General features: G+C 45.3%; 3 protein-coding genes and 3 long non-coding RNA genes across 15 annotated transcripts in view; 2 read left to right on the top strand and 4 right to left on the bottom strand.

Moving 5' to 3' along the window:
• The window catches only part of St8sia1 (ST8 alpha-N-acetyl-neuraminide alpha-2,8-sialyltransferase 1), a 167,988-nt gene extending 163,277 nt beyond the window's left edge, over nt 1-4,711 (top strand). For 7 of the 8 annotated variants that reach the window (XM_011241575.2, XM_006506929.4, XM_006506930.4 and 4 more), the window contains one exon: nt 1-4,708. This exon is cut by the window's left edge and continues 3,019 nt beyond it. The gene's annotated coding sequence lies outside the window, so the exon portion shown is untranslated. The other variant, NM_011374.2, reaches the window with a different exon arrangement.
• Gm7457 (predicted gene 7457) overlaps nt 1-12,021 on the bottom strand; it is a 19,264-nt gene extending 7,243 nt beyond the window's left edge. The window contains exons 1-5 of the long non-coding RNA NR_045707.1: nt 11,703-12,021; nt 11,510-11,575; nt 10,661-10,785; nt 2,359-2,441; nt 899-964 (exon numbers count right to left, since the gene is read on the bottom strand). This is a non-coding gene — a long non-coding RNA (predicted gene 7457). The remainder of the gene's footprint in view (nt 1-898; nt 965-2,358; nt 2,442-10,660; nt 10,786-11,509; nt 11,576-11,702) is intronic.
• A 9,764-nt stretch (nt 12,022-21,785) lies between these two features.
• On the top strand, nt 21,786-40,471 carry Sult6b2 (sulfotransferase family 6B, member 2). Its single transcript, NM_001145390.1, has 6 exons — nt 21,786-22,006; nt 24,376-24,560; nt 28,284-28,410; nt 35,560-35,654; nt 35,938-36,124; nt 39,812-40,471. Exons 1-6 carry the CDS (start codon nt 21,862-21,864, stop codon nt 39,943-39,945), a joined length of 873 nt encoding a protein of 290 aa, NP_001138862.1. The 5' UTR covers nt 21,786-21,861; the 3' UTR covers nt 39,946-40,471.
• Gm46981 lies at nt 39,420-42,547 on the bottom strand. 2 transcript variants are annotated; one of them, XR_001785407.2, is made up of 3 exons: nt 41,873-42,547; nt 41,100-41,259; nt 39,420-40,244 (listed from the first exon to the last, which is right to left on the bottom strand). It is a non-coding gene; the product is annotated as a predicted gene, 46981 (long non-coding RNA). The 2 variants fall into 2 exon arrangements; XR_003956545.1 differs by lacking the exon at nt 41,873-42,547 and having other exon boundaries at nt 41,100-41,547.
• A 7,990-nt stretch (nt 42,548-50,537) lies between these two features.
• Cmas (cytidine monophospho-N-acetylneuraminic acid synthetase) lies at nt 50,538-69,566 on the bottom strand. 2 transcript variants are annotated; one of them, NM_009908.2, is made up of 8 exons: nt 69,226-69,566; nt 61,823-61,965; nt 61,543-61,698; nt 58,315-58,448; nt 55,635-55,729; nt 54,915-55,086; nt 53,984-54,137; nt 50,538-51,102 (listed from the first exon to the last, which is right to left on the bottom strand). In NM_009908.2, the coding sequence occupies exons 1-8, from the start codon at nt 69,477-69,479 to the stop codon at nt 50,912-50,914; spliced, it is 1,299 nt and encodes a 432-aa protein (NP_034038.2). In that variant the 5' UTR covers nt 69,480-69,566; the 3' UTR covers nt 50,538-50,911. The 2 variants fall into 2 exon arrangements, with proteins under 2 accessions (NP_034038.2, XP_030110994.1); XM_030255134.1 differs by lacking the exon at nt 69,226-69,566 and adding an exon at nt 68,951-69,208.
• Nucleotides 66,398-68,944, bottom strand: LOC115490443. The gene is made up of 2 exons (XR_003956544.1): nt 67,642-68,944; nt 66,398-67,385 (listed from the first exon to the last, which is right to left on the bottom strand). It is a non-coding gene; the product is annotated as an uncharacterized LOC115490443 (long non-coding RNA).
• Nucleotides 69,567-70,440: the final 874 nt, after the last annotated feature.

The following is a 70,440-nucleotide window of genomic DNA, read 5'->3' as shown; positions in this document are numbered from 1 at the left end:
TTATAGTGACAATTCACTGGTATGTCGTATGTAACTTTATGTGAGTCTGGTTAAATGATGTAGCTAAACAAGTGTGTGTGTGTGTGTGTGTGTGTGTGTGTGTGTGTGTGTGTGTGTGTGTCTATGTGCATGTATGTGTCTATGTGTGTATAGCTGTGTGCATCTGTTTAGCATTATTTTTAGTAAAATATGTGTTCCTAAGTAGAAGCCTCTCCAGAATCATCCTTTAGAACATTCTAGAGTAGCACCTTACTCTTAAGAGATTGGGTATTATTCAATCCTGCTTATTGAGATTTAGGCCTTCAGCTTTGGGCCTAGTCCACTATTTAATGTATTTGACCTTTAACTTTCAGCTCAGAAGGGATTTGGGTTATGATAGAAATGTTTAATAGGAACATTAATTAATTTCATTGTGTCTGGCAAGAGATGACACCCCACTCTACCACCAATTAGATCAGTGCTTTAAGTGTGTGTATGTGTGTGTGCACATGCATGTGGAAAATAAAATTGCTTCATGGAGGAAGGAGAGAGAATGCAGAGACTGCTAATGAATACTCAAACAGGAATTCTCTTTTTGAGTCAACCGCGACTTAAGAATTTGTTGATTCTCAAGCTCCCAAGTGAGGGCGGCTGCTGCTTGATTTTAATCACACTTCAGTAAAAATTAAGCTAGGTGAAGAGCGAGTCATCCCAGCAGAAGGAAAGCTTTTACATGAGAGAGCTTTTCTCAGAAGATGACTCTTAGTGCTTTGCCAAAGTATATTTTTAAAAAATTGTGTGCCTAAACCAGATTGTTCACGTTTATGACTTTGAAAAAGGAGGGGGCACGGGAGACTCTCACCCTTGAGGCCTGAATGCCCTTGCAGGGTCCTGAGTTCAGGTTCTGATGCACACTTACCCACACACAGCTAACTGTTACTCCAGGTCCAGGACAGCTGGTGTCCTCCTCTGGTCTCCATGGACACTGAATGCAAGCAAGAACATACACATAATAAATAAATGAATGAATAAATAAATAAATCTTAATAAAGGTAGAGAGTTAATTCTCTAAAATGGCAGATGTTCAGGTAGTGTCCTTTGTGCTTCTTCGCTGGGAAGCCAGACATCTATAGTTTTATTTTTTTCATGTTTGAAAATACCAAGTTCATAGACTCTTCCACTGGCAAATCATTGTCAGGAAAGATCTAATGAGAAAATCAGTCACGAGTCCACTGAATGGTTTTTACCTTATAAAATACAGTGCTGTGGTATAGATGCTTCCCCAATGGTTTTTACCTTATGAAATACAGTGTTGTGGTATAGACGCTTCCCCGCCAGAACCAGGTAAGATTACTTCTCATCAAAAAGCCCAGAGATCAAGGGCTGTAAAGCTTTGTCTGAACTCTCAAGGGCAAGTCTGCAGTAACAAAGACTGAGGATGCTGTTGTGTGTTTTTTCCTGCCCAGAGTAGTCAGAAATGTGAGCTCCAGGCAGCCCACATCAGGGGTGGAAGCAAATTAACAATGTTTGACACCTGCAGCCCAGGTTGATGTGGCTAATCGGGTCAGCAGTAAATCCTCTTAGAAGTTTTGGAAACTTGATTCTGTTGTATGCTCAGGAGAGGAAGAGGCAAGGTGACAAGGGAGGTGACCATAGTTCCCAAGCTCTCAGCATCCACGGGGACAGAGGGGTCTATACCTTTGTTCTTGATGACCCTCTTGTCCAACAGAGGAGCTGGCTTCCACTGAGGGCTGAGCTAGAAGCCCCCACTGCCACTTATCTCTGCCCTATCACAGTTGTTGTCTTCCACTGGGGGCTGAGCTAGTAGCCTTGCAACGACAGGAGCCTCAGCATGAAAATTTGCCAATAATTTAAAATTTTGAATCACCAAACATATTTTGCTTTGATTTTTTTTTTGCCTAGGATTGCACTTGCTAATCTTGTGGCAGAGTCTGGTCACTGTGGCCCAGGTGTGACCCTGCATACGATCATACGCAGAGTTCTTTTCTCTGTCTATATGGGTGGACTTCCAGAGTCCCTGAATCTATGGAGATAACAAATACCTCACAGTTCCTGTGCTGTGTCTTTGAAAGTCTGGAATTCCGAAGTCCAGAATATGTCTATAAACTCCTAAATGTGAGGCCACAAGATTTAGTCTCAGCCCTATACAACTCCTGTTGTGTAAGTGGGAGAGTCTTATATCTGTACATCACACACACACACACACACACACACACACACACACACACACGAATAGTAATAGTGTCTAGTATCTGCCTTATTCTCAGCCTTAACATGTCCTCTGACATTTTCACACACATCCCAGAGATAAATGATTGACACATGGCACAAATGAAAAGGTTATCCCGACTACTGAACCTTGCTCACTGTAATAAGGACGGCATCCCGCGCCTCCTCCTTGTTGGGGTTCTCGCTGCTGCTAGCATTTGTAGTTTCTTCTGCTGTTATGGCAAAAGAATAAATAACATAAAGAAGTGAGCTGTAATATTGTGAGCATTTGAATAGCAGCCCTTGACTCTCACTTGTGGGAGCACAAAAGAAGAATTGCATTTTACGGTTGCTTGTTTATCTAGACGGTCAGTCTCTCTGTTGTGTTAAAAGCCTTCCTGGATTTGCTTTATGGTTGAAGCTGTTGGGACTCAATCAATGACTCACAGTTGCTTGAGAGTTTTATGGTGTGATATCCTGCTTCTGTGTAATTAGAGCTCCTCTGGATATCTCTCACTTTCAAATGTGTGTTATCTTAGCAACTGTTTCAAGATACCAGGAGATGTGTTGCCATGGGGTCTTTCGGGTTAGGATGAAGAGATGAAGGATGTGGCGTGGACTAGGCAGCTGTATAGAGAAAACTCAGAGGTGGTACCTGGTTTCCCATGTGGGTCTAAGCAGTCTTGGAACCTCCAGGTTCCTGCCTCCTCCAAGCAGTGCCCTCCTGGGTGCCTGAGCTTGGTGAAATAAACCTACACATATCTCTCTGTCACCTGCCTTTTGAGTCATACTCTCAAGATGAGTTATAGTTTAGTTTTCCTATCAAGATGGTGGGAAATGTCACCTTGATGTTGACCACTGGATGTGGTTACCATATACGATGTACACAGCAAGAGTTGGTGTCAACTTCCTGTCCCCATGATTCCCAAGGGAGGCCATGGCAGCTTAGATTCATTATCCTTCATGTTTTAGTTCAATCTCTCTCTCTCTCTCTCTCTCTCTCTCTCTCTCTCTCTCTCCCTCCCTCCCTCTAGACCCCCTCCCCTCTTCTCCTCTCTCCTTCCCTATGTTATTTTTTGCCCACAGAATATAGAAAAGTATATTGACTTGGTAGTGGGGAGTGGCAGAGGGTGCCTTAACTTTTCCTGGCTCGGCTCCCCACTTACATAGCTCCCTCATGTGTTTGTTACTTTGTAGATGTTTCCATGTCTGCCCAACTTTTACCTTAATCATCAGCAAGGACCCTTTTACATGTAGCAAATGGGACTGTTTTATAGACATTTACAGTAGAGTATAGGCCTTGGAGAAGTCTGATGATGGTGTGTAATACCCTTTGCTGCATTGTTGAACATTTTTCTAAAGTCTTTTAGGTGATAACTACAGAAGTATTCCTAGAGTTAAGGATTTCCTGGAAAATTCCAGTATTCGTGGAAGAAAGGAACCAACCTATCGCTGTTTTCTGTTCTGTCTTCGGCACTGATAGGCCCTCTCTCCACATTTAGGATGACTGGCGGCTACCGTAGTTCACACAAGGATCTTACACATGAGAAGGGGAAAGAAAGGATTCACATCACAATATTTTAAAGCCTGCTTCATCTTTAACAAATTCTGAAACACCGCTAGACTTAGGCTTATCATGTGGCGTAGTTTGATCTGCAAAATATTGGGGAAATATTTTTACCTTTGGCCTCTTTCGTTGTGTATTGTAGACTCTAATTCCACACACATGAAAGCTGTTTTATCAGTGTAAATTTTCAGAAGCTGGATTAGAGTAAAAATAGGAAAATTTAAATATTCTTTCTCATGTAATGTAGTCTACTGATCCATGGATATAATAATTCCGGGAGAGATTTTTTTTAGATCACACTATAAAATTGAACCTTTGATGGATTTGCAGAGTGGCTTCCTCTTGCTAAAGCCAAATTTGATGAATAGAAAGTGTAGGGTAACCCAATGCTCGCTCGCCCCTCCTTCCTTCCTTCCTTCCTTCCTTCCTTCCTTCCTTCCTTCCTTCCTTCCTTCCTTCCTTCATTTCTCTCTCTCTCTCTTTCTTCGTTCTCTCTCTCTCTTTCTTTCTTTCTCTCTCTCTTCTTTCCTTCCTTCCTTCCTTCCTTCCTTCCTTCCTTCCTTCCTTCCTTCCTTCTTTCCTTCCTTCCTTCCCTCCCTCTTTCTTTCTTTCTTTCTTTCTTTCTTTCTTTCTTTCTTTCTTTCTTTCTTTCTTTCTCAAAAAAAAAATTCACATAAAATGCAGCAGGTAAGAAAAATTGATTTAATCGGTATTCTTTATGGTGTGACTTGAAAAAAAAATGGTGCCTATCTGTTGGCTGACACAAACAATGATGTGCCCAAGGGAGGTCACTGGGAAAATGTCTTTTCTTTCGTGTGTTCCTGAGTGGTGTGGCAGTGAGGAGATTTAACCAAGTCTCAGTTTCTCTACCTCCCTTCCTTGGAGAATATTTGGAAACGTACCCTGTGAATAAAATGGCTTTTTTTTTTCAACGAAGCTTCTGACGTCCTTTCATTTCTCTGAAGCACGTCTGTTCTTTCCTTCTCAAACTCCTCTGAGCTTTGTTCCTGCCTTGGCTTCTCTGTCTTACTTTTCCTGTGTGGGTGGAAGTTCTGCTGCTTATTAAGAGTATTGTTTTAGGAGCCCTGAGGTATAGGACTGCCGAGATCGCTCCGCAGACAATGGAGCCTGCTGTTCAGCCAGATGATCTGAGTTGGATCATAGAGGTCCACATGGTGAGAGACGGCTCCTGAAAATTACCTCTAACGTCCACATGTATGAAGTGGCATGTGTGCTGTCACACAAGCACACGTGCACACAAAGTTAATTGGAGCTTTAAAATCCAATGCAAAATTTAAAGGAAAAAAATAAATATAGAATTATAGTCACCGTATCAGTAACAGCACCACATGGGGCTGGTGAGATGGCTCAGTGGGTAAAGAGGCTTGCCACCAAGTCTAATGACCTGAATTTGATTCTTGGGACTCTGGTTGTAAATTAAATGAATAAATGTAATTTTAAAAGTTGCCTGCATGTGGGTCTGAGCACCACATAGCTGCAGTGCCTGGCGTGGGCAGAAGAGGACACCAGATTTCCTGGCACTGGAGTTGTTGTGAGCCACCACATGGATGCTGAGAACTGAACTCTGGTCCTATGCAAGTGTAGCCAGTGTGCTTAACCACTGAGCCATTTATCCAGACTTGGGAAAAAAATTAAACACTATATGGTACATATAAGAACTCCTCGGGCAGAGGAAAGATTCTATCTCTTATATAAAGCAGACAAGAAATTATGCATCCTTATAGCATAAATAATACACATGAGCCTCTTTTTCCCAACAATAAAATTGTCTGCGTTGTAATGAGTCAGTTTCAGTGTGTGTGTCCAGAGATGCTCTCATTAATTGCTAACATGAGGCAAGACATTGCTACTCCTCTATTCAAAGTGGGTGACTTTGAGAGGCCACACACCTTCTGGTCAAAATTGTTTAGGTAATTGCTTCATTGTCCCCTGGGCTCTGGGTCCCAGTTCTGTCAGACACTTCCTCAGAGGGAGTGACATCAAGAAAGGTACCCTATCCGTCCTTTATGGTACAGTTCTTGGAAATTGATCCAGACCCTTGGTACAGATCTTATTAATTATCTGATTTTATTTCCAAAGTAGCCTTTTAGGCTATGGCTATTTGAGGACAGACGATTCCGAGTGGAGACAAAGCACAGCATTTAGCTGATGGCTTCGTGGGGTGGGGCAGACCTTTCGTATAAATGTGGGTGACCGTAACTGCCTGAGGAAAACAGATTTAGCTTTGGTCACCAACTATCACTAGCTCCTACAAGATAAATTTTATAATTCAGCTGCTCTACTCCATTTTGACTTAAACATTCAGAAACAGATAGCAAGAGCCCAAAGGCATAAGTGTGTTCAAGAGTTCCCCCGATAAGCCTAAAGCAGGATAATTAAAAACCACAGGCTATTTTGAAAATACAGCAAGATGATATCAGAAATTAAAGGAGGGCAATCAAATTCCTTTCTAATTCACAGTAGGCCACCTCAGGGACTTGACGGCATGCAAAGGTTTGAAGGTTTCTTCATGCAGAGTGACTGTTATTATTGGTTGTTGGTTATGCCACAGGAGTTATGGTTTCCAATCACAAACTGAGAGGTTGAAGGTTGTGGTAGAGCCCAGCCTCAATATTGGGAACATTTTAGAATTTTATTTTTGTTATTTTCTATTTGTGTGTAGTGTGCCTGCCGCATGTGAGTGCTCATGGGGTGGGGCATAGATGTTGTCTCTTCGGGAGCTGGAGTTACAAGTGGTTGTGAGTCACCCAATGTGGGTGCTGGGAATTGAACTCAGGTCCTCTGGAAAAGCAGCAAGTGTTAATCATAGAGCTCTCTCTCCAGCCCTGTATCCTGGGGACATTTTTATCATCAACAGGGCAACGAAGGACTAAAAGGCAATTGAGTGTTTATTGGCGTCAAGTTAGATGTCAGTCGAGACTACTCTGTTTCCATGTCTGCATGTTGGAGAGAAGACGGTGTAGCCTGATGAAGGTGTTCATTGAGGTGGACTGGGAGACTTTTGCTATCAGTCTCCTCCTGGTGGCTAAGAAACCTGAGGGCTGTCTCTATTTCAGAGGTTAACCCTCACCTTAGCTTTTGCTGGCTGAGCAAATCATAAGAATCATAAGAATAATCCTAAGAAGCAGGTTATCCCTGCTCCCTGTCCGTGAGTCCAGCCAGGCACAGCCACGGTACCTGAGATCGCCACAGGGCTGCCTAATGTCCTGTCTGTTTTGTCAGCAGCTCTCACAAAGGAGAAGGCTGGGATGGTGACATCAGTTTCTAAAGCAGTCTTGAGATGTCCCCAGGGCTCTTCTCCATAGGCTCAGATACCTGAGGCAGATGTTTATTTTGTCTTCCTTTTCTATCATCACTATTTCCATTAACACCTACACATAATTTCTGGCATCATCAGCAGAGACACTGTAGGGCCATGACCAGATAAGGCCCCCTGATGCAGCATAGCCCACGAACATCAACATGGCTCCTGGCTACGGCAGAGATCACAGACATCCTATGGCTCTCAGTGGTGGCACAGTGTCAGGACACCAACAAGGACCTTTGCAGTAAGAGACCTTTGTGTGCAGTCAGAGCACAGACCCAAACATGGCCCTTAAGCAGTAGTATAAGACTGGCTTTGACGTCACCATGGACGTGAGTGGTAATGGAGGCTACTCACATTGGTGTGGGACCTGCAGCAGCATTGCTCACAGACATCAAAGCAGACCTGGCTGCAGTAAGGCCACGGATCCAGACATACCCGTCTGTGGCAGCACAGACCTGGCCCTCTCCATGGCCTTAAGCGGTAGCACAGCCTACAAACATCATCATGGCTTCAGGCCGAAGCACAGACTATCTCCATTGCTCCCAACTCTCTGTCACCCATTTTCTCTTATGGTTTTCGGTGAGGCCACAGCCAGCAACACAAATCAGGCTACTTTAAGGCTATGGACCCAGGCATGGCCCTCAACAGCAGCTGAGCCCTTGTCCTCACTACCGTCTCATGTGGCAGCACAGCCCACTCACATCAGTATGGCCCCCGGGGTCAGCATGGCCCACGGACATGAACATGGACTTAATAAGCCATGGTACAAGTCATGAATATCCGTATGTCGCAGGCAAGAGAAAACACGCACAGTTCACGGACATCAACCTGGACCTCAGTCAAATCAGAGCCACTGACCTACACATGACCTTTAGCAGAATCTCGGGACATGGTCCTTTGAGAAGATCTATCCTATTTCAGGCCTCCACCCTGCTAAGATTTAGGGTGATCCTGTGTGCAGGCAGCTTGTTCGGAGACAATCTGCGTGTGCTTAAGCTCTTGGCTGCTGCCTCCCATCCAGCCGACTCCATTGCTACTGTGCAACATCTCCTTGACTTCATTGGCCATTGACATGATCCACCATCAACCTCCACCCTCTCATGCTTGTCACCGCTGTCACATCCCCAGTTTCACCACTCTTTGTCACCACTTCTGCCTCCCATCATCTCCACTTCCGCCTCTCTCCACAGTACGCACACCCTTTGGCTCCTCCGTTCTCTCTGTGGTGCCTACCTGTTTGGGATGGAGAGCCGCCTGTGCCCGCTCTTTGCAGATGGGCAAAATCAGTTTGGAGGGACCAAACACTCCTGTATATTTCAATGGTTAAGGAGCACTTTGGTTTCAAGACAGGGTCTCGTGTAGCCCAGGCTGTCCTCAATCTCACTGTGTAGCTAAGGATGTCCTTAAACTTCTGATGCTCCTGTTCTCCGTGTCTATTTTACCATCCACTGGCAATCAAACCTAGGGCCTTGTGCCTGCTAGGCAAGCACTCATTGAACTGAGTTACATCCCCAGCCGGGGGTGGGGGTGGGGGTGGGGGTGGGGGCAGGGTATTAAGTTTCCTTGAGAGCTGGGCTGGGGAATAACAAAACCAAATTGTTCCCGAGTACAAAGCAGGTGTGAGTGGACAGAGATGCACAGTAGGAAGTGTGTGGGAACTAACATCTTGAGAAGTTGAAGCCCATCTGACCAGATGTGGTGAAGGTTTGCGGACATGACCAACTTTTCCTGATTGGATGTTTGGGTTACATTCAAAATGTTTAGAAGTGTGGCTCTCTGTACGTGGTGGTTTTCTGTGTAATATCTTTTTAATTAAGATTTTAAGATTTTTTTTTATGATCCACTAATCAGTTGAAGGCCATCTAGGCTGGTCCCATCATCCCTGTAGTGTGACCATTGACGGGCTATCCGTCCTCTGATGTAAGGTGTGGGGTCTTTGGAGTGTGCGTCCAGAACTAATTATAACATGGCAGTTCTATACTGACTTCCGCCATGGCTATGCCATTTTCTACTCCACCTACAGTGGTTCAGGGTCTCCATTTTCCTAACCCTTCCCCGAATTTGTAGTTGTTCTTCTGTCCGGAGTAAGATGAACTCTCAAAGGATTCTAACTTGCTTCTCTCCGCTTACTAAGGGTGCTGGGTGCTTTTTGGAGTCTTTGTTAGCCATTCCTGTTTCTTTCTTTCGTTTTGTCTTCAGTCCTAGAAACCATTTGTAACCCGTTCATTTGCTCTCTTGATGTTTAACATGTAGCATTTTACAACCAGATCGGGAGCCCCACTGCCCCTACGGTGCACCCCTATTTTAAAGTCTGAATCCAGCCAGGTTGGGTGGTGCAAGCGTGTGACCCCAGCACTTCAGAGACATTCTTCAGGGCCAGACAGATCTATAGCAGGCCAGCAAGACCTGCCTTAGGCTGAGTAAAAATTAAACAAGGACCGAGTGTTAAGTGACAGATGAGCTTTTTTGTTCAGGTGTGTTGTTTTCCTTGGCTTAGCCCTTCCCGAGGATGGTAGGTTTCTGAGAAGGCAGGTTTCTGAGAGCTTTCAATCTGCCTCTCCTTAGACAAGCTTGGGACCTGGAAAGCTGCTGACTGAGGCTCTTGCTGCCCTTGAAGGCTCAAACCCGGGTTCTGAGCCGAAGGTCACCGCAGGGCTGGCCAGGGTTGACAAGGTGCCTTGGATGAGCATTTCCTTGTCCTTTAACATTGAATGCACGTGAACGTGAACCGCAGCATAAGTCGAACTGTGTGGTGCAGAAGGAAAAGCTGCCCCACCCGTTGACATTTATAGGCAGAGGCAGTTTTGAAAGGAGTTTCATTTTTAAAATACCATGTGGCTTTAGATTAAATGGAGGAAGATAATTGCTGGTCACTGGCAGTCAGACATATTTTCATAGCAATAGGCTGAGTTATAGAGCTGGTGCCCATAATTGTATTCTTAATGCCTTTACTGTCATCAATGTGACTGAGAAATCTCTGTCTAGATTTTATCATCTCTCCAAATTAATCACCTACCACTAGAGAGAGAGAGAGAGAGAGAGAGAGAGAGAGAGAGAGAGAGAGAGAGAGAGCTGTATAAACATATTAAAAAGGCACTGGCAACATGGGCTAGGGGATGGTGGTTCAGTCAGTAAAGTGCTGGCCTCGCAACCACAGGGACCCAAGTTCGATCCCCAGCACCCATATACCATGCAGAGCACTGTGCTGTGTTCCTGTGATCACCAAGGAGGGAGAGACAAGAGTATCCCTGGAGGAGCCTTCCAGCCTAGCCTAATGTGAGCTCCAAGACAAAGAGAGAAGAGTTCTTAAAGGAGCTGGGTGGTGCTCTCAGGATGACCCTTGAATTGTCCTCTGAGCTCTGTACACATCTGTATGCCCACACACCCACATACACATAGCCACACCCACATACACACATTAGAACAAGAAGGCACTGACAGATGGACATCTTGGCAGTCTTCCATGACAAGTGCACAGTTACACCAATCCCCTGTTACTAGATTTAAAAGCGTTTATTCAGTGGGACTGTCACAAGGCTGTCATACTCTTCCCTCACCTTTAGTGGCACTTCTGAGTCCATGACAAACTGCATCTGAACGCATCTCTCTAGGAACCCGGCCACCATCAGCTCTTCTTCTCGGGTTGTACAATTTGATTGTTTTTCACTGTAGACAGTGCATTCTGCAAAATATAACAAATTTATACTAATTTATGCCCTTTCATATCATCCCCCTGCCTCTTTGTATGGATAACGGTCTATAACTTTATACATGGACATATAAAATTATTAATATTTAAAGATCGTGAAATGGCTTAAATGTAACAACAACCACAAAACAGAACAACAGCAACGATAAAAAACAAAACAACAACAACAAAACCAACCAAATAAATGTCCACAACTCAACCGACGTGCATCCTAGATGCCTCTAACCAAGTTTTTCTGACTGTAGGAAGTGGCCACTTTGCCCATAGACATATCTAAGGAATAAGAAGTGAGGCAGCAATTGCAGGCGGCAATTCGAATTCAGAAATGTCAAAACATGAAAAGGGTCTATTTTAGAATCAATAAAATGCTTTTATCCTCCATTACTGGAGTGAAGCAAAAGCATTTGTGAAGAGACCTTGCCAAACAAGAGAGCTGCCATCAAGGAAAATGACTGTGCCTGCGCCTGCTGCCGTCCTTTCTTCTGCCAGTCAACCTTAGCGACAGGAGGGAAAAGATCTTAAATAAAAGGGCCCAGTCAGACAAGGTTTCCTTGACAATAAGTTCAAAATCACGTTAACCTGAGCGTCTTTAGACATAAACCGGACACTAGGGGGCGCCAGCACACAAGGTGCTAGATGAGAATATCGACAAACCGTTTGCTTGTTTTTACAATCTGTTCTCTGGATAAGTACTTACGCGCCACGACTTCTCTGGGGACTGTAAAGATGATTCGATCCTGAACTCGGCCTTGAAGATCTCTCCCTGTAGTGAGAGCCACCAAGCATCAGTGTGCAAGTGAGAGTAAAGGAAAACGGCAGGAGATTAGGAAAGAGGTGGAAAGGATTGCCGAAGCAGAACAGGGCTGAACCTGATGGCGTAAGCTACTCACTTCAGCACCAAGCATGCTGAGACGGGAGGACTGTGAGCTTGAGGCTAGCCTGTGCAAATGGAAAAAAAAATATATATATATATTGTCTGGTTCATCAAGTCAAGTTTCTTTTGCTAGCTAGGGAAAACATTTTAAAATCTGCTCAGTAACGGGTTCTGCATTCCTGAAGAACCTTCCCGATTGACTTTGTGGGAGGGGTAAGAACAGAGGTACGGGGCTCCTTGAGGGAGGATCCACAGGCATCTGTGAGTCCAAAGACCAAATAGCACTGTGTGACTCTGTTAAAACAAGCCCTGATGGAGCCGAGCCCTGATCCAATACCCACCATGCCCGCAGAGCATTGATCCGCAGAGCAACTGTTGATCAAGGTACACAAGGCTCCGAAGGAGACCAATCTGTCAAACTAAAGAGAAATATCAAAGTCCAGGTGTAAAAGTTTCCCGGACTGCACACACGGTCCTCACAGCACATGCCTCAGAACCAACAGCTAAGAAGGAAATAAAGCCCTGGGAGAAAAGCCAGTCAGGCTCGGTTTGTTTTTTGAAACGGAACATTTCTATGGCTCAGAGAAAATGACACAATAAAAGGCTGGGGATGGGGTGAGGGCTGCAGGGGAGAAGGAACAGGGAAAATGGAGGAGCCTACAGGGGCAGCCAGAGATGGGTAAGGAGTAACTAGTAAAAATGAAACAAAAAGAACCAACATCCAGGTGGTGGCCTACGCCTGAAATCTCAGCGCCTGTGATTTGGAGGCAGGGAGCAGGAGTTTGAGGCCACCCCTGGCTATATGAGACCCTGACCTAGAAAAGCAAAGACAGAAAGAGAAGAAAAAAATACCTCACACCATAATGGCATGTTTCCAATAACCTTTACAACAATTAGAAAGCCACAAATTAAATCGCTCATTAAAAAGGCTTACAAAAATGTATAAGGCATCTCTCAGATCATTTCAATAAAAATTTATGTTTAAGACCTCATTGTGTTGAACACACAAATTCATTCCCTCCCTCCCTCCCTCCCTCTCTCCCTCCCTCCCTCCCTCCCTCCCTCCCTCCCTCCTTCCCTCCCTCCCTCTGTCCCTCTGGATTGTTGGGTTCTAAATATTTAAATATTTTAACAACCCCATTCAGGTATAATTGGTATACAATAGATTATACATATTTAACACATATATATAACTGACATCTGTGCGTTCCCATGAACCCTCTGCAATCAATACACGTCAGTCAATCAAACCCAGGTTCCTCTTTCCCCTCGAATTGCTCCATTGTTCCATCTTGCCAATCCATCCCCCTCCCACCCCCAGACACAGCTGTAACTTTGTATAAATCAATGAAAGGATGGCGGCCTTGAGCTGTGTTGTCTTTTCCACCCAGCAGCATGGGTTTGAGGACTCTGCCCATGGGAGAATGGACCACTGCACTGTCTTTTCCATAGCTGGGCTGATTTCATCAAAAGAATGTGTCACACAATGCAATGCCCACCATGCTTACTCTGGAGTGTTTCCTTGTCCCTTTTGGGCGACTACACACCAAAGGGCTGTGAACATTGGTGGGTGTGAAAGTTGGAGTGTCCTTGGGCAGCACCCAGCATGGGATGGCTGCAGGGGAAATTGTGTGGCCGTCAGGACGGAGCTACGCTGCTATACAGCGCTGGGCCCACCACTGGCACCTGTGCACACACTAGTTCCTCCAAATTCTCAGAAAAACTCATGAGTGTTGATCTTCTCAAGTCTCATCAATTATCTTTAGTAATTTACTCTTGGCTGCTTAAGAAAAAGCAGTTTTGTCATTAATGTCTAAAGTCTTATACTGTTTTTAATTTTGCATATATTTAACCTATTTGTGTTTGAGACAGATTCTCCTGTATCCACGATTTTCCTCTGTCTTGTTATGTAGCCAAGGATGACTATGAATTTCTGATCCCCCGGCCTCCACTTTCTGAGTACCAGGCATGCACTATCGCAGCTGGTTTCTGCTGGGCTGGGGACTGACCCCCCAGTGTGCTCGACCAACGCAGCCCTCTTTCTGTTTGTCCAGACTGCCTCCGGGAACTAGATCTCTCTTCCATGAAGGCACATAGCTTTCTGTGGCAGCACCCAGGTCACGGTGTGTTCTAGAGAAAGGCATGGAAGGGTATTCTTTGAGCGCCTGCAGGTTCAGAATCCCAAGTGGAACTTCAGAAAAACTTTAATCTCTGCTCCCCTTTGCAATCCGGCTGGGGCCTCCGATGACGACGTCTGTGCCTCTGTCACCATCCATGTGATTGCTTTAAGATTCCTTCTACCCAAAAGACGCTCCATCATACCACAAGGACACTTGCTCAACTGTGTTCATAGCAGCTTCATTCGTAATAGCCAGAAACTGGAAACAACCCAGATGTCCCTCGACTGAAGAACAGATAAAGGTAGTTTGTTACATTTACACAACGGAGTATTACTCGGCCACTAGACACAGTGACATCAGGAAATTTTCAGACAAATGAATAGAACTAGAAAATGCCATCCTGAGTGAGGTAACCCAGACCCAGAAAGACTCGCATGGTATGTACTCACTTATAAGTGCATATTAGCTACGAAGTACAGGATACCCATGCAACAATCCACAGATCCAAAGAAACTAAATAAGGAGGAGGGCATAAAGGAGGATGTTTGAATCTCACTCAGAAGGGGAAATAAAGGGCATTTGTCATCAGGGTCAAATGGAGGAAGGGAGCTGGGTGGGAGAGGGGAGGGGGGAATCAGGTGTAGGGAGAGTTGGGGGGAGGACTGGAAGAGAACATTGAAATCAGTGAGAGGCATCTCTGGCTTTGGAGACCTGCAAAGGTCGGGGTACCTGGGAAACTATGGGGGTGACCTTAGCTGAGACTCCCAGCAGCAGGGAATATAGAGCCTGAAGTGACAACCTACTGTAGCCATGCAAGACTTCTAGTGGAGGGGGACATCAACCCACCCACAAAACCTTTAACCCAAATTTTGCCCTGCCAACAAGATACACAGGGATAACGATGGAGCAGAGATTGAGGGAACAGCCAACCAATGACTGGACCAACTTAAGACCCATCCCATGGGAGAGAGCCAACCCCTGACACTATTAATGATACTCTGCTATGCTTGCAGACAGGACCCTAGCATAAATGTCTTCTGAGAGGCTTCAGCCAGCAGTTGATGGAAGCAGATGCAGAGAGACCCACAGCCAAACATCAGGAGGAGCTCAGGGATTCCTGTGGAAGAGTCAGGGGAGGAAAGATGGAGAGAGCCAGAGGGTCTCTACAGGAAGACCAACAGAGTCTGGGCCCATGGAGGCTTACAGAGGCTGAACCAGCAACCAAAGAACATACATGGGCTAGACCTAGTGCCCCCTGCACATATATAGCAGATGTGCACAGCTTGGTCTTCATGTGATTCCACTAACAACTGGAGCGGGGGCTGTCTCTGGCTCGGACTATTGCCTGCCTTTGGATCCCTTTCCCTTAGCTGGGCTGCCTTGTCTGGCCTCAGTGGGAGAGGATGTGTCTAGTCCTACTGCAACTTGATGTGCCAGGGTGGGGTGGTACCATGGGGGGGGGGGTGCGGGGCTCTTCTCTGAGGACAATGGAAAGGGGAAGGGATAGGGAGGATGAGGGTAGGATTGGGGGGAGGGAGGGAGGGAGGGAGGGAGGGAGGGGATGTGATCAGGATGTAAAGTGAATAAATGACTAACATGGAAAAAAGAAACGACTCCTTCTACTGCTTGCTAACATTATCTCTTCAGGGGTCACCTTCAGAGCTGGCTAACTTATATATCAGAAGGAAGGCCAGAAGGCTAAGACTACTAACATTATCTGTTCTGCTGCATCTCTTCTGGGTTAAAAGTCAGCATGACACCTTTTTTTGCATACTGAAAGGATGAGAGAAAGAAAAGGAGTCTCTTCCCTGGAGCTAACTTTCTGAGAGTTGTTTATGCCTCATGTTTTTGTCTTGTCTTGTTCCCTTAGCTCTTACCCCCTCTCCCCCTAGCACATCCCGCCACAGATTCCCCAGATAATATCCCAAAATCAGGTCTCCACTGTAGTCTTGCCTCTGTTAGAAAACCCCAGCGAGTTTCTAGGAAGGTTCACTCAGCTGACTCACTGTGGGTTAGCCCAAGGGAGATCAGCAGACCGATTAGGCTAACCCAGAGAGATGTGTGCCTGGGATCTGTTTGACTTCTTCAGTCTTCAAACTTTTCTCCTCCACTGGCGAAATAATTAAGGGCTTTCATTTAAAAATCAGAATTTTGGATTTCTTATGTAAACCTACAATATTCGCACACCAAACCCACGAGGTCAACAGCTTCCCATCTGCCCCGTCTCTCTTAGTTGTCTTCCTGCAGGAACCAGGGAGTTTTGCTATTTGTAGGTATTTCTATTAGCATGGAAAATATTTCTTTATTCTGATTCTTTAGAATTTTTACTTAGCTTTTTAAAGATTTATTTTTTTTATTTGTGTGTGAGTGAGTGTGTGTGTGTGTGTGTGTGTATGTGTGGTATGCGCATATTGTGTGTCTGTGTCTAGGTCAGAAGAGGGTATCAGTTACAGAGAGTTGGGAGTCACCTCTCTGAGTGCTGAGAGCTGAACACTTGGTCCTTTGGAAGAGCAGCAAGCACTTTTAACTGCTGAGTCATCTTTAACTGTTGCTTACCTCTCCAAGGCTCCTTGTGAGCTCATGTGCTCGCTCTCCCTCTCCCTCTCCCCCTCCCCCTCCCCTCCCCTTCCCACACTCTCTCTCTCTCCCTCTCTCTCTCTCTCTCTCTCTCTCTCTCTCTCTCTCTCCCTTCCCCCTCTTCTTTCTCTTCTCTCTGTCTCTCTCCTTTTTGAAATATAAGAAAGTAACAGCTAGAAGGCCAAATAAAATCATAAATGAAAGGGGCAAGAGTTTTGCTTGTGAGAATCGCCTTAATTAGGATGAGAAATGTCTGCAAACAGCCGGTGGTTTCCCATCAGCCGGATGTGCTGTTGGATGGTGGCAGACACTTAAGAGCACGGCCCAGTGGCCTTGGAGTGTGCCCCTGAAGGTGATAAGAGGGTGGCCTTATCTTCTCTGTCTTGTTGCTACCTGGCCTCCACAAGGTAATGGACCTTCTCCACTGCACACTCCTCTCATGATTTCTTTTTTCTTTTCTTTTCTTTTCTTTTCTTTTCTTTTCTTTTCTTTTCTTTTCTTTTCTTTTCTCTTCTCTTCTCTTCTCTTCTCTTCTCTTCTCTTCTCTTCTCTTCTCTTCTCTTCTCTTCTTTTCTTTTCCTTTCTCTTCTTTTCTTTTCTTTTCTTTTTAAAAGAACTCTGATTACATATAATAGCAAACTCTGTATAACAAAAGACATATACAAAATTAGTGCACAAAGGACACCTTGGAAAATATAAATTATTAGTCTTTTTAAATTTTAAAACCCTTCTGAATCAACCGGCAAAAGCTGATCTAAGAAAGTAATTGGACTAGGAGCGTATACAGACTGTAGAAGCTATTTATACTGCCCATCTCGATTTCTTAGGCCAGGCCTCCACAGGGCTAAATCTACAGGGCCCAGTGGCCATTGTCAGAAATCTAGGAAACCCAGAGCCAAATGAACTCGGATCTCAGGTGTTTGTCACAACAGCAGAAGGCAGGCCAACAGGAATGAAGACAGTTTCTAAATGTTGATTATGATTAAGCATCTGTCTTCCGTTGTGTCCTCTACTTAATTACATCTGAAATAGTCTCTGCAGGTATCAGGTCTTGAGACCCCAGGCAGAAGACTGATTCCTCCCCGAGCATCCAGTGTTAACAAAGCAGGCTCAGTTTGATGATTTAACTCCATATCCTCCTGGTCCTGTTTTGTCCTAAGCGATAGCACTGTGGCCAAGTTCATATGCTATGTGCTGGGTCTAGAATCTCCCGCAGTTTCTGCCATAGTTAGCTTTCAACCTGACTCTCTTAGGAAGAGGACCTCCGAAGAGCCGGAAAGTGCCGGAGAAATGGCTTCCCAGAGACCCTTGGCCTTCCGGCCTGTAATGGAGTGTTCTCGTTGAGCACACAGGAAAGGGTCACCGAGGAAGCAGCGATGGAGCCTCAGCTCTCAGGACGCTCACAGTTCTTCCCCATTTGCAGATCTTCTTCAGTAAACCTTTATGGCTGCCGTCTACCATTAGGACTATTTCTAGAGATTCTGGACGTTTGCTCTTCACGGTATCGTAAGGCAGGCCACTGTAGATCGTTGCTTCCCCGTGAGTAGGTGCACTAGGCTCTTGGCACCGGCATGCTGGGAACAGACCTCACGGATACTATTAACTTCCCGTTACTTCCTGCGTGCTACCACTGAACACTTTACAAAGACATATTCATATCTCTGCTCATTTCTGTTGTTGACTTGATTTTTTTTCTAAATATTGATCTTAGCGGGGCTTCTTTAAAGAGTGTCCTAATGAACACAGAGCAGCTTTTAGCCAACAGTACTTCCTAACTTGACAGAGTCCAGTTATAATGCTTTAACAGTTAGCCTTTTCATCTATCATTTTGAAGAAATCTTTGGCTTACCAAAGATTCTGAAGATATACTTCTAAGCTTTCTCCTAGAAGACTTAAATGTATAACTATCTGTATATAAGGTGGGATTCATGTCACGTCTAAGAATGTTTCATTCGTTGAAAAGATAATTCCTCTACTTACTCAAAATCATCTTTGTCCAGAATCAAGTGACCACTTATGTGTGTATCATATTCTGAACTCTTTCTGCCATTCCTCTGGTCTATATGCGCAGTCTTGGGTTCAGCCTACATCAGCCTTAGTGACCTCTGCTCTTTGGCATCCCTCTTTAAGATTTCTTAGGCTACTCTAGGACCTTTGTGTGTCTCTGCATAGACGCTGCCAGCTGGCAATCCCTCATGTGCATTTAGACAAGTGCAATTGCCTATTCGGATTTTGATCTAACTGAATTGACTATAAATCATAAGGCAAATTAAGGCGCCCTAATAATCCTGAATCATAGGCTCTGCGATAGAATTGATTGCTATTATTCCTGTCTAAGCACTCACTAATGATCTCGGCTGTGCTTGGCTCTTTCCTTGTACATTGCTTTGAGCGCAGCATGTTAGATCAATACTTAAAGACTTGGGTTGTTTTTTTTTTTTAATATATTATCATAAATAGCATTGGTTTGCAAATCCTTTCTCAAATTCTTCTTTTCTTCTTCTGAGACAAGATCTCATGTAAGCCAGGCTGACTTTGAACTCGCCATGTAACCAAGAATGACTAGAAAGATAGTTAGTATACTGAGTAAGGTAACCCAGGCCCAGAAAGACAAACATTACATTTTCTCTCTTATCTGTGGTTTCTAACTCTAAATCTTCAGGTGTGAGTAACTATAGTAACCAGGAATGAGGGACCAGGATTGGGGGTGCAGAGGGAGCTCAGAGAGTATAATAGTGGGATACAGATGATATGAAGAAGAGAGAACTGGGAAAAACAAGGGAGGGGCTTTGTTTGGCGAGGTGGGTGGGACGACAATAAAGAAGAGGATGTAAGATAAATTACACTAATCATGCTTGAAAAAGATATGGGGAATCTTAAAATTACATAGATATACTCATTATATATCTTAAATGAAGTTATTTCACTTGGTGTGACAAAGAGCCATGGATTCTTTGGTTAAAAACCCTAATATCAGGCATGAGAAACCTCCTTCCAAATTGTTGATCAGGATTGCCCAAGAGACTCAGCAAATGCCATTGTTATTGCTCTTGCTTGCCTCCCAGTCATGGGAGGTAAGACCCTATTGCTGAGGGCTCCATGTACTTTGGACATAGGACTCAGGATTTTAGCTGGAACTGACGGGAGAGCCTCCTCCCTGAGGAGGTGTACCAGTTTCCATAGTACCGGAAATTGATATGCAAACTGCCAAGGGAGGAAAACGATCAATAGTCCTACCCAGCTGTAATGAGCAGAAACCACAGGACTAGCATGGCAAGATATCCCTAAAGCTGCAAAGGCGGCACTTCCCCTTGATGATAACCAACATCTGGCTAGCAAAGGCAGCACTTCCCCTTGATGATAACCAACAGCTGGCTAGTTGGACTTAAAGCCCATTCAACAGGCAGGAAATCATCTGATACTAGAAATTTACTCAACTACCCAGAACTAATGAGGTCATGGGTCTTAAAGAGGAAACTCCACCCATTACATAATTCTTTACTGCATCTGAAATACTTGTTCCCGTATCCACAGGTGAGTGTAGCTCTCACCGGTTGTCAAAGGGCTTGTGTTCCCAACAGATGGAGACTGTTGCAGAAACCATTGTTGGTCAAAATAGGGAGAACAAGAGACCACAGGGTGCTCAGCACAGGCGAGTACATCTAGCACACAGCCCCTGCACCCAAGGCTCAGAGGCCATCGAGAAAGAGAGAAGAGTGCATGATCTGCATCGAGAAAGAGAGAAGAGTGCATGATCTGAGCAGGAGGTCTGATGTGAGATTGTACTTTCTAGCCATCCTAGGGAAACTGAACACATGCAAATCTCAACAGTATGGCTGCCTAAACAAGACCTGAACGACTCTGCATCAGTTGATACCCCAGTGCAGATGGTGGAAATCTCATGGGCCTTCCCCCTTGATAAAGAACTATGAGTGTTTAACAAGGGGTTGAGGGGTTGGGGGGGGGGGGGAGGGAGTTAGTCTTTTTGAGCCCTGATGATTGGTTCTTCAATACCGAGTGATTGCTTAGTCCTAGAAACATGTTCATGCAAGCAACACTGTCAGTACTGAGTCATGTTGTACTGAGTACTGACTGTACATTTATTCATTTATGTTTATGTGTATATATAACAACAAAGTTAAAGAAGAGGAGAGTGTGAATTTTGGAGGGGAGGACCTACAAGGGGTAGGAGGGAGGAGGGGGAGGGGAGAAATGACTTAAAATAATTATATTTTAATTACGTAAAAATAAGTATCTAAAAGGGAGCCAATGGGTAGTTATGCAAAAATTAGCTATCAAAAATTAATCCTGCCAATAGTTTTATTTTTAAAAAGGACCTTGAATTTCCAATCCTCCTGCCTCCACCTGCTGGGTGCTGGGATTGTAGATCTGTACCACTATACATTGTGTCTGTGTGGCTGGGCATCCATTCCTGGCTTCCTACATGCTACGTAGCTGCACCAAGTGAGCAGCCCACCCTCAAGCTCTGCTTTCTGTTGGCTTGTCCTAGAACACAGCAAGCCAGGACACTTCATTGCTGTCCTCCGTTCATGTGTTTATTCTATTAGTGCATTCTCTGTCATCTCCTGTGTATATGATCTGTTACTATGTATATGTTTCTGTTACTGCCATGGGCATCTTTCTTCTTCAGATATTTTCCCTACAGTATAACCTCTATTTTTGACACTCGATTAAAATTTTGTCCATTTCTTCATTAATGTTCCTTCCATTGTCAGACAAGCCAAATTTTCAACTGAGTTTCATTGAAATAACTGAGCATTTCTTTACTATATCTAATTGAATCTGGAATATTGTAATATTACCAACCAAGACTAAAATTGAGTGAGATAAGAATTAACTTCCTTCTCTCTACAGATTCCTGTTTGCATGTGTTCTCAGGAAATCTCTTTTTAGTGTGGTATTCTGACTATCACTGTATTTCTTCTAAACTACAGCTCATAAAGGCTGTCGCAAGAGTATTTCCCAATTCCTGGAGACATTCTTATTTCCCTGTTGCTGTGTCCCCTCAAACTTTAAATACTGACTACTTCCTATACTGTAGAAACCCAATTTTCTTAATTACTTTCAGTGACATAATTCATTGTAGTGACTAAAGACTTTACCTATTTAGGACAAAGGATTTGATAGTGGTACAATCTTAACACAGTGATTACTCCTGGCTGCCTGGTAGTTTTCTATGCAAATGAGCCTGAACTGAGTGGAAGGACACATTTTGTAACCTGTGTTATCAGAAAAATTCAGATAACATGACTTTTATAATAGACATTGGCTCAGTTGTGGTTTAAAAATTATTCTTCTAGAGAGCTGCAAAAGGTATATATAGACACATGGAATATCAGCTTGGAGATACCAAGATTCCTCTGCCACTCTGCTGAGGTTGTGACCAAGGGCCAGGTTTGTCTGTGGCTTGTGGAGGGACTGTGCTGACTATACAGCCTCTAATAGGGTCAGTGGAAGATGTCATGCCAGAGTCAGCCAAGTCTCCTCCATAAGTACATGGGCATCTTCTTCTCTACCATGTCTTCAGAAGAACTCCTTGGTTCCTTGGACTCTTTTGATGCTAGAGAAGATGACATATTTCTGGTTTCCTACCCAAAATCTGGTGAGTTTCCCCCTAAAATGTACTAAAAGATACAGAGATGCAACAGTAAGAGGTATAGAAACATTGTTTCCATTTACTTAGTGTTCTATAAGATACAGAGATGCAACAGTAAGAGGTAGAAACATTGTTTCCATTTACTTAGTGTTCTATAAGATACAGAGATGCAACAGTAAGAGGTAGAAACATTGTTTCCATTTACTTAGTGTTCTATAAGATACAGAGATGCAACAGTAAGAGGTAGAAACATTGTTTCCATTTACTTAGTGTTCTATAAGATACAGAGATGCAACAGTAAGAGGTAGAAACATTGTTTCCATTTACTTAGTGTTCTATAAGATACAGAGAAGCAACAGTAATGGAAACATTGTTTTTGTTTCCATCTCAGACATTTTTTGGGGGTGGGGGGATGACTTTCAAGGATTTAGATTTCTTACTTTAAAAAGACTCAAGTGAAATGATTGAAGCTCTGCTAAAGTTTTCCTCTTCATTTGATTTATGAAGGTGCACAAATGTTGATATATCATATGAAATAAGCAAAATAGCTATGTGATAGATTCCCATTGTATCTTGCCCAGATCGTCCTGATGACTAAACAACCTTTGCTCAGCTCATACTTAATTGTCTATAACTTTTTTCATCTACACTAATAAGAGCCGTAAATACTTTCCCTGCTAAAGTTTTACTTCAGAATCGATTCGTACAGAGTTGTACACCCATGGGTGTCATTGAGTAAGTAATGCCACTCTGTACTTTCTTGGACTTAGTTCTATGATAATTTTGTTTGTTATGTAACATCCAGTTGCCTGCTACAATTTCCTTAGTAGTGGTCACATAGAGACGGTGGCTACAGTTAAGGTGTTCAACAACGAGCAGCCACGTCCAGTCAGTTATGCAGTGTAGTCACCAGTTAGATCGGGTCATCAGTGTGGGAAGAAGCAAAGTGCACAAAGGTCAGGGGTTTTGAGAACACACACACACACACACACACACACACACACACACACACACACACTCTGCTCAATTTCAATCCCAGAGAATCTGATGCCCTCTTCTGTAGACAGCAGGCACTCACAAGATACACACACACACACACATCTGCAGGCAAAACACTCCCACTAATAAAATAAATAAATCTAAGAAAGAAAGACCTTTGTAAAGTACACTTAACATGAAACTTAGAAAGCAAGACAGAGTATTTATTGTTCAGCCATGAAGTTGTTCATGTTACACATCACTGAAATCACAATGAAATAAGACACTAGCCGGATTTAACCTCCTTGAGGCTATAGTCTTCAATTAACAAAATGCCTCCCCCACCCCCACCCCCAAGCTTCAGCTTCTCTGCTGCAAAGTTGGGCTACAGCTATCATTTGCTTCAGCAAAGTGTGGAGTTGTATTCTCTGCTGGGTGTGGGGGAGGGATGCTCAGGGAAGAGCACTTGTGTAGCATGAAAGGAAAACAGGGTTCGGTCCCCTGTGTCATCCCATGTATAACAATCCCCCCCCCCCCGTATTGCAAACAAACATGAGAGCACCGGGCCAACCAGATGGCAGGCACGTGGCTTAAAGCACTCGCTGTGTTAGCCTGGGCACATGAATTTGATCCAGGGAGCACCGAAAAAGGCAGAAGACAAGATCAACTGTGCAAAGTTGTCCTCTGACATTCACTCCCTCACATTATGTGCAAATACAATAATAACAGATTCAATTTACAACAACACCATCCCCACCCCCATCCCACTTCCAAAACACTGAAACTCAAACAGAACTCTGTGCTTTCTTCAGAGTCTATGGTATCAGCCTTTTATCTCTCTGAATACGACGCACATTTATGATTTAAGTGCTTGGTCTGCACAGATACTGTTCTACTCATACAGAGAGATCTATGTGTCACTCTTCAAAAGGTGAAGGGGGAGGTGAACACACACATATGCCATAGTAACTGTGTTCTGATGTGTGTTCTAGCAGAGGAAGGGGCTGGGTTCCATGGGAGACAAAAAGGGAGAGTAACTGCGGAGGAGGGGTGGTTGAGAGGAAAGAAGATAGCCTATAAACGGAGAAGAGCTTGTGGGCTTTGGGAACCACATTAGGGAACACGCATGTGAGCTGGTGAGCAGAAGGGTCTAGAAGGGAGCACTAACAAATTATTTTAAGGGAAGGACACAGCAAGTGTCCTGTGCAAACCTCTGCACTCTTGTAAAGGGAAACTACTCCACAAACCAGGTTAGCATTTCACCAGGTTCCAGGGGTGTGAGAGTCAGGACTGCTCACAGCAGTCACACTTGCCGAATTCACATAACCTACTTGTGCTCTCAGTGCTTGGCTGCAACATGTAATTAAAACTGCATTCTCTTTTCTGTTTGTGTGCAGGCACCCATTGGCTGGCAGAAGTCATTGAGCGCATTCCCGACGCTGGCATCACACTCACTTCTCCTATTGAATTGGGAGACATTTCTAAATTTGAAGAGCTGAAAAGGATACCTAAGAGAAGAGCTATCCCGACACATCTGAACTATGAAATGCTTCCTGTGACTGTGAAACAGAAGCAGTGCAAGGTGGGGGCTGCTGCCCAGGGGCGGCCTCGGAATGTTCAGTTCTTCTTCCCAGGGCAGCCTCGGGATGCTGGGTTCTGCTGCCCAGGGGCAGCCTCAGATGCTCAGTTCTTTTTTTCCCCCAAAGATTCATTTTCCTTTTATTTGATGTGCAAGTGTGAGTGCCTTCAGCTATGTATGTGCACCACGGGCAGGCAGTGGTGTTGGAATCCCAAAGAAAGACTACGTTGTCCTATAACTGGAGTTACAGGCAGTTGTAAGCCACCATGTGGGTGCCGGGAACTGAACCTGATTCTTTGCCAGAGCAGACAGTGCTCCTATTCACTGAGCAGTCTCTCCAGTTCTGGGGCCCTTAGGTTCTTGCCCTGTCGTGGAGCTTGTTGGTAGCAAAGCAAGTGCTATTTATACTTAATTATTTTATTTTTTTCTGGGAAAAAGTTATTATAGGAAGAAATGCTAAAGGATGGTGTCCTTGAGCCATTATTAACTCATGGGTCATAGTTCTTTTAAAAGCCAATTATAATTTGAAAGAACACTTTCCGTTTCCACAGCTTTCTCTCCCTCTTTTACATTTTCACGGAGGTATTTTTACATGATAAAGGGAAAAAGAGAGCATGCTTTTTAGTTCATGTGTAATAAATATTCTCAATTTGCTTGAAACGTAGCTACATAGGAAAAACAATACTAGGAGCAAATAGCCCAACAAGAAAAGTGAATTTCTAGAATATGGTGCCAGCATTCACTGTAATCTTTAGGAATATGTGGATAAGGAACATTTTGATCAGAAGTAAAGCACAAAAATAGTAATGTTTAGAAATCAGAAACAAGACATGTATAAAGTTCCCAGAAACGAAGCCTCTTCCAACCACGTCAGCCTTTGTCTAACTGTACAAATCAGAACAAGGCACCTGTGCACAGGGTACAGACAGAGAGAAGACCCTCTTTCCACAGTCATCTTGTGGCCATAGCTCTGCGCTGGCCCCTCTCCTATACAGATACAAGTAAACACAGCCAATCAGGGCTGGGCGTCAGGGCTTTGCTCTGTCTGTCAGAACAATGGAAGCTTAACTAAATTACATTTGCAAAACTCAACAAACCATTTTCCTTTCCAACAGGCTGTTTCTGAGATAGTCAGAGAGGGAGTCAAACAGAAAGACAGAGGCAGTAAGGCACTTGCTTTTCTCGTGAGTGGGTTAAATACAAAACAGAGAGGGAGAGAGGAGACATGGAAGAAACACTGGAGAGGGAGGGAGGGAGGGAGGGAGGGAGGGAGGGAGGGAGGGAGGGAGGGGAAGAGTATATCTAATTCCAGTAACTGATGACATTCTCAAACAATCATTACCAGCCGGGAAGTTTTGTGTCTGTCCCACACATAGGACACACGTGGGTCGCAGGTCACTTGAGCAAGGACCCTGAGGCTGAGGCAGGTCCCCTCTACCCTGAAGGTGCAGCCTTAAGGTGTACCCTTTCTGAATGGCACTGATGGGAAGGAACTGAGCCTCTGCCCTCCTCCTCCAGAAGACAGGAGTGATATTAAATGACTCAGCAAATACTTTCTTATCTAAGTCAATTGCAGGTCCCCTGGTTGTCCATTAAAACACAAGCTGCACACCTTGTTCCTATCGGCTCATGACACAATGCTGCATATAATTAAAGATGTAGGTCCTTCGTGGATGTACTTGTGGGTTAGTCCTGAGGGCCTGAGAGCCAGTTGAACTTTCCCTACCTCTGCAGGGCTGATCAGACCCGAATGTCCCTCTAAATGTCCCTTCCTCCAAACCTCTCAGTTTCACTTGGCCTTTTGTTCTGCTTTTTAAAAAGGCATTTCATGTCTATAGGTGGTAGGCTTTCATGGGTGTCTTTGCACCTCATGTGTAGCTGGTATGTGTGGTTGGGAGGGCAGAAGAGGGGGGTCGGAGTCACAGACAATTGTATTTACTTCTTAATCTGTACTTTCCCTCACTCTCTTTCTGTTAGGAAAATCCATAGTTTGAAATTTATATTTTGTTATTCATTTTAGGATGCTTAATTATGATTTTCCTTTTGTTATTTGTGTGTGTGTGTGTTTGTGTGTGTGCGTGTGCGCACATGCTTGTGTCCAAGGACACCTGAGGCATTAGATCTCCCTGGAGCTGGAATAATGGGCAGCTGTGAGCTGCCCAGTATGAGTGCTGGGAACTGAACTGGGGTCCTCTGGAAGAACAGCAAGGGCTCTTAACCATTAAGCCATCTCTCCACTTCCCCATGATGCTTTAGCTAACGTCCCTTGCCCCGGCTCTCCTAGAGTACCACCCTGACTTTTCTTTATAGCTCCTAACTTCCTCCAGTGACTCTTCAGGCTTCTCAGTTTACTCCAACATCTATAAAACCTGACTGGATTGTTTCCCCGCGTCTGTAATGCAGACATACACCACTCCAGGGCTCCTTCAGAGACTTGCTTCTCTGACACGCAGCTGTGTCTGGCTCCTCAGTGCAGGCATCAGGTTTGCTACTGTGTTCCATTTTGGAGTTTTAGAAGTGAGTTCAGTAAGCCTTGGGTTTCTGAGGTTCTGCTCTGGAAGCCTGGCACAGGAAGAGATGGCCCGGGGTCTGTGAGGTTGCTTCGTATTAGAGTGTAAGCTAGAGAGTGTCCTGGGTGGGGCTGGGTAAAGGTTGTTCTTCATTCCTGACACATTGACCTTTACACGTCTCTCAAGTAAAGCGGGGCCAGCATTCATATGGATCACACACACACACATCTAGACTATGAACATGCTACTGAAAGATAGCAGCGTATTAACATCGAATTCTGCCTTATCTGGGTAAACTGTGTCTGTCCGAACTGTCGTTACAAATCAGAGAACATCTCGTCCTTAGCCTATGCAGTGTTGACTATGATCAGAAAGGCTCCATTACCTAGCTCTTCTATTGATCTCTGGAAGATTCTTCTTGTTCCTTTTGTAATCCTGTCTTGGAGCTCCTACAATGCTCTATTGTCAAGAGAACATTTGATTGTCTGCCTGTCAGTCAACTATACACTGAGAGAGGGCTCAAATCCTTCCCGTCTTTCTAGTTGATACACCCTTGGAGCCAAGTCATTGAATATTTTCTGGTATTCAGCACACACTGAATACATGTTTGTGGACTGAATTATAGTTGCTGTATTCCTAGGCACTGGGAGGAAATCTTAGAAGTTCTTCTGGCGAAGAATTAAATTGTCAAAAAGGGAAGGTCCAGACCTTAGTTTTCCAATAAGAGTAGTTTCCAATAAGACAGTTTGGAAAAAATCTTGCTGTGTGCAAATGTTGCCTAATATATAGATAACAAAAAGTTGTTTTGCCTAACAATGGATAGAGGTTCTCCCATGCCTGGCTCTAAAAGATAGGACCACACTTAGTAAATGGTTTAAAAAGCTGTCCATTGGACTGTGAGCACCAGTAGCCACTGGGGGCTGGTTTAAAACACAGCAAGCTAGGCCACCTGTAGGACCTCTGGAATAAAAATGTCCTTATTAACATTCTTCTTGGATGAGTCTTATGCACACTGGGTTTCCAGAGACTGAAGCACAGGGCCTATTTAGTCATCAGCTAATGCTATTGGGGGGGGAGGGGGGAGGGGGAGAGGGAGAAAGGGAAAGAAAACGGTGGAATTTGCATAGATAAGTTTTACCTGTAATTTTCTTTTGGGAAATATTTTGTGTTGTGGCTATTTTTATCCTAGGGTAAATTGTTTGTATTTTTGAAACAGATTATCTACATCGTCAGAAATCCGAAGGATACAGCCGTCTCCATGTTCCACTACTACAGGGACAACCCCAATCTCCCTTCCACGGAAACATGGGCTGCGTTTTTAGAGCTGTTCCTCAAAGGAGATGGTAAATATAGCAATTATCACTTTCTTATTTTAAATTGGGTTTGTTTACTCTGTGTGTGTGTGTGTGTGTGTGTGTGTGTGTGTGTGTGTGTGTGTGTGTGTGTGTGCTCATGCACTGGTGTGTAGAGTCCTAAGGAGAACATTGTGTGCCATGCTCTATCAAGCCCACCTTCCTTCCTTGAGTTGAGGTCACTGAGCTTGGAGGGGGGCTGGTGTCCAGGGACCTCAGAGGCCCTCCTGTCTCCACCTCGGCCGGGCTGAGATCACTGACTTGCCTCTAGACACACTCTGCTGTCTTGTAACCTGGGTGCTGGGATTCAAACTCAGGTCCTGGTATCGTGTGCAGCAATGCTTTGTGAACCATCGCCCAGCCCTAACAACCACCTTTTAGAATTCATTAAATACCGCTGAACTTTCTCACCCAAAATGAAAGCTCGCTCCCACCTTTTGATGGAGCCTAATTGCCGGTTTCCACTCATGCTCTGAAGAGAGCAGTCCTTGGTTCTTCTAAGGCAAATTCTTAATCACTTCAGAGTCATTCTGAAGGCCTGTGGGTAGGAGCATGCTTGTAAGCTACTTGTAAAATCTTCAAAACAGAGATTGATTCTTTTCTTCTTAATTCTTTTTTAGTTTTTAATTAAAAAATTAAATCTTAATTTTTTTCATATACCACCAGAGTTTGTTGGGGTTTTTTTTTGTTTTGTTTTGTTTTTTGGTTTTGTTTTGTTTTGTTTTACCCCATGCGAGGTCATTAGACACTCAGCGGAAGTCGGTTAGGTAGCCTGGAGGTAGATATCACAAACAAATAAAATACATATGCACACATAAATCCTCCCAAAGAAACCAATGGACTAATCATGAGCAAGTTGGTTTCATGAAAGGTAACAGAAAACAACTGATCCTCGAAGCAGCGTGAGACTTGGTCTGACAAAGCGCTCAGGGCCCCTGGTCCAGCCACCCCGCCTTGCCTTGCCTTGCCTTTGTTCCTCTCCCTCTGACTCAGTGATGTTGGAGAGAACTTTAAAAATGTTTAACTTTCCCCTCACAAGACAAGGTTTCTTTATGTAGCCCAGGCTGTCCTGGAACTCACTCTGTAGAGACCAGGCTGGCCTTGAGCTCAGAGATCGATCCGTCTCTGCTTCCCAAGTGCCCAGCTGAAAACTCAATTCTTAAACAAATATTAAACAACGATAGTATGCCAATGCAGTGAAGAAATTAGGAGACAGGAGTTTAAAATGGCGAGTGCTTAGAGAACTCCATCGCTTTTGGGTGTCTCTGTAAGTCTTTCCTAGTTACGCATTTAGTGAACAACTTTCACTTAAAGAATAAGTCACAAAGAGTTGACAGTCTAAAAGCCTGGAGTATCTGACTTTCTGCTAATGCCCCACACCCACTCCATCCTGGACTGCTAACCTTGGTCAAAGAACCTACTTATATATTACTTTTTTGAGTTTTAAATTTTTTAGCGTTTGAGGATTTCACCCTTGTGAATAATGTCATTTGACTGTGACTGCTCCCTACTTCTCTCCCATCTCTTCCCGTTGTTATCTCTACCCCCTCTCCCCCTCCAACGTCATGCACTCTCCTTTGCACCCACTGAGCCCTACCCCTGTGCAAACATTGCCAGCGCTAAGTGGACATATTTTAAATTTTGCTGCCAGACTCTCAGCTCTCCCAGTTAGTTTCAGTGAGGGTGCAGCAAGCCTAGCCTTAACCGGAGATCAATACTGACAGCCCCCCCCCACCTCCACTCCCCCCCACCCCCCCACCCCCCGCTTCGGGGATTGTGCGACTCAACCCCTTGCGATGTAGTTTCCCCCTTAACAAATGCCACATCTAGCAGAATTGTGACGTGACGTGACGTCCCAGGGCTGCTCAGTACTTTACATGATTCAAACACACCTGGCCTTTATGTGACTCCCACGACCTCCCAAGAATGCTGTAGGCTAAGCCTGAACACTCCAGCCCCGACCATTAACCTCACAGGGCCACACACCCCACATACTGGTTCATTCTTATCATTGTGTGACTCCCATGTGACAGACACTTAGCTAAGTGTTAGGTAAATATTACCTTATTTCACCCTCACCAGAACTTGTGTGGTAGGTGCTATTATCCTTAGTTTACAGCTCCAAGGGGTGACAAACTAGGGATGCCAAATAACTCACTCACGGATACATAACAAATAATGAGTAGAACCAAGATTTAATTATTATTCCAAAATCTTTCCCATTACCGTGGTGCCACAATGTGTTCAGTCTAAAAAGCTGCCTGATCATCTTCTAAATATTTAAAGATGGTCAGCGTGCCTCGCTCTGCCCCGACTCTATCTTTAGAATAAGCAGAATCTAAACACACATTTTTTTTTCAGAACAGACCCCAAGTCTGCTTTTTCTCAAGAGGAGACATGCTATTTTTTGCTTCCCACTTTGCAGACTGCGGCTGCCTCCCGTCTCCTTGCCTGTGTCCCAACCTGGCCATGTTCTTATTATGACTGCACCCAGAAGGTGAATACACCCGGGTGAGGTAGAGGAACCAGGGCAGTACCAGGGTAACCCCACTCCTCTCCTGCATTTTGGTTTTCTCTGGCCATAGCCATACAAAGGGCCAGTCCGGGCCGGACCGGAATGTAGCAAGGCTGACAGGTGCTGGGGAAATGTTCAGCCAGCGAGCACCACACCGTTTACGCAGACATCCTGGTAAGAGAGGCAGAGGATGGTTGGAAAAACACCCTAGGCATTTCTCTTACACCTTGGGTGAATGAATAGATATTTAGTGGCAATGGGATCGCATCTATAATGACTCTACCACTGGGTTATGCCATCCTGCGTCAACCCTGGGCACGTCATCTTGCGTCAGCCCTGTCCTCACCGTCTGCCATTTAAAAGCTTTATTTGAATGTGAGCAGCAACTTCGCTTTTTCTATTTGTAAGTCAGAGCACAGATATATAATCCCAGTACTTGGGAGATTGATGCACGAAGAGGACTAGGGGTTTAAGATTATCCTGGGCTATACAGCAAGTTCAAGGATAGCAGAGGCTACATGACACCATCTCAGGGGAAAGACGTCGTCACCAAACCACAGGAAGGGTAGCAACAGAATTGCTGATGCTGCTGTGCAGATGCGTACATGCATGGGTGTGTTTCACACGCAAGGGGAGTTTGAAGGACTCCGGAGACAGTGTTCCTTCTTTTGCGGCACATGGTGTAGTAGAGAGATGTGGCTAAGGTGGAAGGCAGGGCATCAGTTCTGGTCTGCACGTCATCCTTCGTGACTTTGGACAGCCTCACAACTATTTAGAGAGCCGTGCTTCACCTACAAAGAAGACTAACAGAACGGCCCACCTATAGGATCGTTCAGAGTTGAAACTGGAGTACTTGCCTCGGGACACTGCAGAAATCCAGCTATTCTACTAGTCATGGAAGACTTTCTAGTAGCTTCACACGGAGGCAGGTGTGCATCAAGGAGGTTATTTTATGATGAAGGTGCTAGAATATGCTGGGCTGGTTTTCCTATGTACACTCAGCTCCTGCTTATATAAAAAGGCAGGAGGGTAAAGATACAGACAGACATTTATGTAATTAACCATCCACTTTACCTTCCTGGTAGTACTTTGTCAAGTTAAACAGTAACTATAAATTATGCTCTGGTGATATCAAGCCACATTAATAGCTCAATTAAACTAATATCTGAACATTGGACTCATTTTTACACTTCTAGCTCCCTTTCAAACCTTGTATCAGAGCTGTGTATTTCCTAGGCCTTCAGTTCCGGAAAGTTTTGCTTTATAATACAGTGGCTGTATTTTCAGAGAGATTTCTAGAAACTAAGAAATGCATTATAATTGCTATCCGGCAGAAGGCAGAAACAGCTGGCGCATAGGATAGAGCATCAACATAATGCTCGTAGGTGGGGAGGGAGCCGTGGGGTCACAGGTTGGAAACACATATCATGAGTCTAAATACAGAGCCGTAAAGTCCTGTGGCAGCACTGACAGCAGCAGGAGAGAGAGAAGATGATGAAGTGTCTTGCTTCAATACTGAGTGGCTTTTTCTTCTCTTGTCTATTGAAATAAGCATTAAAGTAGCAGGGGAGCATTGCCAGGGAGACAGCGGAGTGAGCCAACCAGAGGGAAGCAGAGACAGAAAGGGCCAGTAGGGAACCGTAGGAGCTGTTCCGCAAAGCCATCACAGCTGTCGCAAGACAGGGGTAACACAGATGACTGTGGCTGACGGTCAGTGTCCTCAGTGACCTTGGTGGCGTGGTCAGGTTGATTGAAGACTGGGGGCTGGGGGGTTACTATTCGAAGGACATACCATCCCAAGGAAACTTGTGTTCTATAGGAAGGGGGCAGAGTTCTGGAAGTTTCTAGTGAGCAAAGTTTCTGACTTATTTTTCAGACATATAGATTGGGTGAGCCTGAGCCAGCTCTGCCCACGGGCATTCAGGAGAAGAGGAGTTTTGGTTGGTAGGAGAATACAATCCAGGCATAAGCTAAAGGCAGAAGTGGGGAGAGAGGACGCAGTGACTGTAAAGATGAGGGGTAGGCTGAAAAGCAGTTCCCCTCAAAGAAGGGTGTGCCTTTATTTTAGAAACTGAATTTTCTTTATAGTAAAGGGCTGTTAATGACTTGGAAAATGAGGGTTCATGGTTTTAAATGTAACTCAGTTTGTCACTTGAAAAATCTTACCCTTTAGGGATTCCTCTGCGCGCAGTCGTAATGTGCTTTTTCCTGCTAGCCGGGAAGGCAACATAGCATCTCGATTCTTCCAGCTGCCCTCCAACCTTTTGGAGAAAGAGGGAATATATATTCTTCTATGACAAACAGAACAGCTGCTTTTCAAATTATGAGCAGCCCAGACTCTGAAAGTCATTCTTAAATGCACATTGCAATTAATTTCTTTCTGAAAAAGCCATAATGGGCAAGGTTGATTCCATTTAACCAGTGGCCATGACTCAGTCTATTGCTGTCACCGGCTGCAGGAGCCAGGCTTCTCTGTCAGTCCGAAGGCTTCTGGCAGCATCAGAGCTGTGGTCGATGGCCCCATGTGGGGCCTGTGGGTACTGGCAGGAGGCAGAGGGGGCAGACCGACTTTAGTCTGAGACCCCGCTGATTTGAGATTAGGATCAAATCAGGCTTTGTTCCTTAAGGCTGCATGAGAGAAAAAGCAGTCCTCCTTCTGCAGGCATCTGAGTCTGGGAAAAGGGTGGGTAGTCTTAGACATGCGATCCTCCACTGCCGTGGTGGTCATTTGGGCAATGCTTCGATAAGATCGGACTCCAGTACAGCCTGAAGAACTGATAAGGAAGAGCTAGCAACTCTTTGAGGAATTTACTGTCCATTTCTCTGGGGTGCCTGGGTAGAAGGCCAACTCTGTGTTGGCATCGTAGCCGCCCCAGAACTTCCTGGTTTAAAAAGACACAGCAAAGCAAGCGAGACTCAGAAAGACAAACACCATGTGTTTCCTCTCCTATGAGGATTCTCGACTTCAGTGGTGACTGTGTGTGTGTGTGTGTGTTTGTGTGTGTGTGTGTGCATGTAAGTGTATATGAATGTATGTGTATGAGTGTGTGTGAGTGTGTGTGCATGTGTATGAATGTGTGTGTGCATGTGTGTGCAAATAAAAAATAGCAAATAATAATCCTCTACATGTATGAAAAATCACAATGAAATGTTATTGTGAGAATGAATCAATTAATAAAAAGAAATATATATGCACTTGCAATTTGTTTCCTCAAAATCTGAAATCACCAAAAATCGCAGTTAGTTAATTAGGTAATTATATTGTGATGATATGCTATCATATATAATTAATTCTAAGCTTTCTTATTCAAAACATCTCATGCAGTGTCTAGCAGGCACTCGGGGTTTCCTAAACTCTGTGTTCTGAGTGAGTAGGCGTCAGGAGTTCTCCACGCCAGCGTCTTCGACATGGAGGGCACAAGCTAGAGTTTGCCTTTGGGGTGATACTGAGCCCTGGAAGGATGCGTTTAAACTTACTGTGCTTTATAAATCGTGTTCAATTGAGTTGGTGTCCAGAGAGGACTAGAGCATGCTTTGTTTTCTAATCGTCACTGCTAGGGAGGCTCTATGTAATGACTTTTGAGACTTGGGACATTTTCTAGGCTATCATTTGACAAGGAAATGTGGTGATGCTATCAGCTGCAGAGACATTCCTAAGGCTGAATCGGTCTGTCGAGAATATTCTCAAAATTTATTATGCTTTTAATTTAGTTTAAACTTTTAGTCAAATAAAATAATAATCATCTTAATTGTTAATGATCACTAATCATCATAAGATCCTTTTTACAAACCAAGTTTTAAAACTGGGCATGGCAGCTCATGGTTATAATCTTAGCACTTGAGAGGCTGAGGCAGGAGAAGTACCATGAGTCTCAGAACTACCCTGGGCTATATAGTGAGATCATAGCCCAGGGAAAACGTTTATAAACTTTTGTTTGTTTGTTTTTGTTTTTCGAGACAGGATTTCTCTGTGTAGCCCTGGCTGTCCTGGAACTCACTTTGTAGACCAGGCTGGCCTCCAACTCAGAAATCCGCCTGCCTCTGCCTTCCGAGTGCGTGGTGGCACACGCCTTTAATCCCAGCACTCGGGAGGCAGAGGCAGGCGGATTTCTGAGTTCGAGGCCAGCCTGGTCTACAAAGTGAGTTCCAGGACAACCCGGGCTATACAGAGAAACCCTGTCTCGAAAAAACCAAAAACGAAAAACCAAAACCAACCAAACAAACAAACAAACAAAAAGAACAACAAAAAACCCCAAAACCAAAAAACAAAAAGCAAAAAACCTGAAATTATGAATGACCCTTTAAAGAAAATGACTGATTTTTGATGGTTCCTTAGAAGAGCTTTAAAAGTGCAGAATGTAATTACTGAGAAAAATGTAAGCTTTGATTTTGCTACTACTTTTTATGGTGATAAAAACTATTTACTAGAAATAAGGAAAAAAAAAAAAAAGGCCCACAGGACTGTGAAGGTGTGGCCCGCAGCAGCCACTCCCCGGGGTGACATTGTAGTGAAATGGGGTCTTCTGGGTAGTCTCTCTCCAGACGTGGGCGAGTGCTGAGGTGGACGAGGCCAGGCCGGGTACGCCATCATTGTAAACAATAACTCTAACGCACTTCTCTTCCAGTTGTGTATGGTTCCTGGTTTGATCACGTTTTGAGTTGGGAAGAACACAAAAACGATAAAAATGTCCTATTCATCTTCTATGAAGAAATGAAAAAAGTAAGTCTCGAGCAGCTCAGCTGCTGGAACCAAATTAAGAGAGAACTCGCTGAGTGTGGGCGTGTGTACCTTTATCCCCGCCCTCGGGAGGCGGAAGCGGGCAGATCTCCGTGAGTTCGAGGCCAGCCTGGTCTACATAGTGAGTTCTAGACCACCCAGGATGACCGAGAAACCTTGCCCAAAACAAACAGAACAATGGGTGGATTTCGCCTTAAAATTCAGAGGAATGAATTGGTATGCGTTTAAGAGGCATGCTTGCTCACTTAACTTGGTTTTCGCTCAGGATTTTGTTAAGAGCCTAAAGAAAATAACTGCTTTCCTCGGCATCGACGTGAATGACAGCGAGATGGCTAAGATCGCTCGGAGTACGTCATTCAGTGAAATGAAAAGTAATGCGGCCAAAGAAAATTGTGATCCCAATCACGTCATCTGTGCCCTCACGTCCGACAGGAACCTGGTGTTCAGAAAAGGTCTGTGGATAAAGGTCTGTGGGCGGGGTGGGGGGTGGGTGGCTGGGCAGGAAGGGGCTGCAGCTAAGGCTTTTGCTGCGGATCGCTTGGCTCTCGGTTTCTAAAACAGGTTCTTTGCTCATCTGGGAGTCAGCCAAGAAGACTGGAAATCCTGCGGAGATAACTGTGCCCATTCTGAGCATGTGCAGACTTCCGTTTTCATTGTTTCCTAGGCAACAGCAAAGCCCCCCCCGCCCCACTATGTATGTGGTGTTGAAGTTGTAATAAGTGATGTAGAGACAGTGGATGGTAATGGGAGGATGTGTGAGGAGGTTACGTGGAGGTTTTATATAACTTAGGTGCCATTTTGTACCAGCAACGAGCATCTCAGAATGTTGGAGACTTCGAGAACTCTGGAACCAATCTCCTCTACGTGCAGAAGGATGGCAGCAGTTACGTTTCAAGCCTTCAATGTGTATAGAAATACAAGAAAGGGAATTAAATCTCCCCCACTAAGTCTCCAGATTTAAGTTAGAAGCAAGTAGGAAATATCTGGAAGTAGAATATTTAAAAAAATTTTTTTTCCATGCAAGAGTATTCTGTCTGCATATATATCTACCCCATGTGGTTACAGTTCCCAAGAAGGTCAGAAGAGGGCATTAAACCCCCTAAAACTGGAGTTAAATAGTTGGTTGTAAACCACCAAGCCAGTAATCTTAACCTCTGAGCCATCTCTGCAGCCCCTAGAACTGTTTTGAAGTGTGTAAATTTTTATCTAGCTACAGGAGAAATGTTTTACAACTTACAAAGGCAGAATGTTTTAAGTACATGTGCACGCCTGATTCTTAACTAAAAAGCAAATGTCTATTCCCCTTCTTGTCCCAAAGGAATATAGTCAATGCCAAGCAACTATTTGCCAACTCTTGTGTAAAACAAATATTACCCTAACTTTTCAAATTTGCTATTGTTGAAATTTAGTCTTATTTATGCAGAGTCACAAAACCAAAGCTAAGAAACGAGGCAAGCATTCAATTCAGCAAGTATTAATAAGCTGTTAATTCTAGAGCTAATATGCAAATAGTGAATAAAACATAGCATCTCTCCTCCAGAAATTCATGTTCTAGACAGGAATGCACAGTGCTAACAGCAGGCATCTGTGACTATGAATGTGGGTCGGGGTGTGGGGGCAGGAAAACACGCCTCCAGTAAGGGAAGAGATCCTCTTCAAGGTAGATCCGGGACTGAAAGTTTGAGAAGCGGTTATAAAAATGGTAGGTGAGGATGGCTTTCCAAGAGAGCCAATGCCAGCGAGGGGGCGGGGTCAGAACCACCGGGAGAGCCAATGCCAGCGAAGGGGCGTGTCAAAACCACAGCTGCTCACACAGTCACTTTGTGTGAGCTGGAAGACACAACAGTGTGCTGCGATGCAGTGGGCCTGTGCAAAGCACAATGAAGGAGAGAAGATATTGGTGCCAGAGAGCTTAATCTTCATGAGAAGCAACCCCTCCCGTCCCCTCCTTGTCCCTCCCATTACCTCTCCTCCTCTCCCCTCCCATCCCCTCCTCTCCACTTCCAAACCCTCCCATCTCCTTTGATTCCCTCCCACTCCTTCCCATTCCCCTCCCATCCTCTTCCCTCTTCCCATCCTCTTCTGTTCCTGGTTGAAGAGGGGACCTAGCACAAGCTGGTCTGTGTACTATAGTGGCACCGGCAGAGTATAAACATGCTTAGAAGTGAGTGAAGTGAGACAGAAGAACCAAGCAAGATGCCATAAACTGTTTAGGTGAGAAACATTGTCAGCCACCCCTGCTCGCATTACAATTAGTTGAGAAAAGTCAGTCAGGGAGCCATTAGCAGCTTGTGCGGCAAGGCAGAGTAGTCTGGGTGCGAGCCAAGAGCTGGAGTGACAGAAGACCCTAATGAAGCAGCCCAAGGGAGCCAAGAAAAGATTTGGACCAGAATTAGACAGAAAGCCAAGACCAGGCACGCGTGGCAACCTGTCAGTTCTTCATGGGCTCTGAGCAGTTTCCACAGTAGTGTGTGGTGGATGGTGGGAAGGCTTGACAAGAGAAAAAGAAGAGCAGAGAGGAGCACACCGAATGAGCTGTTCGTGTTGAGAGAGAGAGGGGGAGAGAGAGAGAGAGAGAGAGAGAGAGAGAGAGAGAGAGAGAGAGAGAGAGAGAGAGAGAGAGAGAGAGAGAGAGAGAGAGACAACCCTGTGATGGTTATTTTCCTGACCTTCTGTGGTTGTAACCCTGGAGAACATCCCCAGATGAAACTCTATCCGCACTACCTGTAACTAACAGCATGGAAGGTTCACCTGTGTATGGTTTCTTTGCACTGGATGTGAGCGTGGAAGACTGGTGTCTGCTGGACACATCCAGTGTTGACATACATCTATACACATGAAATAATGTAATCTTTAAAATAACAACATCAGCTACAAGAAAACCAAGCCAAACCAAACCAAATGGTGAGCAAGTTTTAGTACACAGGCCGCAGTCTTCTAAGTTCAGATTCACAATGTCTTTCTTAATATGATCTCAGTATATTAATTTTCATATGGACTGAGCATGATGGTGTACATCTTTAATTCCAATACTCTGGAGACAGCAGCAGGCAAATCTAAGGCCAGCCTGATCCACATAGTATGTTCCAAGCCAACTATGGAATATGACCATGTCTAAAAATATTATATATGTGTTTTTAATAAAGTATGTAAAATGTGAAGAAAGGAGCCATCCCTAGAACATCATACATTTCATTTCTGGAGGTAACATTGTGCTGCGTTCAATGGAGCCATGTGTGTCTTCTGAACACATGACATAAGACGTCTACTCTTTTTGTTGTTGTTGTTGTTTTTAAATTTTTTTGTTTTTTTGTTTTTGTTTTTCAAGACAGGGTTTCTCTGTGTAGCCCTGGTTGTCCTGGAACTCACTTTGTAGACCAGCTGGCCTCGAACTCAGAAATCTGCCTGCCTCTGCCTCCCGAGTGCTGGGATTAAAGGCATGCACCACCACAGCCCCGCTAAGATGTCTACTCTTGATTACACACAAAGAGTACATGATAGCCCCTAGCTTGAAAGAGTTTATAAGCTAATCAGAAACAAAGGACCACGGAGAACAAGTGTAGCGATAAAGTAATGCGCCGTTGGTGCTATGACAGGGAGACTCCAGGGATGGAACCTGAGCCCCAAATTTGACAAGGGCAGCATACTGGAAGTGAGGAAGGCAGTTCTGGGGGGGGGGGACTTAAAAACAGGATTTTTTTCAAATTAAGAGAAGCTGGCAGACTATGTACATTCATCATCAAATGCTTTGTATGGAAAACTTCTGTATGTTTATTGTTCTCCACTATTCATTCTATAGAAAAGACATTTCTGAAATTAAGGTGAGCTACCCATTCCTACGGTGCAGTCTCAGACCAGCTCTCACTGTGCAAGCTCGCAAGGGGGCAAACCAATGAGCTACCTTTGTGCTCACACTACTGGGTCACATTTAGACTAGATCGTCCTGGCCTACTCCAGAAAAAAATATTTATTTATTTTAAATCTTTCTCTAAATAAATAGTTATAAACTGTGGAAATTAATATGCAGCCCTCACAGAAGAGACCAAACACTCCCATTTGATCGCAAAGCTGGCAGAGTTCTTCCGTCAGTGTTGTGGGTAGAGACTGATTCTTGCCTGATACATTTCCTGTCTTTCCAGGAGTGGTGGGTGATTGGATAAACTACTTCACTCCGAAGCAGAACAGGGTCTTTGATGAACTATTCACGGAGAAGATGAGAAACAGTGACGTGGGCAGATGCTTGAAGGAGTATGCGCATTCGCAGAATGCGTGATGGAGTACGCGCAATCGCAGATGCATGAAGGAGTACGCGCAATCAGATGGGATGTGAAGTGGATTTCGTTCTCTGCCGCGTGGCGCCTGGGAAACATGTAAATATGCTTTATTGATGTGGAAAGCAGATAGTTCTTTCCGTGAAAAAGACGTACTTCAAAAATGTGTCAAAAGCGGCACTCACGAGACTCTATTCTCATCGTATTTGGTGACAGCAGAATTATTAATAAAGGGGGGGGGCATAAAATTCTCCAGTCGTTGAACTCTGTTCAGTCCATTTTCAGCGAGTTCTGCTGGTTCCTATGCAGAAAGAGCGGTTATTGCAAATCCTCCATCAGCTGCTCAGACGTGGAAAGGACGAGAGGGATTAAGTCACATACCTGAGAAAATTTTATTTTCTGCCTATTTAGTCAATCATGGCCTGTATCTTAACGTTTTGATTTCAATATTTCTAAGTGTCTGTGAGAAATACTTTTCGAAACCACAATAACAACAGATACTATCTTCTCAAGCGGGAGAAACCCAATACCTGGTCTCATTCATTGGTGAACGTGGTTGCGCACGCCTGCATTTTCTTAATGTTACCACAAATTACAAATGTTCTCATTTTACAATTTTGAAAATGGACTTTCCTGTTAGGTTTCTACGCTTCTGGTTCTTTATAGTGTTTTGAGTAGGCATGCTCTCCTGCAGACTGGGTCCTAACACTAATCCAGTTGCTGCAGCTCTCTGTAAGGTGTATTACCGATGCCCTCCACTAGAGAGCACTGTAATGACACCTCCGTGAACTTCAGTGTTCACCCACATAGTTCTCAGGACAGCCGCTGTAGTAGAATCTCCTAAGCCTTGCTGAGAAATCAAGATTGTACTATGATTGCTCCTAATGCTGAACTCAAAGAGGGAGTTTGATTTGCTGAGTTCAGCTGAACTCTTTGATTTTTATACCCTAAGTGTATTATGAACCTAGGTGGATGTTTAGTGACCAATCTGTTGGGGTCTTTTGTATATAGTTGATAATTCTGCAAGAAGTTCAGTTTGTACAAATCTTCTGTGCACATGCATTTGTTACAAATAAAGAGCATTCTTTTTGACTTTGTGCAGCTCTTACCTTCGAAATAACATTTCTAATGGTTTCTAGTGGCTATAGCCACATACCTTCTTCAAGTAAATAATGATATTGAAGGTCAACGCAAGGTCATCTGGTGCAGCTTTCTCACTGGAGCTAGGAGGACACATGGCAGAGCTGACTTCACACCTGCTCTTGGTGACCAAGGTGGACGAGACCATCAGAGTCAGGCTCAGGAGACGGATGAGACTGAGAGGGAAGAAAGGAAGTCCCACAAGGGTGCAATATCTCCTCATAGCACAGAAGGACCCCCCCCCCCGAAGTAAGATCAGACAAACATCTCATGGCATTTTACTCTTCTAGATCTGTAAAGTAACGTTGGTAAGCTGTAATTCAATTTTGATAAGAATTTGGGGATAGTCAGTAACCCAAGGATGTAACCAAGAATCTAAACTCTCTGTCCATGATCAGTCAGTGTTATGCGTGCCACAGACACAGAAGGAAGCTTGAAGACTCTCTCTTCTCAAACTGAAGCAGAGTGGTTCTCTCTCTTTGAAATTTTAAATTATTATTATTATTATTATTAATCATTCCATTTGTTTACATCTCAAATGATATCCCACTTCCTGTTTACCTCTGTGCCACCCTCCCCCAACCAACATCAGCCCTCCCCCCTTCCTTTTGCCTGTATGAGAGTGCTCCCCCATCCACCCACACTCTCCCACCCTACCGCTCCCCCGTCTCCCTACTCTGGAGCATCAAACCTCCCTGGGGACCAAGGGTCTCCCTTCCCGTTGCTGTTGGGCAAGGCCATTCTCTGCTACATATGTATCTGGAGCCAAAGGTCCCTTCAGGTACACACTTCTTGGTTGGTGGTGTAGTCTCTGGGAGAACTGGGTCTTCAGGCCAACCTAGGCTGTTCTTCCAATGGTGTTGCAATCGCCCTCCGCTCCTCCAGTCCTTCTGCCAGTGCCCCCACCAAGTTCCCTGAGCTCAGCCTGATGGTTGGCTCCAAGCATCCGCCTAGTAGAGTGGTTCTCAACCTGTGGGTCGCAGCCCCTTTGGGGTTGACTGACCCTTTCATAAGGGGCATCCTAAGAGGGTTGAAAAACATAGATGTTTACATCACAGTTCATAGCAATAGCTAAATTACAGTTATGAAGTAACAACAAAAATAATTTTATGGGTGGGGGGGGTCACCACAACAGGAGGAACTAAAGGGTCACAGCATTAGGAAGGCTGAAAACCACTGTCTCTAGCAGGTTTCCACAGAGAACCTTTTAGAAGGAGGCAGATGAGATGTTTCATGTACCAGCATGATCCACACAAAAAGAGGAAAAAAGAGGGGATGGAGAAGCAGGGCCCTGGCAGAGGCTGAGGGGGAGACCGGGGCCCCAGTGCGAATGAGAATGAGGTGTCCTGAGTGTGCAAGCAGGTCGATGCTGTCAGCATTCTTTCTAGGCTCCTCCTCACAGTTACCTGGCAACAGCCAGGTGTGCCTGACTCACTATAAAAGGGGCTGCTTGCCCCTCCTCACTCTCTTCCTCTCTTCTTCCCCCATTCCCCTCACCCTCTTTCTTCACGTGTTCATGGCCAGCCTCTCTCTCTCTCTCTCTCTCTCTCTCTCTCTCTCTCTCTCTCTCTCTCTCTCATCTCTACTACTTCCTCAACTCTCTTCCCAATGCCCTAAATAATAAATAAACACTATTTCTATATTATATCTGTCATATAGCTAGTACCTCAGGGAGAAGGGATGCATCAGAGTGGGCCCGCAGAGGCACCCCCTCCCCCCCACCACACCGTGCCTCTACCAAACAGATCCCCGGCTTCTTTCTCTTTTTTATAAAACACAACAGATGCGCATCGTGCTACTTAGTTTTCTGTCGACTTGACACAGGCTAGAGTCATGTGGGAGGAGGGACTCTCACTGAGGACATGGCTTCATCGGATTGGCTGGTAGGCAAGCCTGGGGGCTTTATCCTGATTGCTGATTGAGTAGGAGAGCTCAGCCCACTGTGGGTGATGCCACCCCTAGGCAGATAGTCCTGGAGTGTATATGAAAGTTAGCTGCAAGCCACGGGAGCAAGCCAGGAAACAGGGCTCCTCCCTGGCCTCTGCTTCAGTTCCTGCCTTCATGTTCAGACTTGAGTTCCTCTTCCGGCTTCCCCTTCATGATGGTATCTAACCCTCTCCAAAAGCCTTCTCTGACACTGCTGACACTCCCAATGTCCTGCCCTCCATTTTCATTTCTCCTATGGATTCTCCAGGGTCACCACTCCAGGGTCACACCATTTTCCTTCCGACTCTTAGCCGTTCCAGCTTTGTATTATAAGGTAAATGTCTATCTCTTGCCCTTACTAGTTAAGCGTCCTATCCTTTCCCATTGCATGCTCACCAGGCTCGGACCAGCCCACCCCAGCCAAGTAGATGTGCGACAACCATGGGGTGTGATCTGGGTTCCCAGACAAGCTCCAGTTCTTAATCTTCCAGAAAGCTCAGTTCTGATACCACAACCCTGGTTTTGTATTTGCTGAATGCTTCATGTCTGCATTTAAACCTCATTGTTTGTTCCCGCCCCACTCTGTTTAAGCTCCAACACACTGGACTAGCTAGTCATTTCTTCCTAGTCTTACTGAGAGTGTTCAGCCTGCCTCCTGTCTCCCCATAGTGGCTCCTCCTCTCTTCTGCAGGATGGACGTGCTCAATGGTGAGTGAAGACACGCTGGTCCAATGTTTCATCTCACTGGGCCTGTAAACATGAATGTGTGAGCTGACATTAAAAAGTCCTTTCTTATGGCCTTTTAAGGTATACAGTGCATAGTTACTATTTACATAATCTAAGATAATCTAATCTGAGTGTAGTGAAATCATTTGTCTTCAAACAGAAAGGCAAGAAGAAAGACAAACTATGGTAGAAGAGCAGGCAGCTGGGCACAGTACTGCATTCGTGTAATCCCAGCATACTGGAGCAGGATTGCTAAATTTGAGGCCAGTGTGGATCTGGTATTGAGTTCAATACCAGCCTTACTTATGGAGTGAATTCAAGGCCAGCCTGGGCTACAGTGAGATTCTATATCAAAAGAAAGTTAAATAGTACCATGGCATACTTATAAGTATTTTTAAAGTTCTTCTGTGTGTATAGTGTGTATGTGTATGTGTATAGGGGTGTGTATGTATGTGTGTGTTTGTGTAGGCCAGAGGCCAATATTTGGCATCCTTCTCAATCACTCTCTACCTTGTTTCTGAGATGAGATTTTCTTATTGAACTTCTGGCTTAGCAGTTAAGACTCAGCGAGCAGTGAGCCCCAAGGATCAGGTGCCCTCCTGCTTCTGTCTTCCCCGTTTGTGAGGATTATAAGCACACCACTGTGCCTGGACTTCTATGGGGGTTGAGGAGCAGAGCGTAGGCTGTCAGGCTTGCGTGGCAAACACTTTCCCAACTGAACCATCTTTCCAGCCTCCTTAACCTTATCTTTTCCTGGCAATCTCCTCTTGTACTATGTGAGACTATCAAATAGAAAAATTCTTCACACATTTATAAAATACCAATAAAAATCAACCAACTGCACATCAGCGCCAAGGGGGACTAATACTGAGTTTAGATAATTTTCACACCATTGCCTTTTACTTTAGCCTCGTAAAGGGATTAACGCCCCCGGCTCTCTCTGCGCAGGTTCAGATCAAGGAGGAATTTTCTCAGGCCACAGAGTAGGCTATGGAAGTGGCTCCCGTGGCTTCCTTCTCTGGATGAAAAGCTACAGGACACAGGAGCCAATGAGCCATCAATTCAGCAAGCCCCACAAGTAGCCAATTAGGAAGCTAATTAGAGACAACTAATTATTATTCCATTTAGATAAAGAGAATCTGGATAATTCCTTTCCCAAAGCGTGAAGGCTGTCATCTCAAAACTATAACAAACAGATTTGGGCAAATGGATATCAGCAGGTTTTTGGGTTCTCTCCACCTCCCCCAGTTTCTTTGAAACATATGCAGGAGTAGTTTCAAGTTTTCAGCGTTAGTGGTAGTCAGCCAGGAGGGCTTACAAACCCTTAGTAATCTTGGGGCTGTTATCACCATTACCTTTGGGATAAAAGAGGAGACTCTTTGAACGTAATAGGATCAAATCCTGCATCACTCAATAACAGGATAAATATGTGTGTATACATTTATTTATTTATGAAACCGTGATTTTGTCTCATTTCAAATTTGCTCTTTATTTCGGCAGTTTATATTAACTTACATAGAATTTGCTCCCATAGAGAAAAGCAAACAGTGGTCTGTAGTCATTCTCCATTACTTAAATCGCCTGTCACCAGCATCTATTGGTGTCACTGACCGCTGAGGGGACATTCAGCCAAGCTGTGGGACAATGCCCTCTAATGATTAGACAGGCTTTGGGGAGAAAGGGTATATTCCTGAGTAATTGGCCCAAGTGGGATTTTAATTAAAATAAATGAGGGTGGTCAACTAACCCTTGCTAGGTAGCATAGGCTAGACTGAGAAGTGAGTTTATTCATCCCCAGACAGAAATGTTTCAATCAGGCAATTATGCAAATGGATACTATTAATATTACTCGTTTCTTTCTTCCTTTGTTCCTAATGAAGGTCAATTGTATCCTGTTTGGCATGGTCAGCTCCTGAGCTGTGAGCCTTCATTAGGCTTCAGTGATGTTTCCCCTGAGACTCCAAAGACCGGTGGGAACTCCGAACGCAAAGAAAACTGAGGCCAGAGGGTGACAAGCCTTGTCACAGTATGCCTCCAGAGGTGCCAATCAAGTGAAGGGCTAATTACGGCTGGGCATGAACTGCCTGCAACTCCCCTGGACAGACAAGGCATGGTGTGCTCACATTAGCCGTTGGTCTCTCTTCTGTTCCACTCTGCACAGCTTTGTCTGAACATGGGTTTCTGCTATAACAAATGTGAAATGCACAAATCAAAGAAAGGGAACTTGAAGGCCTCACTATTTCCTGTGAAGCAAATGGCCGAGGTTTGGGAAAGCCATCCCCTTGCATTAAATTGAGGTGCCTTTCCAGGAACAGACCCCAGAGAGACAGGAAGATGATGACAGAACACCAGTGCATTATGGGAAGCACCGTGTATAGCAGCATGGTGACATTTCCTTAGCCACATCCTGTCCCGACTTTCCTGTCTTGCTCTCTACCTGTCAGAGCATCAGGCTTTTTGCTAAATGGACATGAATGCTCTCGTGATTTGTTTGTTTGGGGGTCAGGGTGTCATGAAGGCCAGGGATTATACATCTTGGAAATACTAACGTGGCCAGTCAGCACTGGGAACCTCACCTCCGAACAGGTCTGGGTCTGTAGGAGAGGGCTGGTAGCAATCGATGTCTGAGGCTGACTGAGAACCAGAGGACGATTGTCATGGGAGAGTGTTGAGGAACGAGGGCATGGGACAGTTTCTGAGCCTGAGTCCTACCCTGTTGTATTTATTCCAACTTCTTCAACTACAGGGTTCTAGCAACTCCGTGCGCACAGACCACTGAGTGGGCTTTCCTAATATGCAGACTATTAGACCGAAGCCCCGGGTTCTACACCTCTCACGCCAGGGGAGGGCTAGCACACATATTTGCACAATTATTAATTATAGTGAATTGTTGTTTTAAGAGCTTTGGTGTTGGCTGAGGGGCCATCTCCGAAGAAGCCTTACCAATCGCCCATCTGCTGCCTTAGTATGTTCTAGAGCTGCCACCTAGTGTCTGACCCCCGGTAGTTATAGCTGTCTATCGCTCAATTTTCACATCTATAAAATAGAGGAAGAAAAATACTTCCTTTATAGAGCTGTGTGGATTAAAAGAAAAGATATATAGAGGTTAATTTTATGGTCTGCAGCAATAAGGCAACAGTGCTAGGTAGCCAAACAGTCACTGAACGTGTATGAAAAGTGAGCGAGTCACCTTGGGTGAATGAACAAAGTCACAAGAGGTTTGTCTACAGGCAATCTCCCCCTCCCCCAAGCAGAGGCATGTGTCCTTCAGGCTAAGAGGTGACATGTGTAATTTAAGGTACCCACCAGCTTGGAACAAGATAGTGACAGTAAACAGATTGGCTTTCTCTTCTGATCTTTGTCATTTAAAATACACATGAATATGGAGCAACCAGCTGTGAAGAAAGAGGGCATATTTAAGACAGGTAGAAAGTAGGGGACACAGCTAGTGCTCAGCTATCAGCAGTGAGGAGGGTGTGGAGGGTGGAAAGAGATCCCTGCTGGGGACCAGGAAGGGGCTCAGCAACTCCGGAGGTAAGGTGGAACCCCAAGTGCTCTGCTCTCTGCATATCCTTTGAATTTACTTTATTTTTTTAATTTAAAAATGTTATGTGCATCTGTGTCAGTGCATGCATGTGTGTACGTGCACTGGTCTGTAGGTGCCTGTGGAGGTCAGAAGATGGTGTTAGATCCCCTGGAGCTGGACTTACCAGCTCTCAGTGAGCCACCGAGGCACCCAGCATGGATGCTGGCAATGCACTGGGACCTGCTGAAGAGCAGGAAGTGCGGCATCTTTTCAGCCTCTATAAGCGAGTATTTTCCAGTGATTGTCTGGAGGCTTAACATGTATGTTTAGAAAGAATCCCAACACACCCTTAAACACCACCACAGGACTCATTTTCCTATGAATATGCATCAACCTCATCCTGTGTCCATAGCTCAGCTTAGCATCCCTTATCTAGACATTGTACAGTTATTACATAGCCATCACTGTATAAACACTGTAGTTATTACATAGCCATCACTGCATAAACACTGTACAGTTATTACATAGCCATCACTGCATAAACACTGTACAGTTATTACATAGCCATCACTATATAAACACTGTACAGTTATTACATAGCCATCACTGTATAAACACTGTACAGTTATTACATAGCCATCACTGTATAAACACTGTACAGTTATTACATAGCCATCACTGTATAAACACTGTACAGTTATTACATAGCCATCACTGTATAAACACTGTACAGTTATTGCGTTAGAGCCATCACTGTATAAACACTGTACAGTTATTACATAGCTATCACTGTTTAAACACTGTACAGTTATTACATAGCCATCACTGCATAAACACTGTACAGTTATTGCGTTAGAGCCATCACTGTAATCTACCTCTGGCATTTTCTTCTTTCTAAACTACTACTATCATCACCACCACCACCCTCTCCTCTTCTCCTGGGCAATGAAGAGTTTTGTTGTTGTTGTGTGTGTGTGTGTGTAAGGATTGTTATTGTTTTTAATCTTGAATGAAAATCCCATTGGATGTAGATTGAGATTGGAAGCCATTCTTATAGGAATTCCGACATTATAGGCCACTGTTCTTGCTCCCATGAAGCCCACCTGGAGTGATCTTCATTCTTCTGGGTTGTTCTCCCTGCTGCCTGTAGATCCCACCACGGCTTTCTTTCCATTAACCTGGAAGGTTTCTGGCCATCATTGCTTCACACATTTCGTCTGTTTTGCTTACATTCCTATCTATGCTCTACTTCTTTTGACTTGGTGTCATAGACCTTTTTGTCTCCATGTCTTTGAATTCCACTATTTCCCTTTAATTCATTTTTAGTGTGAGTGAGTGTGTGTGTCAGGGCAGGGCATGCCAATCACTTACTTTGCTGGAGACTCGGTGAGCTTCTGGGGTGTAGTAGAAGCTGGGCTGTTTTGAAATGATCACTCTTTACGCTGCCCCAGTCTCCTAGGACTCCTCCTGGGCTCTGGTCCTGTCTCCTGTGGTGTTCCCAGCCTGCTCCCTTCTTTGATGAAGCCATCTTTGTTGTTTATAATGGATTCTCCTGAGCTGAGGGACAAGAGCCTTCACATTGGCTCGCAGTCTTCTGAGGAGTAAGGAAGGAGTTTCCAGTAGCTCTCTTCCCCCTCTGCCTATGGCCATGGGGATTCTCTTGCTTGGATCCCAAGATCCAGATCCTGTTAAAGCCTGCTAGCAGCCCTGCCAGCAACCCCAAGTGCTTCTCACCCGACAGCCCATCCTTGGCTTTATCAGACACCACTCAATCGCCTCTCCATGGTATCTGGCTGCAACTGCTTTGGGAAGTTTGAGGTTCTCTGGATGAGTCTGGGTTACTGTTCAGACAATCTCCAAAAGTGTCTCTATCAGCGCCTGGCCATTTCCTGTTGGGAGGATCTAGTGGTGATCTGTGGGCTTCTGCCTGCCACAGCTGAACACACATCTTCTTGACCAGGGTTTCTATCAGTGGAAATGTAAGTAAGTACGAGTTTCAACAGTGAAGCTCTATTCTTGCCTTGTACAGTTTGGGTGACTGGAACATGGGCCCTAGGGTACTTTATTTTCTCTCACAGTGGCTCCGAGGGAGAACTTTTCTGAGGAATGAACAGCTCATGCTGATATGGGTGAGACTTGACAACAGGCTAAACAGGGGCACTGTTGGGAAATAACACAACACCTTGACTGACTGGGAGCAACCCAGAGTAATCGGAAGTGGGCTGAAAATACTAGGTTGTGGCCAGTGTTTGACCTGAAGTGGTTGTTTTCTGTGGTCAGCCTGGAGCCCCTAGAAAATTCTACAAAAGATAACATCAAACATGTGAACAAAAGACCTAGAAAAACCATTCACACAACTTGAAAGGGTGTTGGGCCGGCAGCATCAAACTCAGAACTTGCTATTTAAGCAGGAGAAACTGAGGAAAGCCATCTTAAGTCACTTTAAATTATCTGGGACAGTTCACACGCACTGACCTCCATATCCTTTTGTCCCAGCCTCCTGAGACATGTGCCTGAGGCATGCGCCACCATAGTCCCTAGGCCGTGACAATTACAATGGGGTCAGTGAGCTCACAGACTAAGGCCAGTGCTCTGGTTTGTTACATGAGCTGTCTCGTGTATAACCAGGGCTCACCTACAGACTAGGGGTTGTTAGATCTGAGATGTCCGTGCTAAGGTTAGAGGTGAAACCTGGGGCGAGAACCTTGGGGCACACACAATCAAACAACAAAGGAAGTCAAGAACAAAGTCAGGACAAGAGGCAAAGAAATGATGACAAAGCCACCTGTCTCTTCCTAACTTGTGTCTGCCTTCTAGGGACGACTCAGAATCGCAGACCCACGGTGACAGAACTGCTGGCAACATACAGTGGGCCGTACTTGTCAGCACTAATGGTTTGGGTTTTTTTGATGGTGGAAAGAGTTGTAAATGTTCTGTGAGCCACATTTCCTGCTTGTTAAGTGTCTATATTTATGCCTAGCTCTTGGGATCCAGGACAATCTGCATTGGCCACAGAAGTCACAGTGAAAGTTGAGTGCAGTATATGAAGGTAGCATTGCTTCAGCCATAGCTGCCAATGGTTCATTCTGCCCTCTCTAAATCAAGTAAGCACAGGCTTGAATGTATTTAAACCCCTGTATTTACCTGTGTGAGCGCTCACTGTGTGCACACTCAAAGCAGTCAGCGTGCTACAGACTTGGTGTCGGCTCTTGCTTCTGAATCTATACAGCTAGTGCTTGAAGGGAATGCCTAGGACAGGTCTTACAGTACAGAAACTTCAAGTCTGTGAACGGTAACTTTATTAACACAGGGGTGTCTTACCAGACTCATTGCTTTACAATAAATAAAATCCCAGCATCATTAACACCACACACACTAGTTTGACAGGGCACAATACAGAGTGGATTGTTTATGAGGTCGGAGCAAGACTAGGTCAATCCCTCGGTAATTACCTCGCATCAAGAGGAAAACAGACATGATTATGTCATGGGTTCAGGAACCATGATTGGAGAAAACTCAGCTTTGAGAATAGAGAACTAGCTCACGGATCAGACCACACACCTGCAGATTACACTTCGGGACTTGATCAAAACAATGCAAAATGGCTGGAAAAGGCTTCAATCTCCCTTTCCCCCACACTACAACATTTTCTATTTTTGGCATGAGTTATTAACTTTTTCTATCAGTAGGAAAATGTGCTCTGCAAACTCGCGGATGGCTCCCCGGCCACCGCTGCATTTGCAGATGTACCCCACAGCCTTCTGGGCCCCGGAGCAGGCGTCGGCAGGAACAGCGCTCAGGCCCACTCTCTTGAGGCATTCTTCATCAGACACTTCATTGCCTGTGAGACAGAGACCATTCACTATGAAAGCAGAACGTTCCAGCAAAACGATACAAACCATAACCAGTAATAGTTATATCCATAGGAATACTAACAGTCATACAGAACAAAACAATCCCTTTAAGTCCAAGTGTGACTGGGATCTGGAGGGAGCATGGAGCATACCCTTTACCTACTGTGTGTATTATAATGATCAGAAACTCTGTACTTGAATTACAAATGATAGCTTTGTTGAGTGAAAAATCAAATACACGTAAGGGTCCAAGCTATCATGTGGAGTGATTACAGCTTTAGATGACTTCATCACTCTTCCTCTCTATGGCCTATACTCTAGCTTCCTTAGAGGTAGAGTGTGGAAGGACTCCCCAGGCAGACTCCGCCTCCGCCGTGCTGTTAAAGGTGCACCACCACATCCTGGCCCTCATTCCCAAGCCTTTAAGCAGTTATAGCTAATAAAAAGATAGTGATCAAACTCACACAATAAATAACAATTCCTTAAAACAATTTAATAACTGATTATGGTCAAACATCACCAAGTATGTCAACACTCGTCGTCGTGTGTGGGCACAGCGGCGAGGAGGCCAGGTGAGTGTCAGAGGTCTCTCAGTCGTTAGCTTGCTCATGTACTTGGTGTGTGTGCACACGGAAGGCAGGGGACAGCTTGTGGGAGCTGCTTCTCTCCTCCTACCATGAGGCTTTGGAGCAAGTCCTGTGATCCACTGGGCCATCGTGCTGGCTCTTCAGACTGAGGTCTGAAGCCACCTTTCCAAGCCCTTCTGAACTGTCTTTTTCATTTTGAAATTTAAAAATCAGGAGCCCAGCCCACATGGTGCACTTGCTAATCCAAGTCCCCCCATTCCCAGCTACAACAGCTCTCTGGCTTCTATGTCATATAGTATGTGTAGGAAGGCTGTCACACTGCAAGCACTGAAATAAATATTAAATTCCACCCTCCCCTGCCTGCCCTGCCCAATACCTCATTTAGAAGAAACACCAGAGGCCACCAGTGAGATAGCCACCATTCTGGATCCGACTACCAGTAGCACTGAGAAAACACTGCCTCCCAGTGCTTAGTGTCCACCCACAGAAATGTTCCCCTGTAACTCACGTACTGAACTGAATGGTTCCCATGGAGAAGTAACACGCGAGTTACTCTAAGTGATCCTGTCTAAAGTTAAATTCTTCTTACAAGAGTTATCGAGATGCAAGCTTGAACCTACGATCCTCCTGCCTTCCCATGCTGGGCCTATGGGCACACAGCACCACGTCCAGCACAGTACTAACACTGCTCAGGAATCTTCAAAGACGTATGTGTCTGAATGGTTACCTGCATGCATGTCTCTGCACCTTGTGTATACAGTGCCTCTGGAGGCCTGAAGAGGGCGCTGGATCCCCTGGGCTGGAGTTACAGCTGGTTGTAAACTGCTGTGTGTGCTGGAAATCAAACTTGTGTTCTCTGAGAATAGCAGTGCTCTTAGTGAACCATTTTTACAGGCCTGGCATGTATTCTTATGTGCCTTTTTGAAACAGTGCTTGCATTCTGAAGTAAACATTTAGGAAGTATTCTCTACTTCCTAATCTCCAAGTTGTGTGTGTGTGTGTGTGTGTGTGTGTGTGTGTGTGTGTGTGTGTGTGGTGAAGGGGTGTTTAAGCCATACATATTCACCACAGCAGCATTTTCTTTAATGCAAACAAACGTTACGATCCAGGATAATTATCACTACTCCTTTGTCAATGCCTTCTGAAGTCTGACTCTCCGCCTATGCCTACATAAATGGCACAGTTCCTATATGAGGCGAAGCCTTCTGTTTTTCTCTCTAATGTTAGTACAGTTCACTCTTTGATGATGAGCACACAGTCATTCATATGGAAGCCTCTTTGAGCCTCATGGAAAATGGGTACAGCAGGAATCCTATGTATCACATGGGTGGTGCTTTCTATAGCAAATGTGCTATTGGACTGTTCTCTATATTGGGCTCCAAAGTTATCCCAGCACCTCAAGAACACAGGCTCGTGTGGGCCTCGTGAGGCCGGTGTCATCTGTCCGTGTCTGCTTCGTGCACAATCTGTGTGTAGTCACTGTGCACATCAGCAACTTTTCTTCTTTAAGACCATGCTGATAGCACCAGGCTGTCAACTCTACAGGCTTGATGCTGATTCAGGCAACTAGTTCCACGTGTGCATGCAGCAGGGATCAGCTAAGCACATCTCACACAGCTCTGAACATGCCACTAAACACAGATGCTGGCACAGTCCACTCGTGTGCATGGGCTGCTGGTGTGGGACAGGAGGTGGCTCCTTTTCTCTCTGTCAGTGGCACTGTCCCCCAAGTTCTTCCTTAAAATGTGTAAGTTAAAAAGCAAACAGTAAAAAGTGTTATGTGTCAGAGCCTGCTGGCCCTTTGCCTGGATTGTACAGCCTCTGTAGCAGCCCTAAGACATCGACTCCTGACACGTCCAGCTTACTGACGGTGGTGGTGACAGTGTGACTCCACAGTATGTGCTAGAGAAAGTCCACTAGCCGATTCTGACACACTGCCTGCCACGGTAGACTTGGAACAGCTGTGTCAATGGATATCTGTGGGTGGGGTAGTGGTGGTAAGCATGTGCCAGGGCTCTCATGTGGAGGTTAGAGAGTTAGAGGTTAAATGACTTTCAAAGGCCATTTCTCTCTTTTTACCAGACATATCCTAGGGAGCAACCTCTGGTTACCAGATGGGAAGTGACTGCCATTACACACCAGCCTTCTCCCGGGCCCAGACTGTACTAATGGAGTACTCTGGTCTGCACCTTAAGAGCTCCCCACTTCCCTACATCAGTCACTTAGGAGCCCTCCCTTCTGGTCACTTCTGACAGGGTAAGCAGAGCCTCAGATGACCCACCGAGATAGGCCACTTCTTTCCAGCACAGGCCCATCTCCTTCCTCCACTCATCCACGGTGGCCAGCTTATCGGACACACTGACTTCTGTTTTACAGTCCAGCTTTAGGGCAGAGAGCGTCTGCTTGGAGCAGGCCCGTTCTGAGATGAGCCTCACCTGGAAAAGAAGTGGGGTCGTTAGGAGGAGAGGGAAACAGATAGGCCTGATGAATCTGTGAAGACTCATGTCACAAATGAATGGTCCCCTGAGCCTCACAAAGCTTGCTTCACTTCCAAGGCTATCAAGGCACCACACCAGCTGTGCCCAGGGACACAAAGCCTGCTCCCTGTAGGTTACCTGCTCAGAGCATCACATAGTGAACATTCCTAGTGACTGTAATTACTTTTTCCTTCTCATACCATGTGCACACATGCTAAGCAGGTGTCTTATCTCTGAGTTTCAGGCCAGCCTCCTTTCCATGTCTAACTTGAGACAAGGCACTGCTGAGCGGCGTCAGTCCCTGACCTCGGGATCCCTAGTAACTGGGGTTTCCAGTTTGCACCACTGGGCCTGGCTTAATCTTCATTTTAAGAAAAACATACTTCTATACACTATGTTATTCTGAATTAATAGTTCCATTCACACGAATAAGCCATATTTTAAAGTCTACATGGAGCTTGCCCCTTTCTAGTTGCCAACGCTAGTTAAGGAAATTTTCCTTGTTTAAGGTCCTATGGAAAAGGAAGAAATATATTTAAAATATGACTAAGTACAAAATATTAATGGCTCAAAAAAAGCCCAATTTTATCTTTCAAGTGTTGATAGTTCTCTAGGAATACACCAAGCAATACTTCAAAAACTTCATGGAAATAGTGAGCTTTAAATCTCTTAAGTGCTGGAGTGCTCCCTGAATCAGAATCTTGCAGGTTATGATTACACTAAGGGGGCACATACCTCAATACCGCTTTTCTTTAATAAACTTATGCCAATAGCGTCTTTTACATCATAAGATATTATTTCTTTTTGGTCTCCTGATACATAAATGTGGCCATTGGTGAGACATCCATCAATATTACAAACCAAAAGCTTTATCTCCTTCAGCTTCTCTTTTCCAAAATAGCCAAATCTAAAAGAAACCGAGACAGAACTGTGAGCACAAATTCAACAGTCCCAACATGCTTCCTGCCACAGGCAGCAGCAGACAGCAGCGCTGTGGGTCACTCAGACACTGCTCTGAGCAGCACTGTGGACCACTCAGACACTGCTCTGAGCAGCGCTGTGGACCACTCAGACACTGCTCTGAGCAGCGCTGTGGACCACTCAGACACTGCTCTGAGCAGGGCTGTGGACCACTCAGACACTGCTCTGAGCAGGGCTGTGGACCACTCAGACACTGCTCTGAGCAGTGCTGTGGGTCACTCAGACACTCCTCTTCAGTTCACTTCACTCACACTCTGCAGACAGAACGAGAGCTCCAACAGGCAGTACTGCTTGCCAGACTGCACCTCCCAGCTCATCGCAAAAGTCATTGCAAGTGTTCTATATGCACACCTCCCCCATTCAAGGAAACTGAGTACAAAGACTGTCTCCAGTCACTGCCTAGGCCAGTTAGACTTGCTAAAGATAGACCTGGGCTTTGGTCCACTGCTATCTCAGGCTTTCCCCTTCCTTTACCTCAGAACTCTTTGCTCTGCGATCGGCCAATCGATGTCCACGTCGATATCCACACTGTGCTCAGCTCGCATTTCATAATATGCCATTTTCCCACCCTGAAGACAACAGAGATGCTGAGTGTTACTCATGTGTGTGTATGCAGCTTGGATCTGGGTTTACATCGAGAAAACAAAGACTCTAGTAAGCCAGCGACACACCCAAAATGATCACTTGGAAATGAGACTCAAGCCAAACAAGTGAGTTCTGAATTCTGTCTACCGCGCAGGTTCCCTGCATTCCTTTAAACAGCCAGGATTTAAGGTGAAAGGGTGGAGAGGACGCCCTCCCTCCAGCACTCCAACCACAGCAGATGTCTAGGACACTGACATCTGCTGCTTTTCCTCTGCCAGATGACAAGTTTCCAATGTCCCCTGACAGCAGCACCAGGCTTTCAGGTCTCTGGTCCCTGGCCAGTGTTGTTGGACTATCCACCTACAGTACCACCTACAGTGTTGGACTATCCACCTACAGTACCATTGTACCGACTGCCTCAGGTCCGCGGGGTGCACAGTGCATGACTAGGCTGAGGCAGAGTCCAGGGCACAGGCTGAGAGAGGAATGTTTCCTCTGATGTTGTTTCAATGACCAGATCAATTGTTGGAAAACTTTTTTTCCCTTTTTGTTAGATATTTTCTTCATTTACATTTCAAATGCTATCCCCAAAACCCCCTATACCCCCACTCCCACTTCCTGGCCCTGGCATTCCCCTGTACTGAGGCATATGATCCTCGCAAGACCAAGGGCCTCTCCTCGCATTGATGGCAGACTAAATTTTTAAAAACTGTTTTCACCCTAGGTCCTCTGCATATTCATTACAGTTGTGTAGCTTGGTCTTTATGTGGGACTCCTAACAGTGGGATGGGGCTGTCTTTGACCCTTCTGACTGCTTTTGGGACCCTTTCCCTCCATGAGTTGCCTTGTCCATCCTTGAAATGAGGTATGCACCTAATCTTATCACAGGCTGTTTTGCCACGTTTGGTAACACCCCTGGGAGGCCTGTTCTTTTCTGAAGGGAAATGGAGAAGTGGATCTGAGGGAGAGGAAAGAGGGGAGAGGAGAGGTGGGTGGGGGAAGGATTGGAAGGAGGGGAGGGAGGAGTCTGCAGTCGGGATGTAATATATGAGAGAATGAAAAGTAAAAACTGTTTTCACAAATCTTGTTACAGTGAGAAACACAATTTTTATCTACACATTAGGGAAGGGCTAGACCACAGGTGTCCTTAGAAAAGAACTAGGGATAGTGTGTATATGTGTGTGTGTGTGTGTGTGTGTGTGAGAGAGAGAGAGAGAGAGAGAGAGAGAGAGAGAGAGCGCTAGCCTTCCTCAACTCTACACCAAAACTGAATGCCCAATACTGTCCTAGAGACTAGGAAAAAAAATCTTTTGTTCTCAGAACATTTAGAGGTTTTCTTTTGGTGCTAGCAGTTGGAACTAGTCTTCTGCATGTTGAGAAGGTGGACCACCACTAAATTAGTCTTCAGTGCATGATGTTCCCGTGTGTGGATACACATGTGTAGGTGTACAAGTACGTGTGCTCATACACGTGTGAAGGCCTCAGAGTCACATTGGGAGTCCCCCAATCACTTTCCACCTACTCATTGGGACAGACCACCCTAGGTAGCCATGGTGGCCAGGTCTCCCTTTTTTGCACTGGAGTTACAGGCAGGACCACACCCCAGGCATTTAGTGGCTTCTGAACTTCAGTCTTCACAGTTGTGCAAGTGCTTTACCCAGGGCCATTTCCCCGCGTTCCGCGCCACCCCCGCCCCCGCCCTCAGCTCCTTCTATCCATGCTCTGCAACCTGTTCCCCACTGTTTTCGTAAAATAAGGGCCCATCTCAATTTTGGCAGTGTTGTGTCTGTCCTGAATTATGTCATGTTTAAAAGTGTATTTATTTTCATGTATATAGACTGTGTTTTGTTTGCATTCGTGTCTGTGCACAAGAAGAAGCTACTGAATCTGCTGGAACTAGAGTTACCGATGGCTGTAGGCTGCCACGTGGCTGCTGGGACGTGAACCTGGGTCCTCTGGGAGAGGAGCCAGTACTCCTAAGTGCCCACAGCGCCTCACTATTCCATTTTCAGAGCCATGGTGGTTCCCTCTGCACGGTGGGGTAGGGAACCCACGTAAGGTTTCTCATAGTCCACTGTAAGAGAGCTTGTCGTCAACAGTGAAAATGAGCCAATTTTCAAGTATATGACGTAGCCACATGGGCTCTAAGAATGAGACGGCCAACCTCTCCAAACTGCGAGCAGCAAGTGAGCACACAGACTGACACAGCCAAGGTGACCAGAGAGAAAACTAGGTGGGTCGACTCTCTCTCAGATCTGCTGAATTGGTTGTTTTCTGTTTGTAAAGTATAGAAATTATTTAACCACACAGCCATGATCTACTTGTAACCTAACATGGACACACACTGAGGGGCTAGTGCAAACCCGGATGGCAGGAGCTCTCGGCCTCCGTTCCATTTTTATCTCAGTGTTCCACTGAGCAGACTACACAGACAGTTCCTGGGAATCCCACAGCGCTCCTGGGAGGCAATGCTGCAGGTTAACATCCCAGATGCTAACCTTGCTTCTCCCAGAGCTCCAGAGCACAACACAGAAGGCTTTGAAGAGTTGTATAAAATGAATATACAAACCTGTAAGTAACCCATCTCTATCAAATGTCTTTTAGCAAAATAAAATGAGCCGTTCTCATATAACTCTCCATCCCAGTCTTGTCGACGAGGCCGTTTCGCTGGATTCAAGTTCAGAGGCTCAGTCACTTCACGAACTAAAAGCAAAAGCTACAGTAGTCTACATTACTTTGAATAGACACTGTTCACTTAATAACTTTAAAAGCACAAATAAAACTCCCCTCAGAATGCAGACATCTGTATCTAGATAAACAAAAGGCTGTAAAGGACAACTGCTAATATCCTAACGACTCGCCTCCCTTTAAATACTTAGTATCAGAGCGGCGTTTCGTGAGGAAACTCAGAGACGCAGGGTTAAGAGGGGTACACAGGCGCTGAGGGTTTGGAGGGCAAGCACCACCCTTTCACCAGTTCCAAGGACCGCGACTTGGCATCAAATATCACTCTGTGCTTGAGCTCCTCAGTCTATGTCTCATTAGTTCAGATGCAGTCATGCAGTGTGTGTATTTACCTAACCTGGGTACAATGTGCTTTCACAGAATTGTCATAGAAAACTAGGGACTTTCCTATTAAATCACTGAACCTTTTTGTTTTTTGGGTTTTTGTTGTTCTGTTTTGTTTGGTTGTTGTTTTGTTTTGTGAGAGTTTCATGTAGCCCAGGCTGGCCTCAAATTCCCTACTTAGCTGACTATCACTTTAAACTTCTGATGTTTCTGGTTCCACTTCCTGAGTGGTGGGATAACATGACAGCCATGTGCCACCATGCCCAGCATTACGCAGTGCTGAGATCTGAACTCAAAGCCTTATGTATGCATACACTGAGTATTGGCAGGCAGCTAAAAATCCAGGATTCAACAAGAAGGGCCAGGACAAGCCCTCTCCTGGGAAACAGGTTATGGAGCTTGAGGATGGGTGGTCTGCAGCTTGCTCACACTTGGCCCAAGCAGAGACTGTGCTGAGTGAGGACCTGAGGAGCGATTCTAACTGATGGATGTGGGCCACAGACGGTCAGGCATAGGGAACACAACCATAACACCAGTTCTTCCTACCCCCAAGTCCCTGTGCCGGGAGAGGCTGGAAGACCAGGCAGGAACCTTACAGGACCATGGGACTGGTTCTGTCTTTTCCTTACAGCGCCGTGTGCTGGTGTCTCCTGTCCTCCCAGTACCATGCATTGGCATCTCCTGTCCTTATATAACTCTGTGCTAGCATTTCCTGCCTGTCTATGGCAGCCGAGAGGGAGCCAACTGGACCTACAAGACCTTCCTGTAATGTGCACCTGCACTGGGCAGTGGGCTGGAATCAGTCTAATGAGTCTAGTACAACTGCATCACCATCATCAGCACCTTATTCCCGTGTCTCACAGGGAAGGTCCGTGCTCTCTGAAGGGAAATGTGGACTCCAATGTTTATGGCAAGTGCTTGCCACATCATGAGACACTTAGAGAAGCAGAAATATGAAAGCCACATTCAAGAGGATGAATGGGAGGAGAAGCGACTCAGAAATAAACAAAAATGCTAGAGTTTATACCAAGAACTGGTCCAGTAATTGCCATAAGTATGCTAAAGACATAAAGGAAAAGAGCTTGAATTGGATAAACATGGAAACTTCAACAGGGAATAGATGAACTCAAATATGCAGACTAGGAAAAACCTGAAGTAATTCAACAGCTAAACTGGCTGAAGAGATAATTAATATACTCTAACACACACCAGCTAGGATTGATTGATTGCTCAAAACTGACAGAGAAATAAAGAGAGCAGAGTCAATAGAGAAATACAAACCAGAAACTAAAAACTAACTTAGTATGGATTCCAGAAAGAGGACAAAGAAAACGTGCAGAAAAACACCTCAGGGCTCACACACACTAGCAAGTTTCTAGCCTACTTCAGGGGAACTAAGAAAAGCAGAGCCACACCACGCTGTAGAGAAGAGAAACCAGAGACTCTGAAGAGCAGCTGAGAAGGAGACACGCTAGACTTGAGAAATCACTGATCATGGAGATGGTAGCTGGTTCTCACTGAGAAAACATAGAAGATAGTGGCATCTTCATGCTGCAGCTTCAGAAACCAGTCTTAAAATGCCAGAAGAAAACAATTACCATGTTGTAAATATAGGATTATTAACAAGACACTGTGATCCCTCAATTCACTCTTAAATCGCAGGAACACTGTGTGCTTTTTCCTTCTCTTTGCTGTGTGCACAGGTCTAAGATGGTGACACATGTTAGAATGTGTGTGTACACGTGTGGGGTGTATGTATTAGAATGCAGGCCTGACATTGGCCTCAGGCATTTTCCTGTCTTTCTGTAGTTTACTTTGTGCAGCTGGGCCTCTCATTCAAACCTAGAGCTTGCGGACTGATGACTCTAGCCAGCCAGCTTCTCCCAGGACTCCCTTGTCTCTGTCTACCAAGTGCTGAGCCTATGGAAGGCTGTTATGGCTAACCTTCTTTTACACATTTGGGGGGTCAGAATCACACGCTGTGGTGAATGACGTAGCTGTTTCCTCATTCTCCTGCCATTTGTATCGCTACTTTTAAGAGACACTTGAGTTTGCACTTCCAGTGCTGCTAGGACCGCCATGTTGGACGGCACATCTACCGTCACAAGCATAGACAATGTAACAGGGAACCTGTGATGTACTGATTGCACAGCAGCTATGACTTTATAAACAAGGAACATAACAGAGCCCAAGAAATGCCAGCCTGGTTTCCATGGTATCCACCAGCTGTATTCTGCTTCCCAGGGGCTCCAAAGGATCACAGCACGTGAAGAGATGAAAGAGCTGTCCCTGGCACTCACTCTTGAGTGTTGTGACTCACACTCTCTCACACTCTTGAGTGTGTTTACTTAGTCACTCCCAGCTTCTTTCAGATGTATGGCCTAGCACATCACTTTACCTTGAGGGTCTCCCTGGGGAGGGTCTGGTATGATCTGTCTGAGGCTCCCCTAACAGGCCAAGAGCAAACACAAAGCTTCTGCTATGAAAACTGGCGTGCCTGCTTCAGAGCTCACAGAAACATAGGCTAGGACGTCTGAAGAGTGGGGGATGAAGTGCTTTGGTTTTCACCATTTTGCTTTATAGCAAGTTCTAGACTGGAATATCCTGTCACTGCCTACTGCAGCTGTACCCCAAGCACTGTCAGTGTTCCCTAGCTCTCTTTCTGCTGACAATGTTTATACTAACAAAACAAAACAAAGCTTGGCTTTTAGTACAATGAGTTGGTTACCTCCTTTCTGAATTTCACTCCATCGAAACTGATGGCGCCTCACAACGGAGAAGACAGAGTCATATCCTTCTTCTCGGATCATTTCTGCAACTTTCTGGAGGTCAGTGGGATGTAAACATGGAGATGTGGCTTGGATATTCCCCACAATGTCAACCTCTGAGGACAACACAAAAGGAAGGCATCAAGCACCACCCTGGTGATCACACAATACTGACGTCTTATGAAATGTTCACACAAGGCTTGTGTTGGTACGATCTGAATTGAGTAGTCAAACTCATACCATTGTGATAATTCAGGAATTCTACAATGGCGTCTAGTGAGGTAGAGCTGTCTTTGGACGTTTCAGAACTTCTTCGATGGACCTGTGCACCAAACTGTTTGGCCACATTCTCAATTTCATCATGGTCTGTTGAAACCCACACACTGTTTGGACAGTAAAAAGAGAGTTAAATAACAGAGTCACCAGAAGGGACTGCCAACGTAAGGCAGAGCTCCGCACCAATGCACACAACTTGGCGTTGAAAAAGTTTTTGCACAAGTACAGCAACATTAATCTAGGCATCGTGGTATGTGCCTGAACCCTCAAGGCTCAGGAAGCAGGTTGGGGTGATGTTCCTGAATCCCAGGCCAACTAGTGCCACATAGGGAGACCTTGATTCAACGCCCCCCAAAACCAAAATAAAAAAAAAACAGAGATCCAAAAACAATGCACAAAAACAAAAGAGCAACACACACAGAGAATGTTATTTAGGTTCAAAATTCTATTTCTACAAACTAGGAAAAATGAACCCACTCAGTATTTTTGAGATAGTCATAGACTACGTTAAGATATCACTAGAAGTCAAATCTAAAGCGAGCTGAAGGTGATTTGCCAATTTAAACCCAAAGTATCATTCACAGGACAGGAATATGTATGTAAAGTACACTGGACTTAGCTGAACTGATGATCAGAAGAGAGTCAATGTCCAGACTTGGGTTCCCGTGCCCAGAAAAATCCAACTTTATGCTTAAAGCAGTGAGCATGTGGACATCTGAGCACTCACCACTGTGGCAGAGACCATGGCTGCACAGGCTGGGGAAGGCCTAGCTCTAAGCACCGCAGCTCAGCTGCCTACTGCATTCTGTATGCCCGAGACAGAGAGCCAAGTGCTTCTCTGTGCAGACAAGCTAGTCTCTACTGAGGCTCTCTTTTCTGAACCTTCACAAACTCCCATTTCTAAATATAGAGGACATAAATGTTACTTGGACCACAATGCTTTAATAATGGTAGGATGCAGATAGTTCAAGATTTGGACTCTGTCATACACGTGTACTCTTTTCTTTCTGTCCAATTCATTCAGCATTTACGGAGAGAGAAAGAATATACACACCTTATTTCCAAGATCACTTAAGAAAAGGAAATTTTCTACCCTCTAGATTTCATTTATTAAGTTCATATATTCCCTTCCGCACTTGTAGAAAGAGGATTTACGGGCTGGAAAAAAGATGATTCTGTGGTGAGTATATTTACTAGGTGATCTGAGTTCAAACCTCTAGTCCCTACTGAAAAAGCCAGACATGGCTGCCAGGTGTACCTGTAACCGAGAATTCTGATAGACAGAAACAGGATTGCTGATGACTGCTGTCTGCCAGCCTAGCTCCAACCTCAGTGAGAGACCCTGCCTTATGGAATCAGGTGGAGAGTGATCACTCATTCTCTCTCTCTCTCTCTCTCTCTCTCTCTCACACACACACACACACACACACACACACACACACACACACACACACGGCCCACCACTATCTATTTAAGGATACATAATTGAGGATTTAAATTGAGGATAAAGTCACTAAGCCCCCATCTCCTTATGATTTCTTTTGTGCTGTAGATGGTTTGGTGACAGACTCCCTACCCCTGCCCGCAGTGGAACACTGATGCTAATGAAACAACTGAGCTGGGCTTTGAACCTGCAGGTGAAGGGAAGGATAAGGAAAGCACAGAAAAATGAAGGAGCATGCAGGCACGTGTCTCTGGCAATTACTTTACAGCCCAAGAACTGTGTGATGATTACAGTGGAGGTCCAGGGATCAGCTTTAAATGTTTGCAAGATAAATTAAAAAGTTTATCAGTTTGTCCCCCTTCCTTCCTTCTCTTATTCCTCATCTCAGAAATGCTTGCTGGGGTCTGTCTGGACTGGGGTTTGACAGCTATTTCAGGACAATGCTTCCTCTTGGCCTTTCAGTAGAGACAGGCCCATACAATGTGGTAATTCCTGCTAAGCAGTCAGGGAGAGACTCGAGAATCAATTCGGTACCCACACTCCTTCTAATGCCTTAACTTTCCCACACATGCTTTACAGTTCTTGCTGTCTACTACATACTTGGCTTGTGTTTGATGAATGGATGGGCTGGAGAATGCTTACGAGCAGCAATGTCTCAGCTCAGCACAGCACAGCACAGGTGCTGCTAACTATAGATGTGCATACAGCGATGGGCATTAAATATAAGCTGCCTGCCACAGAAGGAAGAGGCACTGAAACAGGAGACGTAACAAACTGTGCACTGGCTAATTTAATCTGGAAGAAAACTAAAAAGCTTTGCTTATATGACATGTGACAACGTACTTAACACAAGGGACCAGTGGACACACCTTTCTTTGGTTGAGGGCCATCAGATGGAATGGGTAAGTGAAAGAATGTCTGAGAATGAGCAGACCTAGAAAGTACTCCAGGAAGTAAGTGTCAGTGGCTTTAATCTGGAATGAACTGATGCTCCACCTAACTCAATACACACAGTACCAACTATGGTGCCTGTGACAATGACTTTAAACCACAAAGTGTCATTTCAAGGATGATAATAGAGCACAGGCCCCTCACAAATCATAAACATGAAGGCTTAAAAATGAAACTAAAATGTATGCCAATTTTCACCACTATGTTATACAAGAGTCAAAAGATCAACTTGTTCTCTGATTTGCTCACACCATGCTAACGCATGGTTGAAAATCACGGGTCTTCCAGGCTCGAGGAACAGTCTTCTAGCGAATATGCTCACCAGCTAGTTTCTGGACTGCTGACCGTCTCAGGAGAGTTAGTAACCTGGAAAAGTTCTGTTAACTTCTACCATGTGCAGGCTGAAAACTCTGCCCCTAATCCCCAGTCAAAGCATGGCTCTGAACAAAAGAATCTCTGGTCCTGAAAAACACACTGAAACAGGCCACCACATACTTCTTCCATCTCCTCCTAACCTAAGTGTTTGCTGAAGAAAGAAGCAAGCGCTGCAGGCAGGGAGGATGCTGCAAAGTCCTCCGGGGGGTCCTACAAAGCCAGTTCAATCTCAATGCATACACTTAATGGAGGATCTAAGATTCGCTGCTAACCAGAATGAGGAGGACAGGGTTCTCTCAGACTGTGTAATGGTCTACTGGTGTACGGCCACATTCCTTCATTCATGCCCACTTTTTTAACATACAGGCTCAGAACTGAGAAATTACAACAGAGACCATCTGGCCTGCAAAACTGGCAATATATATTGTGTGGTCCTGTCTAGAAAAAGTCTGCTGGAATCTGCAAGACAGAATAAAGACACATTTCCATTAACCGTCCAAAGTCAAAGAAAAGGCATTTTCAGGATTACTAGTTCTTCATTTACAAGCAAGGGAACCATGGCCCATGGGAAGAGACAGATTATTCTCAGAGCATTCGATACAAAGAAGCACTGCCAGTTAACATCAGGGCTGAGGGCACATTATCTCCCTGAATCCCCAATGAGCCTCTCCTCTGAGGTGTATGCTCAAATCCACCCTGTACATGGAGATGTTGGGGTACAAAGGGGCAATGGTGGGTGTGGTGACTACTACAGAGAAGCTGTGGTCAACACCCTCACCATCCTAAAAACTGAGGCACCAAGCAGCAGTATTGGGCTACTTTCAGAGTGGGTCAGCAGAGACTCAGGGAAGCACTGCTGGCCCCTTCTCTTACCCAGTTAATCCTGACAGGTCCTCACAGAGGGTTAGTGCTCATAGCAGGCACCACTAGAAACAGAGTGAGGTCTGTCAGACCAGTTAGAGGGTAGAGCTGGCCAGCTCAAGCTGCTGGCCCATGGAAGGGATTTATTCCTCCTAGTCGTTGTTATCACTTCAGGTACTATACGCAGCTCAAAGAACCAGAGAGCAGCAAGGGCTCACGTCCTCCACAGATGGAGGACTGCTACAGAGAAGCTGATGCTCGCATTATTCTTAGTGGGATTTTGTGTAGATGAATCTACATTTTTTTTTTCACTTTATGTTTGTGGTGTGCAGGAAGAGGGACACACAATTGCCTGTGTGGAGAAGTCTGTTCTGTCCTTCCACTATGTGGATGCCAGGGACCAAATTCAGACTCTTGGGCTTGGTAGTCAGTGTAGTTATCTGCTGAGCTAGTTCACCAGTGGACCCCACACAGATACGTTCCAATAAATGAAGCAGGAGCTCTCCTCACTCGGTGACTTCTCTAGCCTTCCTCATGATGCTTCCGTGAGGGCTGTCTGTGGACTTATGAGGTGGGCTGACTGAAGGAATGCAGGCATTGTTTTCTACTTAACAGTGACTGGCTTGAGGATGAGTCAGGGATACAGTGGGGTCTGATGAGGTAAGGATTTTCAAACGTAAAGGCGAGCAGACCTGACTGCTCCTGGAAAGGCACAGGTGCTGCAACTAACGAAACCCAGACACTAACAACTACAAAGGGCATGCTGTCCTCCACAGCCACTGCAATAAGGAAGAAACTAGACTCCAGTATCCTGAAATCAGAAACCGGAAACATTTTTAAAGACAGGAGAGGCAAGGGAGAGGCATCAAGAGGTATTCAAACAGTCAGTCCACACAAAGAACCTTCTGTATTTATGAACAGTTTATAGACAGGAAGAGAGACAAGTGCCTATCCTCATGACAAGCTACACTGCAGAAGGTCCGCAGTTCACATGAACAGGGAAGGTACATGTCTGAACAGTCCTATCATGGAGGAGAGAGTTTTTATGACTGAAACTTCCTAAGTTCACTCTGTAAGAGAGGGCTTAGGGGTCTCTGAGCCCATCATGATTTCCCAGGAACAGTCTGTTCAACCGGAGGCACTGCAACTTCTCAGGTGGGAATGCCATGAGAGCGAGACCGAATCAACAATATGGTCTTAAGTGGACAAAGACTATGGTCACATATGCAGAGGCAGATGGATCTCCTAACACTCTGCTTGACATCAGAAAGGGACAACCCATCCTGAGACAAGAAACTGCAGATTCTCCTGACAGAGCACACCATCTTGTGTACTTATAGTAACAAATCTCATCTGATACCACACACGTGTTCTACATGTTGCTCAGCTGTGGTAGTTGTGGTGATAGTGCATCAAACAACCTAAGGAAAGACTTCTTTTGAGTCACTTTCTGACATCTTTCTATTACTTGCTTAGCGTGAACATTGTGGCCTGTGATGGGGCAGAGTATCATGGTGGAGGGAACACAGTGCAGCAGAGATGTCTACCTCATGGCAGCCAGGAAGTGCAGAGATGAGCTTGGACATCACAGCATGTGGCATGGACTAACAAGTGTGTTTTTCACTGTTTAACCACACTCCCCAAAGAACTAACCAGTAGGGCAGCCTTGTCTGTGACGGGTAAGGGGAACTGTCAGGAAGACAGCTATCTGTCACATCACCTCCAATCAGTCACTTTTCTTCAGGTTTACAAGGGTCAGGAATGCCTGCTGACACCTGGATGTCACACCATCAAGAGAGTAGACAACCAAGAAAACAGATGACCATCTTGTGTCCATGTGACTAGGGCTAAAAGTTGACTCCTCAGAAATCCCGCATGTTCTGCACAGCATCACCTCTGAAGAGATGGAACAGGGGTGTCACCTTTGATTCGAGGCTTGTGCCCAACAAGCCTTACTCTTCCTATCAGTGTCCATGGCTCCAGAGGGGGCATGGGGCTGCGCCTGTCAATGGTTCTACATAGCTGGCTCCTGCTGCTGCTCTAACCCTTGGCTCAAGACAGCAATACCCAGTCCCATAGTAATAGACAGCACGTGCTGAATAAAAGATTCATCTTTTGTTCTTAAGCCTAATTACGGGACATAAAGACTTACCTGTGCATATGTGGTGGGCGTTTGTGTGACTACATGCATGAGTGCCTTGGTACATGTGTGGAGGTCAGAGAGCAACCTCAGGCACTGGTCCTCACATGTCACCTTGTTTGTGACAGGGTCTCTCTTTCGTTGTTCACTGGGTACACCAAGCTGACTGTCCCCTGAGTTTCCAGATTCTCCTGTCCTGCTGTAATTGCAGATGCACTAGACTCTCACTTGGATTTTATGTGGGCTCAGGGAATGAGATCTTAGTTCCTCAGACTTACATGGCAAGCATTCTGTCCAGAGCCATCGCCTCTATCAATTACCCTCCCACTCCCCTTAAAAGATTGTATAGTGTGAATATGTCCACGTGAGACCAAGGGCCTGTGGAGACCAGAAAAGGATATCCAATCTCCTGGTGCGGAGTTTCAGGCAGTTGTGAGCTATCCAACAATGGTGCTGAGAGCTGAACTTGGGTCCTTTGGAAAACCAGTACGTGCTCTCAAGCGCCGGGCCATTTCTCCAGTTCTACCAGTACCCTTTCTGAATCCACTCTGAAAGTCATTTCCTGACATGGGACCTGAGAGTCATGAACAATAATTTTGTTCTCAATCTATGGTCAGTATGACTTCAAACTCTTTTCCCTTCATAGATGTTACTTTGTCCCTGTGGCCTATACATAATTAACTTCTCACTCCTTTGCAGTCTGCATTCTGAGAGGTTTAAAAACACAAAACCAAACAAAAACCAATCGAGAGCTCCGTAAGGGATAGAACTGTGCACGGACCGTCTTGCTATCTCCTTGCGTGTGTATGGAAAAAAGTGGGGCTCAAGAAATGTTTACTGAGCTGAACCAAATTCACGATACTCCCCTATCTCTCCTCAGCACACTTCCTATTACGTGTTATTTTCAGAAGCCAGCTGTTTCTTTAGCTCCACCCAGAGCTTCCTTTGAGTCAAAACACAAAGAAAACTCATACATTTATATCTTTTGCTATCCCATCTTTAAACAATGTCAGTTGGGTGAAAAAAAAAATCTGCCTTCATAATATGGGGAAATCAATAGCCTTCTGAATCAATCATCTTAAAAGCCAAATCATCAAAAGGTAGCAATAAATTCAAGCAGAATTTGGATGCAGCTAGCACGGGCATTTAAATTCCTTGTTGGCAAAGGATTTTTATCTCCCTCCTTTGATGAATGGCATCAACTTGTAACTCCTGATCAATCCGGTGGAGGCCGAGAGGATGCAGAGATAAAAACTGCCTTTAGTGAGGCCAAAGTTCAAGAGGTAGGCTAAACCCATTCACACCCATAAAACAGTCATACCTCGTACACACGTAGGGACCATTTCCTCTTTGTGCTGACTCACAGCCTCACAGCCAGAGAATATTTTTTTCTCAAAGGTGAGGGAAGACTCTCTAAGCTGGGGAGCCCCAACTCGACTCCATTCATGCACCTGCTGCCTCCCGGGCCTTGCAGCACCCGGCAGTCTGCGCAGCCCAGAGGTGACAGGCGCCCATCAAGCAGGGGCGACCCAGGGTCAGGCCTGGGGACCCCGACCCCCGACCCCCGACCCGGGCCCGGCTCCCGCACATGCGCACCTCTGGAAGACCCCCGCATCCAGGGCGGCGCGCAGGACCCAGCCAATGAGCGGAACCCCCGCCAGGCGCTTGATGTTCTTCAGTGGGATGCCTTTGCTGCCGCCGCGGGCCAGCACCAGCGCTGCCAGGTGCGGCGGCTTCTCTAGGCCGCGCCCCGCGCCCCGGCTGCGCTGCAGCTTCGGGGGCCGGCCCCGGGACGGCCGTCCACGCGGGGCGGGCCCCGACGTGGCGGCCCCCTTCTCCAGCGCGTCCATCTTCCTCCCACGCCGCCGCTCCAACGTCTCCACATCCGGGAGCTCGGCCCCGCCGACTCCACTCGGTACCGCCCGCCTGCTGTGGCAGCTGTAGGCCACGCCCACGGCTCCGCCAGCCCCGGGGCACGCTGGGAGTTGTAGTTCCCCGCGCCGTCACCCTGCAGTGGGGCCGGCCAGGTGAGCTCAGAGGAGCCTCTAGTTGAATGGCGCTTTGTGCAGTGTTCAATAATGTCTGGAGATTTCTAAAATAAATGAGAATTAGTCCTCCTCCACTCATCTCCTCCTCTCCAGCCTCTTTCCGTTTTCCCATTTCTTCCTCCCCTTACACCTTCCTCCATTTCTTCCTTCTTCCCTTTTTTTTCCCTCTCCAACCACTCCCCATCAACATACTAGGTAACTTCAGGTCATGAGAAGCTGAGTCGGGTTTACTGGGCAACAGCCCCTAGCCATAAAGAATTGCTTAGTCCCAGCCTAATTGTTTCACAAACAATATTTTGGGCTCTCAAACAGTATGAGAGAGAGAGAGAGAGAGAGGGAGAGAGAGAGAGAGAGGCAGACAGAGAGAGAGGCAGAGAGAGGCAGACAGAAAGAGAGACAGAGACAGAGAGAGAGACAGAGAGAGAGAGAGAGACAGAGAGAGAGAGAGACAGAGAGAGACACACAGAGAGAGAGAGAGAGAGAGAGAGAGAGAGAGAGAGAGAGAGAGAGAGAGAGAGAATGTCTGTAAATGGGCTCAACCTGCAACAGCAGAAAGCTTGGGGCCCCTCGCTGTTGCAATAAATCAGTCTCAACCTGTGGGGATCAAGGTCTATCTTCTCTACCTCACTTTTCTTACAGTTATCATCATCCTCTTTTCTTACAGTTATCATCATCCTCTGCTTTGCTCTCTGACTGGAGCTAGCCTTGAACTCACTATATAGTTCAGATTAGCCAGGAACTCATGACATAGCTCAGGGTGGCC

The sequence above is a fragment of the Mus musculus genome, chromosome 6 (assembly GCF_000001635.26).
Source record: "Mus musculus strain C57BL/6J chromosome 6, GRCm38.p6 C57BL/6J".
NCBI lineage: Eukaryota > Metazoa > Chordata > Mammalia > Rodentia > Muridae > Mus > Mus musculus.
The sequence above is the reverse complement of the archived record's forward strand: the minus strand, read 5'-3'. Positions and strand labels throughout refer to the sequence as shown.

Coding starts and splice junctions, on each gene's coding strand:
- Sult6b2 (NM_001145390.1), top strand. CDS start 21,862: ATGTCATGCCAGAGTCAGCCAAGTCTCCTCCATAAGTACATGGGCATC. Junction 24,561..28,283: donor TGAAACAGAAGCAGTGCAAG/GTGGGGGCTGCT, acceptor TTTTTGAAACAG/ATTATCTACATCGTCAGAAA. Junction 36,125..39,811: donor GAACCTGGTGTTCAGAAAAG/GTCTGTGGATAA, acceptor CTGTCTTTCCAG/GAGTGGTGGGTGATTGGATA.
- Cmas (NM_009908.2), bottom strand. CDS start 69,479: ATGGACGCGCTGGAGAAGGGGGCCGCCACGTCGGGGCCCGCCCCGCGT. Junction 61,699..61,822: donor ATTCCTGAATTATCACAATG/GTATGAGTTTGA, acceptor TGTTGTCCTCAG/AGGTTGACATTGTGGGGAAT. Junction 51,103..53,983: donor GAAAGAAGTGGCCTATCTCG/GTGGGTCATCTG, acceptor TCTGTCTCACAG/GCAATGAAGTGTCTGATGAA.